Source organism: Chiloscyllium punctatum, chromosome 19 (assembly GCF_047496795.1).
Source record: "Chiloscyllium punctatum isolate Juve2018m chromosome 19, sChiPun1.3, whole genome shotgun sequence".
Lineage (NCBI taxonomy): Eukaryota > Metazoa > Chordata > Chondrichthyes > Orectolobiformes > Hemiscylliidae > Chiloscyllium > Chiloscyllium punctatum.
Window position 1 is genome coordinate 44,604,595 of NC_092757.1, and position 72,089 is coordinate 44,676,683.

General features: G+C 45.6%; 7 non-coding genes across 7 annotated transcripts; all 7 read right to left on the reverse strand.

The window, feature by feature from the left end:
* Positions 1–106: 106 nt before the first annotated feature.
* On the reverse strand, positions 107–225 carry LOC140491742 (5S ribosomal RNA). The gene has a single exon (XR_011963413.1). It is a non-coding gene; the product is annotated as a 5S ribosomal RNA (ribosomal RNA).
* Positions 226–10,528: 10,303 nt separating this feature from the next.
* LOC140491711 (5S ribosomal RNA) lies at positions 10,529–10,647 on the reverse strand. Its single transcript, XR_011963383.1, has one exon. It is a non-coding gene; the product is annotated as a 5S ribosomal RNA (ribosomal RNA).
* A 13,704-nt stretch (positions 10,648–24,351) lies between these two features.
* Positions 24,352–24,470, reverse strand: LOC140491738 (5S ribosomal RNA). Its single transcript, XR_011963409.1, has one exon. It is a non-coding gene; the product is annotated as a 5S ribosomal RNA (ribosomal RNA).
* A 5,435-nt stretch (positions 24,471–29,905) lies between these two features.
* Positions 29,906–30,024, reverse strand: LOC140491747 (5S ribosomal RNA). The gene has a single exon (XR_011963418.1). It is a non-coding gene; the product is annotated as a 5S ribosomal RNA (ribosomal RNA).
* A 20,994-nt stretch (positions 30,025–51,018) lies between these two features.
* On the reverse strand, positions 51,019–51,137 carry LOC140491734 (5S ribosomal RNA). The gene has a single exon (XR_011963405.1). It is a non-coding gene; the product is annotated as a 5S ribosomal RNA (ribosomal RNA).
* A 10,650-nt stretch (positions 51,138–61,787) lies between these two features.
* On the reverse strand, positions 61,788–61,906 carry LOC140491735 (5S ribosomal RNA). The gene has a single exon (XR_011963406.1). It is a non-coding gene; the product is annotated as a 5S ribosomal RNA (ribosomal RNA).
* A 9,838-nt stretch (positions 61,907–71,744) lies between these two features.
* On the reverse strand, positions 71,745–71,863 carry LOC140491674 (5S ribosomal RNA). The gene has a single exon (XR_011963355.1). It is a non-coding gene; the product is annotated as a 5S ribosomal RNA (ribosomal RNA).
* Positions 71,864–72,089: the final 226 nt, after the last annotated feature.

The window sequence follows — 72,089 nt, forward strand, 5'->3', positions numbered from 1 at the left end:
AAATTGGGCAAGAAAAAGTGAGACGAAGCGAGTAGTTAAAAGGACGTTGCTTGATGAATGGGAGTGTGAGAGTGCGAAGCTGTGAGCAACCTCTGGTGGCTGCAAAAGCCTACTGCACCTGGTATTCCCAGGCAGTCTCCCATCCAAGTACTAACCAGGCCTGAGTCTGCTTAGCTTCCGAGATCAGACGAGATCGGGCGTTTTCAGACTAGTATGGCCGTAGGCACAGACTGCTTCCATTTCTGCTTCCTTAAAGGCGCACACTGCTGCATTTACAACAACATTTTGCCATTCAATCATACTGCACCAAAACATTTCTTTTTCCTTTGCCTTTCTATTCTCCCATCTCCATCTTCAGTTCCTCTACTTCACCCTAGACACACACACACACGTTTATTACACAACAGGATCAACTCTTTCACACTCACTCCACTCCATTTCATTACATGCCCATCCAAACTGCTTCACAAATAAACTCCTTTCCAAATTATAACCACAGCAACATACACACACCACAACGCTGTTTAGCCCCTACAACCTCTGCCTCCATTCAAACATCATGGCTCAGCTCTTGCCCAACTTCATATACAAGCCTCTGGCCCTTGGTACCTTTGAGAAACAAAGCTCACACACCTCAATAATTGCAGTCCGAGACAAAATCTGAATCAGCAGTGTCCTTTATTTTACACTTGCAAGTGGGTGAGATGTCCAGTGCATATAAGGTAGAGGACATACACACCAAGTTCAATTCATATAAATATTATGTATGATTTGATGTCTTTTGTTTTACATTGCTCCTCCCCTGTTTACATCTTCCACTTCCCTAAGACCGACCCCCTTTACCCCTGTTTATCTCTTGCCTTATCCGGCCTTGTCTGTGACAAAATGCTTATTCCTGGCCTCACAAGCCTGTTTGACCTCATCCTGCTGTAGGTCATCGTTAGGCAGATTCTTTCTTCATCATTATCTACCCCCTTCATCTGTGCCTTTCCCGAGGCCGTTCTGATCCCTATGACCCTTTTAATTGGGGTTTGTTCCTGTGTTTTTGTAAAAGTGGGAAGCAGATGTTTATACCTACTGTTTGTACAGGCGTATCTAGCTTAACTTCATCCCCTCACAACATCTTATCTATTTGCCCGTAACGTTTTAATGGCACATCTCATTCTAACATACAATTTTAGCTAATACAAAAACAATTATATATTTCCTCCACATCGTTTCCATTCTTGTTTACTCAGCTCGTGGCAAAAACAATTACACGCTGGTGTGAGTTCACTTTACTTTGTAAAATGGAATTGCAGATGTAACATTAATTTACCTATATCCCACAATTTCCCCCTTTTCTTTTAATTACTATTTGTTATCTTCTGCATTTTTCTTTTAGGGGCACCTGTTTCATCAAGGCTGTTTCAATCAGTCTTTGGGTGAGCCCTCGTATACAGGGTATGATACAACAGCCAATGGCCACCAATACCCCGACTACTACTATCAGGGAAGTAAGGATAGAAACCACCATCCCCTTCTGCCTTCCAATCCAGGACTCAAGCCATCCTGTGAGAGATGTGTCTACTCCTGCATTCTCAGCCAATTCCTCTGCTAAGGTAGTCAATCCTCTTAAGACCAGAGTAATTGAACCATCAGGTGCAGTGTTATTAGGAATAATGGTACAACAACTTCCTCCTAACATCACACACACCCCCTTTTTCTGCTAAAATCCTATCAAGGGCCATTCTATTTTCCCATGCCATCCTACTTGTCGCATCAAGCTGGTCTGATAGTCCTTTAACCACATCTCTTGTATAAGTTATAAATCGCTGTTGATTATAGAAAATGTAATTTATCCAATCTACATTTTTATTAATTGTTACCCAGCAGAAGAGAGCTGACTCAAAGCCTGCTGCAATCTGGTTACGACCCTTGGATTGATCAGGTACCCCCCTAGGGACTCCGACCGAATCGAGATAAATCCTGTCATCGAAAGAAGTGTCTAACAGTAATCTCTTACCCCTTCGCTTCTTCCCACCTATCTTTTCCTTCTCAAATGCCAGGGTAAATGGAATTGCCAATTGTACAATTGCACATATCCCTCTCCAATCTGGAGGTAGCGTGGGTCTCAATATTTTGCCTCCACAGTCCCACCACAGATCCGCTCGGGGAACCTTCAATGCTGAGTAGTTCCCTCCCTTCTCCGTTTCGGTAACACTCTTAATTTCTGTACATAATTTCAGCTCCCCCAAATCATTCGACCGACTTGTACCTTGTCTACGCACACACGAGGTGTGATTTCCAACTGCGGCAGAAAACAGGGGGGGAGCTTTTGCATCTTTCTTCTCCAAGGGAGGGAACATCAGAGATAGGGGAGGTACAATTCCTATCATTCCATGCAGTCTCATCCTGATACAGGGCTATCATACATTTCATGCCCTTCCTGTCCCCCTTCCACCCGAGCGGGAAGGGAACCCCCTGGGCCACTGGCCGACTGGAGGCGCATGCATAGCAATTGCTTTTGTTCAGACTTTTCACAGTATACTTTACCCATTCAACCCAGGCATTTGCATCCCCGTACCCAGTTTCTATTTCAATGGTCTGTTTCAAGTCCTTTACCTCTATAAATTTTACTACTTCAGGATCATCGGGAGGGGTGAAAGATTGTATCTTCTTACCCAGTAGTTCTACCCGTTTTCCCCGTCCTTCGCTAATTTGAAAACAATAGCCCAAGAAATCCTTCCCATTTGCTTTTATTTCTATCCCAAACGTTTCATTTCATTGTATCTCATAGGTGCCCCCCCCCCAGGATTGATTCATGCCATGTGGTTTTCCTTATCGTTAGGTATATTGGGTTACACTTTTTATCAGGACAATCACGAGCTGGTCGGAAGGGGGCCCGGTGTACTGTGACGAGACCATTATACTAAGTACCATCCCCAAGGCCATCCCCATAGGACTTAAGATGTATCTCAGAGCTGCGGTACTGTCTCTGATTATCTACATCCCCACAATTTACTAACTGCATACATCAGTGTCTATTACTTGTGGATGATCAAATTCAGGAACCGTTAATAATACATATGAAAATGATATTTGACGAAATCCCAACACTAAAAGGGCTAGCATCATAATTCTAGCAGCATTCCCATTATTCTAAACATCATGCTGAAGCACCAAAAAGACTTAATATACAATCTTACAGAAATAATCCCACGCTCGCGTCGCCACTGTATAATGAGTTATTCAAAGTCTCTTTAGTCTGAGTTTCAGCGGGTCTTGCGTTGATTCGGCTGTCCAGACTTCCTCAACTGGAGATTCCACTGGCCCTTTGATCCGAGTGTAGCGAGTCCAGCCTTTCCCCACCGTCCTTATTGCCGTTTCGGTAGTCAAAAGAGCCTGGTACGGCCCTTCCCAGTCCGGCTGTAATTTAGTCTCTGTCCATGATTTTACTAAGATTCAATCGCCCGGCTGGTTGGGATGAACGGTGAATTCAAGGGGTGGAGTCTGTGCCAATAAACCCTGTTTCCTGAGGAAAGACAAAGAGGAGGACAAGCCCAGTATATACTTCTTTAAGAACAACTCTTTAGTTTCGGGAATTGCCAATTCTCCATTCGTTCCCAAGTAAGGTAATCCAAATAAGATTTCATAGGGGGATAGTCCCAAATCTTTCCTTGGGGCTGTTCGTACTCACAAGAGAGCTATAGGTCAACATTTGGTCCAAGGGAGTGTGGTTTCTATGATCAATTTAGAGAGCTGTCGTTTGAGTGTTTGGTTCATTCTCTCAACCCTTCCCGATGATGGCAGGTGCCAAGGAGTATGGAACTCCCAGGAAATTCCCAACCCTTTCATTACCTCTAAAGTGTTACCGGGGGTAAAGTGAGTTCCTTGGTCGGAATCAATATGGTTCACGAGCCCATATCGGGGAATTATGTGCTCCAATATTGTTTTAGACACTCCACTCACAGTGATGGTAGCTCGGGGGTATGCCTCAACCCAACCAGATGGATGATCTACTATGACTAGCATATATTTTAGTCTCCCTACCCTGGGGAGTTCAGTATAATCTACTTGTATACTCTGGAAAGGTCTCAATCCTAGGTCTTATTTACCTTTCTTATTAACTTTCTTATTTACCTTTCTGCATATGATACATCCCTCACATATTTGTTTAGCAATTGTATATATTCCTTTACATCCATATTCCCTAAGAACTAAATCACACATTGCTTGTACTCCCCAATGGCTGCCTTGGTGTAGGACAGCCATAATCTCTCGCATCATCATTTTGTTTAACATTCTCCTCCCATCAGGTAACCTCCAATGCCCGTCTGCTGTTTTTACAGCTCCTAAATCTCTCAATTCATTTTCTTCGCTTTCAGTAAATATAGGAGCTTCCCGAGGACCTGGAACAGTTGGTATTAGGGAATGGATCACCACTTCTTGTGGGTTCAGGGCTGCTTCCTTAGCCACTTCATCGGCTAATCTATTTCCCCTAACTTCTAGTTCATTTCCTTTCTGATGACCATTTACATGCACTACTGCTATTTGTCGGGGAAGTAATAGGGACTCCAAGACTCGTTTAATCAATTCTTCATGTACTAATTCTTTCCCTCGGCTATTGATCAGCCGTCGTTCCTGCCATATCTTACCGAAAGTGTGCACAACACCAAATGCATATTCAGAGTCAATGTATACTGTTCCCTCTTTATTCTCCAATGTCCTAAGGGCTCTTTCCAATGCATAGAGTTCACATGTCTGAGCTGACCACCCATTTGGCAACCGTCCTGCCTCCACCACACTACTGTTTGTCCCAACTACGACTGCATACCCATTATGTCTTTTCCCTTCAGTCACCCGGGATGATCCGTCTATAAAAGGTCTAGCCTCTGCATGAAGTGGAACATCTCTCAGGTCCATGCGGACCTTGGTTTGGTATTCTATAATGTCAAGGCAATCGTGCCCTGGATTCTGAGGAGAGTCTCCTTCCCCTTTCCAAAGAAAGGCAGCTGGATTTAAACAATTGTCCGTGACCAACACTAGATCATCCTTTTCTATTAATATTGCCTCATGTTTCAGAATCCGCGAGTCTGTCAACCATCGCCCAGCTTTTTGGTTTAGGATTGTTCTCACTTGGTGTGGAGTGCTTACTATTAGGGCTCCCCCAAATGTAAGCTTTCTGCTTTCCTCCACCAACAGTGCAGTGGCAGCCACGGCCTGCACACACTCAGGCCACCCCCGGGATACTGGATCCAGTAGCTTCGAAAGATATGCTACTGGTTGTCTCATTCCTCCCCACCTCTGGGTCAATACTCCCAAAGCTGCTCCCTTATCCACGGTAGCAAAGAGATTGAAAGGTTTATCTAGAGAAGGGAAGGCTAACACGGGGGCATGGGTCAGATCTCTTGAGTTTCTCAACTAGTTCTTTTTCATCATCATCCCAACTTAGACATTTTGGTTCCCCCTCTAATAGTTTGAGATATAATTTCTTCGTCTTCTGTGCATAGGGATCAATCCACAATCTGCAATAACCCGTTAGACCCAAACATTTGCGTAACTCCCGTTTAGTGCTGGGCAGTGACATCCCCACTAATCCCTCTATCCGTTCCGGGCTTATCTTTCGCTTTCCCTCACTAACTAAATGTCCCAAGTATTTCACTTCTTGCTCCACATATTGTAGTTTGTTTTTAGATACTCTCAGTCCCTGCTGACCCAGGAAATTCAATAATTTGTTAGTGGCTTCTACTACTCTTTCTCTTCTTTTTCCTGTTACTAAGAGGTCGTCTACATACTGCAACAGGGTGGTCCCCTTGGGGCTGCTAAATTTCTCCAACGTTTGTTCTAACATCTGTCCAAATAAATTCGGGGATTCCGTAAAACCCTGGGGGAGCACAGTACACCGGTATTGCTGTTTCTGTCCTGTCTTAGGGTCTTCCCACTCAAAGGCAAACAAATTCCTACCTTCCTCTGCCAAGGGACAAGCCCAAAAGGCATCCTTTAAATCTATCACACTAAACCATTTGTGGTCATGAGGGATCTCACTTAATAAGGTATAGGGGTTTGGCACCACTGGGTGCCTGATCTGTACTATTCGATTTAATGTTCTCAAATCCTGCCCCAATCGATAAGTTCCATCGGATTTCCGCACTGGTAGTATTGGGGTATTATAAGGAGACATACATGGCTCCAACAGTCCATCTCTAATCAATCCTTCAATTACTGGCTGCAGTCCTCGTTTACCTTCTATGGAAATGGGATATTGTCGTTCACAGACAACGTCCCCTTTTTCCTTTTTTTTAAAATTTACTTCAAGGGGAGGGATCTGTAGTTTTCCACAATTCCCTTCCCTAGCCCATACAATAGGGTCTATCTCTCTCTCCACATCCTTTGTCAACATTGCCTTTTGTACAACTAATTCTTTTTCCTGAATTCCAATCCCCAGTTCTAAGAGGATAATTAAGTCTCTCCCTAATAAGTTACTTCCTATATCAGGGATATACAACAGTTCCCCTGCGACCCTATCCTTAGGACCTTCTATCATCATAGGTTCAACTACTGGAACAGTAAATCCTTCCCCTTTTACCCCCGAAACAGTAATTGACTGTGTTGACATTCCTACTTTCTTTGGTTTAACATTCAGCGATGACCGTGCTGCCCCAGTATCTACTAGGAAGACGACCTCTTCCCTACAGGGTCCCACCTTCAGGTTTATCAAGGGTTCCTGGTGGGCCCCCGAGGGCAGGAACCCCTGACACTCCTATTCTTCAAAATTCATAAGCGGAATTGCCCTCTCTTCCCTTTTCAGAGCAGGACATTCCCGCTTAAAGTGCCCTATCTTTCCGCAATAATAGCATCCTGCCTGTGGAGACCTCCAGCTCTGCCCCTGTCGCTCGAACCCTCTATCAAACGCTCCCCCTTGTCCTCTCTGTCCGACATGCTGCCACGCACCGCTCCGGTTGGTCACTATCGGTTCCATTCTTTTCTTAACTACCTCATCAACCGCAGCTACCATCATTTTCACCTTCTGTTTCTGTCTCTCATCCTCTCTCTTTACAAACACTTTCTGTGCCTCTCTTAACAATTCATCTAATGGCTTTTCACTCCACCCTTCTATCTTCTGTATCTTTCTCTGTATGTCTGGCCATGCCTTTGTCACAAAATGTACTTTCAAAAGACCCTGTGCCACTGGGTCCTCAGGGTTCATTCCAGAATATTTCCGCATTGAGTCTCTTAATCTTTGCAAGAAAGCTGAGGGAGTCTCACCTTTCTCCTGTCTAACTTCAAAGGCTTTCGTCAAATTCTGTGACTTTGGAACTGCCTCTCTTATTCCTTTTAGAATCAGGTCTTTCAATTCCCTCATTTCTTCTCTATGCTCTGGGTTTTGGTTTTCCCACTGGGGGTCTCTGAGGGGAAACTTCACCTCTCCCTGTCCAGCATCCCCATCTCGAATGGGGTGTTCCCTGTCCCATATTTTAATGGCTGCTCCCCATATAAGTCCCCTTTCTTCCCCAGTAAATAGTATATTCAAAATAGACATTAACCCAGCCCAGGTATACAGACTGGGCCCCAAAAATTGATCAATTTGTTCAGACAGCCCTACCGGATCCTCAACCAGGACCTTCATTTCTTTAAATGTTCTGACCTCCCCACTGCTGAGGGGGACACTTACAAACCCAATCTCTTTGTCCCCTATTGGTACCTCCCGAAGGGGATAAGTCATTACGTTCTTCCCCTTTTTCTTTTTTAAAGAAATATTGCAGTATTTCTAGCTCCCCATAACTTCAAACACCAATTCATCAATTCATGCTTGACTAACCTTAAAGCCTGTTCCAAACTTTGTAAATATATTTATATATTTACGTTCATTTATTCAGTATTTAATATTCAAAATGTAAAATGCATACACTTCTCAATTTTGAAATCCACTGTACTCACCCAGTTTTAGTCCCTTAATTTAAATCCAAAATTAGTTTTCTTAAGTAGTGCTGACCAATCATTGCTCAATTACAATACTATAGGTCGTGAAATAATCCGAGCTGCCTTAAAAGAATTTGTCTATTCAAGTTTAACAAAAACTTCTAATGCATGAACAATGGCCGAATCCAAGGTCACAGATATTAACCATAGAATTTTGTTTTTACTACAATCTAATGTTGAACTGAAACTTCAACTGTCCTCCATAAATCGCTTTTATGTAAAGATAAAAGAGATTAGTTAGAAACTGATAGTAAGGCAGTTATGACCTGTAAAAAGAACAGGAGTTATCATTCTTTTTTTTTCATAATCTCTATAGAATCCTTCACCTTTAAAGAAATCATGTTAAGTTTCCATAATAAAAATCAGATTCAAAACAGTCCCGGAACTCAAGCTCCAGGGAATAAAACGCAAACATTCAATCACCAACAAACAAATGTGCATTCAAACCAAATCACAAAGGGTTAAACTTTCTACCAGCTGTACAGCTCTTTTCATTCTCTCTCTCTCTCTCTCTCTCTCTCTCTCTCTCTCATTGACAAATAAATTCAGATATTTACAAACCCAGTCTTTGTCCGACCTGTATTTTGGCCAGAAGAGGCGGGACGAAGAATGGATTCCTTAGTCCATACGAAGCAACAATATTTAATCATCTTTTTCCCCTGTACAAGTATTATTTTCCCAATTCCACAACATCCTCCCCAAAGGACTTTCTGGAGGTATGTTGTAAGGGACCCCGCCTCCAATTCCATTGCTTTTTCCTTCTTTTCTTTTCCCAGAGGCTTTTTCCTTACCCACGGCACAACCCATATTGAGTTCCTTCGTTAGTCCCTTATTAACTACTAAAACTTAATCCCGGCCACCAAGGCAATACTTAAAAGTCAGGTTTCTTACCTTGGTCTGTGCACAGAGTTGCCTGGCCCCTTTGTGCCGTATTGTCGATCGAGCTCCTATCACTGTCTGATTCAGATGTCTCTCTTGTGGGATTCGTACCAGTCGCCCAAGGGAGCAGACCAAACCAGGACACGAGACCGCTCCTCAATGGGGAACGGGACACGTCTTCCCAGTGTCCAAGGCCAGCCACTCCCCCCGGCGATGGAAGAACATCCCGGACAGCCCCCAGTTGTGAGAAACAAAGCTCACACACCTCAATAATTGCAGTCCGAGACAAAATCTGAATCAGTAGTGCCATTTATTTTACACTTGCAAGTGGGTGTGATGTCCAGTGCCTAAAAGGTAGAGGACATACACACACCAAATTCAATTCATACACAACATTTATGATTTGATGTCTTTTGTTTTACATTGCTCCTCCCCAGTTTACATCTTCCACTTCCCTAAGACCGGCCCCCATTACCCCTGTTTATCTCTTGCCTTATCCGGCCTTGTCTGTGACAAAATGCTTATTTCTGGCCTCACCAGGCTGTTTGACCTCATCCTGCTGTAGGTCATTGTTAGGCATATTATTTCTTCATCATTATCTGTGCCTTTCCCGAGGCCGTTCTGATCCCTATGACCCTTTTAATTGGGGTTTGTTCCTGTGTTTTTGTAAAAGTGGGAAGCAGATGTTTATACTTACTGTTTGTACAGGCGTATCTAGCTTAACTTCATCCCCTCACAACATCTTATCTACTTGCCCATAATGTCTACCTTCTGACATACAGTTTTAGCTAATACAAAAACAATTATATATTTCCTCCACATCGTTTCCATTCTTGTTGACTCAGCTCTTGGCTAAAACAATTACACACTGGTGTGAGTTCATTTTACTTTGTAAGATGGAATTGCAGAAGTAACATTAATTTACCTATATCCCACAGGGGCTACTCCTCTTTCCAAATTCCACCTTACTATTGTTAATAGTCTGCACTCTGGAAATGTTATTTCTCTACCTTGGTCAACTTGTAACTAAGGCACAGTGATGTCAATTAGATCGAACCATTCATCACCATTTGTGCCATTATTAGGCCGATCTGTTTGTGAAGGCTTCGGCTGTTAGAGAATAAGCCTTGATTTTTGTACCTGGCATTTTAAATACTCACTCTTTACACTTATCTTATTATTTGCTGCTGATGTGTAATAATCATCATTACAATGATTGAACTTGCTGTGTTTGCTGACCCATTCTTCCTGCCTTAACCATATCGATCCACCGTTGTATGAACTCGACCGGTGAGTGCAGATATTGTAAAACACCCTTCACCTGACAAGCCCTCACCACAACGTTGTTGCTTTCAGACCCTATCCACACCACTAGTTAGACGATTGTTAGAAAACAGGGGAACGCTGACAGCGATCAGGGAAGTGTGATCATCGAAAGTGAGGCATCACTTAATAAAAACCACCGTTTGTGCTCTTCAATAAAATACTTGCTGCTTTGGTGTTCCTGGTGCGTTTGCTCCAATCTCAAGCAGTAATGATGTGTTTGTGTATTGGGGGAAGAAGCTGAACAATGAAATTGGGCAAGAAAAAGTGAGACCGAGAGACTGAGTGAGTAATTAAAAGGACGTTGCTTGATGAATGGAAGTGTGAGAGTGCGAAGCTGTGAGCAACCTCTGGTGGCTGCAAAAGCCTACTGCACCTGGTATTCCCAGGCGGTCTCCCATCCAAGTACTAACCAGGCCTGAGTCTGCTTAGCTTCCGAGATCAGACGAGATCGGGCGTTTTCAGACTAGTATGGCCGTAGGCACAGACTGCTTCCATTTCTGCTTCCTTAAAGGCGCACACTGCTGCATTTACAACAACATTTTGCCATTCAATCATCCTGCACCAAAACATTTCTTTTTCCTTTGCCTTTCTATTCTCCCATCTCCATCTTCAGTTCCTCTACTTCACCCTAGACACACACACACACACACACACACACACACACACGTTTATTACACAACAGGATCAACTCTTTCACACTCACTCCACTCCATTTCATTACATGCCCATCCAAACTGCTTCACAAATAAACTCCTTTCCAAATTATAACCACAGCAACATACACACACCACAATGCTGTTTAGCCCCTACAACCTCTGCCTCCATTCAAACATCATGGCTCAGCTCTTGCCCAACTTCATATACAAGCCTCTGGCCCTTGGTACTGTGTGAAACAAAGCTCACACACCTCAATAATTGCAGTCAGAGACAAAATCTGAATCAGCAGTGTCCTTGATTTTACACTTGCAAGTGGGTGAGATGTCCAGTGCCTATAAGGTAGAGGACATACACACCAAGTTCAATTCATACATAATATTTATATGATTTGATGTCTTTTGTTTTACACTGCTCCTCCCCTGTTTACATCTTCCACTTCCCTAAGACCGGCCCCCATTACCCCTGTTTATCTCTTGCCTTATCCGGCCTTGTCTGTGACAAATTGCTTATTCCTGACCTCACAAGGCTGTTTGACCTCATCCTGCTGTAGGTCATTGTTAGGCATATTCTTTCTTCATCATTATCTACCCCCTTCATCTGTGCCTTTCCCGAGGCTGTTCTGATCCCTTTGACCCTTTTAATTGGGGTTTGTTCCTGTGTTTTTGTAAAAGTGGGAAGCAGATGTTTATACCTACTGTTTGTACAGGCGTACCTAGCTTAACTTCATCCCCTCACAACATCTTATCTATTTGCCCGTAATGTCTACCATTGTTTTACTGGCACGTCTCATTCTAACATACAATTTTAGATAATACAAAAACAATTATATATTTCCTCCACATCGTTTCCATTCTTGTTGACTCAGCTCGTAGCTAAAACAATTACACGTTGGTGTGAGTTCATTTTACTTTGTAAAATGGAATTGCAGAATTGCAGACGTAACATTAATTTACCTATATCCCACAATTTCCCCCTTTTCTTTAATTACCATTTGTTATCTTCTGCATTTTTCTTTTAGGGGCACCTGTTTCATCAAGGCTGTTTCAATGAGTCTTTGGGTGAGCCCTCGTATACAGGGTATGATACAACAGCCAATGGCCACCAATACCCCAACTACTACTATCAGGGAAGGAAGGATAGAAACCACCATCCCCTTCTACCTTCCAATCCAGGACTCAAGCCATCCTGTGAGAGATGTGTCTACTCCTGGATTCTCAGCCAATTCCTCTGCTCAGGTAGTCAATCCTCTTAAGACCCGAGTAATTGAACCATCAGGTGCAGTGTTATTAGGAATAAAGGTACAACAACTTCCTCCTAACATCACACACACACACCCTTTTTCTGCTAAAATCCTATCAAGGGCCATTCTGTTCTCCCATGCCATCCTACTTGTCGCATCAAGCTGGTCTGATAGTCCTTTAACCGCATCTCTTGTATAATTTATAAATCGCTGTTGATTATAGAAAATGTAATTTATCCAATCTACATTTTTATTAATTGTTACCCACCAGAAGAGAGCTGACTCAAAGCCTGCTGCAATCTGGTTACGACCCTTGGATTCATCAGGTACCCCCCTAGGGACTCCTACCGAATCGAGATAAATCCTGTCATCGAATGAATTGTCTAACAGTAATCTCTTACCCCTTCCCTTTTTCCCCCCTATCTTTTCCTTCTCAAATGCCAGGGTAAATGGAATTGCCAATTGTACAATTGCACATGTCCCTCTCCAATCTGGAGATAGGATGGGTCTCAATATTTTGCCTCCACAGTCCCACCACAGATCCGCTCGGGGAACCTTTAGTGCTGAGTAGTTCCCTCCCTTCTCCGTTTCGGTAACATTCTTAATCTCTGTACATAATTTCAGCTCCCCCAAATCATTCGACCGACTTGTACCTCGTCTACACACACACGAGGTGTGATTTCCAACTGCGGCAGAAAACAGGGGGGGATCTTTTGCATCTTTCTTCTCCAAGGGAGGGAACATCCGAGATAGGGAGGTACAATTCCTATCATTCCATTCAGTCTCATCCTGATACAGGGCTATCATACATTTCATGCCCTTCCTGTCTCCCTTCCACCCGAGCGGAAAGGGAACCCCCTGGGCCACTGGCCGACCGGAGGCACATACAGAGCAATTGCTCTTGTTCAGACTTTTTACAGTATACTTTACCCATTCAACCCAGGCATTTGCATCCCTGTACCCAGTTTCTATTTCAATGGTCTGTTTCAAGTCCTTTACCTCTATAAATTTTACTACTTCAGGATCATCGGGAGGGGTGAAGGATCGTATCTTCTTACCCAGTAATTCTACCTGTTTTCCCTGTCCTTCGCTAATTCGAAAACAATAGCCCAAGAAATCCTTCCCATTTGCTTTCATTTGTATCCCAAACGTTCCATTTCATTGTATCTCATAGGTGCCCCCCGCCAGGATTGTTTCATGCCATGTGGTTTTCCTTATCGTTAGGTATATTGGGTTACACTTTTTATCAGGACAATCACGAGCTGGTCGGAAGGGGGCCCGGTGTACTGTGATGAAACCATTATACTAAGTACCGTCCCCAAGGCCATCCCCATAGGACTTTAGATGTATCTCAGAGCTGCGGTACTGTCTCTGATTATCCACATCCCCACAATTTACTAAGCTGCATACATCAGCGTCTATTACTTGTGGATTATCAGATTCAGGAACCGTTAATAATCCATATGAAAATGATATTTGATGAAATCCCAATACTAAAAGGGCGAGCATCATAATTCTAACAGCATCCCCAGTATCTAAACATCATGCTGAAGCACCAAAAAGACTTAATATAAAATCTTACAGAAATAATCCCGCGCTCGCATCGCCACTGTATAATCAGTTACTCAAAGTCTCTTTAGTCTGAGTTTCAGCGGGTCTTGCGTTGATTCGGGTGTCCAGACTTCTTCCTCAACTGGAGATTCCACTGGCCCTTTGATCCGAGTGTAGTGAGTCCAGCCTTTCCCCACCGTCCTTATTGCCGTTTCGGTCGTCAAAAGAGCCTGGTACGGCCCTTCCCAGTCCGGCTGCAATTTAGTCTCTGTCCATGATTTTACTAAGATTCAATCGCCCGGCCGGATGGGATGAACGGTGAATTCAAGGGGTGGAGTCTGTGCCAATAAACCCTGGTTCCTGAGGAAAGACAAAGAGGAGTACAAGCCCAGTATATACTTCTTTAAGAACAACTCTTTAGTTTCGGGAATTGCCAATTCTCCATTCGTTCCCCAGTAAGGTAATCCAAATAAGATTTCATAGGGGGATAGTCCCAAATCTTTCCTTGGGGCTGTTCGTACTCACAAGAGAGCTATAGGTCAACATTTGGTCCAAGGGAGTCTGGTTTCTATTATCAATTTAGAGAGCTGTTGTTTGAGTGTTTGGTTCATTCTCTCAACCCTTCCCGATGATGGCAGGTGCCACGGAGTATGGAACTCCCAGGAAATTCCCAAACCTTTCATTACCTCTAAAGTGTTACAGGGGGTAAAGTGAGTTCCTTGGTCGGAATCAATATGGTTCACGAGCCCGTATCGGGGAATTATGTGCTCCAATATTGTTTTCGACACTCCACTCACAGTGGTGGTAGCTCAGGGGTATGCCTCAACCCAACCAGATGGATGATCTAGTATGAGTAGCAAATATTTTAGTCTCCCTACCCTGGGGAGTTCAGTATAATCTACTTGTATACTCTGGAAAGGTCTCAATCCTGGGTCTCTTCCTCCCGGGGTCTGTTTTCTCAAGACTTTCTTATTTACCTTTCTGCATATTATACATCCCTCACATATTTGTTTAGCAATTGTATATATTCCTTTACATCCATATTCCCTAAGAACTAAATCACACATTGCTTGTACTCCCCAATGGCTGCCTTGGTGTAGGACAGCCATAATCTCTCACATCATCATTTTGTTTAACATTCTCCTTCCATCAGGTAACCTCCAATGCCTGTCTGCTGTTTTTACAGCCCCTAAATCTCTCAATTCATTTTCTTCGCTTTCAGTAAATATAGGAGCTTCCCTCGGACTTGGGACAGTAGGTATTAGGGAATGAATCACCACTTCTTGTGGGTTCAGGGCTGCTTCCTCAGCCACTTCATCGGCTAATCTATTTCCCCTAACTTCTAGTTCATTTCCTTTCTGATGACCATTTACATGCACTCCTGCTATTTCTCAGGGAAGTAATAGGGACTCCAAGACTCGTTTAATCAATTCTTCATGTACTAATTCTTTCCCTCGGCTATTGATCAGCTGTCGTTCCTGCCATATCTTACCGAAAGTGTGCACAACACCAAATGCATACTTAGAGTCAATATATACTTTTCCCTCTTTATTCTCCAATGCCCTAAGGGCTCTTTCCAATGCATAGAGTTCACAAGTCTGAGCTGACCACCCATTTGGCAACCGTCCTGCCTGCACCACACTACTGTTTGTCCCAACTACGACTGCATACCCATTATGTCTTTTCCCTTCAGTCACCTGGGATGATCCGTCTATAAAAAGGTCTAGCCCCTGCATGAAGTGGAACATCTCTCAGGTCCATGAGGACCTTAGTTTGGTATTCTATAATGTCAAGGCTGTCGTGCCCTGGATTCTGAGGAGAGTCTCCTTCCCCTTTCCAATGAAAGGCAGCTGGATTTAAACAATTGTCAGTGACCAACACTAGATCATCCTTTTCTATTCATATTGCCTCATATTTCAGAATCCGCGAGTCTGTCAACCATCGCCCCGCTTTTTGGTTTAGGATTGTTCTCACTTGGTGTGGAGTGCTTACTATTAGGGCTCCCCCAAATGTAAGCTTTCTGCTTTCCTCCACCAACAGTGCAGTGGCAGCCACAGCCTGCACACACTCAGGCCACCCCCGGGATACTGGATCCAGTAGCTTCGAAAGATATGCTACTGGTTGTCTCATTCCTCCCCACCTCTGGGTCAATACTCCCAAAGCCGCTCCCTTATCCACGGTAGCAAAGAGGTGGAAAGGTTTATCTAGAGAAGGTAAGGCTAACACGGGGGCATGGATCAGATCTCTTTTGAGTTTCTCAACTAGTTCTTTTTCCTCATCACCCAACGTAGACATTTTGGTTCCCCCTCTAATAGTTTGAGATATAATTTCTTAGTCTTCTGTGCATAGGAATCAATCCACAATCTGCAATAACCCGTTAGACCCAAACATTTGCGTAACTCCCGTTTAGTGCTGGGCAGTTGCATTCCCACTATTCCCTCTATCTGTTCCGGGCTTATCTTTTTCTCACTCACTAAATGTCCCAAGTATTTCACTTCTTGCTCCACATATAGTAGTTTGTTTTTAGATACTCTCAGTCCCTGCTGACCCAGGAAATTCAATAATTTGTTAGTGGCTTCCACTACTCTTTCTCTTCTTTTTCCTGTTACTAAGGTGTCGTCTACATACTGCAACAGGGTAGTCCCCTTGGGGCTGCTACATTTCTCCAATATTTGTTCTAACACCTGTCCAAATAAATTCGGGGATTCCATAAACCCCTGGGGGAGCACAGTACACCGGTATTGCTGTTTCTGTCCTGTCTTAGGTTCTTCCCATTCAAAGGCGAACAAATTCCTACTTTCCTCTGCCAAGGGACAAGCCCAACCATTTGTGGTCATGAGGGATCTCACTTAATAAGGTATAGGGGTTTGGTACCACTGGTTGCCTGATCTGTACTATTCGATTTAATGTTCTCAAATCCTGCACCAATCGATAAGTTCCATCGGATTTCCGCACTGGTAGGATTGGGGTATTATAGGGAGACATACATGGCTCCAACAGTCCATCTCTAATCAATCCTTCAATTACTGGCTGCAGTCCTCGTTTACCTTCTATGGAAATGGGGTATTGTCGCTCACAGACAACGTCCCCTTTTCCTTTTTTTTAAATTTACGTCAAGGGGAGGGATCTGTAGTTTTCCACAATTCCCTTCTCTAGCCCATACAATAGGGTCTATCTCTCTCTCCACATTCTCTGTCAACATTGCCTTTCTACAACTAATTCTTTTTCCTGAATTCCAATCCCCAGTTCTAAGAGGATAATTGAATCTCTCCCTAATAAGTTACTTCCTATATCAGGGATATACAGCAGTTCCCCTGTGACCCTAGCCTTAGGACCTTCTATCATAAATTCAGATATTTACAAACCCAGTCTTTGTCCGACCTGTATTTTGTCCAGAAGAGGCGGGACGAAGAATGGATTCCTTAGTCCATACGAAGCAACAATATTTAATCATCTTTTTCCCCTGTACAAGTAGTATTTTGCCAATTCCACAACATCCTGCCCAAAGGACTTTCTGGAGGTATGTTCTAAGGGACCCCGCCTCCATTTCCATTGCTTTTTCCTTCTTTTGTTTTCCCGGAGGCTTTTTCCTTACCCACGGCACAGCCCATGTGGAGTTCCTTCATTAGTCCCTTATTAACTACTAAAACTCAACCCGGCCACCAAGGCAATACTTAAAAGTCAGGTTTCTTACCTTGGTCTGTGCAGAGAGTTGCCTGGCCCCTTGTCGCCGTATTTTCTATCGAACGCCTATCCCTGTCTGATTCAGATGTCTCTCTTGTGGGATTCGTAACAGTCTGCCAAGGGAGCAGACCAAACCAGGACACGAGACCGCTCCTCAATGGGGAACGGGATGCGTCTTCCCAGTGTCCAAGGCCAGCCACTCCCCCCGGTGATGGAAGAAAATCCCGGACAGCCCCCAGTTGTGAGAAACACACACCTCCATAATTGCAGTCCGAGACAAAATCTGAATCAGCAGTGTCCTTTATTTTACACTTGCAAGTGGGTGAGATATCCAGTGCCTATAAGGTAGAGGACATACACACCAAGTTCAATTCATACATAATATTTATATGATTTGATGTCTTTTGTTTTACATTGCTCCTCCCCTGCTTACATCGTCCACTTCCCTAAGACCGACCCCCTTTACCCCTGTTTATCTCTTGCCTTATCCGGCCTTGTCTGTGACAAAATGCTTTTTCCTGGCCTCACAAGGCTGTTTGACCTCATCCTGCTGTAGGTCATTGTTAGGCATATTCTTTCTTCATCATTATCTACCCCCTTCATCTGTGCCTTTCCCGAGGCCGTTCTGATCCCTATGACCCTTTTAATTAGGGTTTGTTCCTGTGTTTTTGTAAAAGTGGGAAGCAGATGTTTATACCTACTGTTTGTACAGGCGTATCTAGCTTAACTTCATCCCCTCACAACATCTTATCTATTTGCCTGTAATGTCTACCATTGTTTTATTGGCACATCTCATTCTAACATTCAATTTTAGCTAATACAAAAACAATTATATATTTCCTCCACATCGTTTCCATTCTTGTTAACTCAGCTTGTGGCTAAAACAATTACACACCGGTGTGAGTTCATTTTACTTTGTAAAATGGAATTGCAGAAGTAACATTAATTTACCTATATCCCACAGTACCTTTGCTTCACAAACATTTATCTCCCTCACATTTCAATAGAACAACTCATCCAGCATCCACTGCACTTTGACAGAAAATGATAGCTAAAATTCACCCTCCGATGTGTGCACGACTGCTTCCTCACATCTCTATGCAACCCTGTGGCCCTAAGTCTCACGTTATGTTCCTTCATTCTACAATCCCCAACCAGTAGAAATCGTTTATCGTTATCCACCTTCTCTTTTCCTATTCATGTCTCCAAGACTTTCATCACACCACCCATTAACATTCTCAATTCTACAGACCACAGGCCTAAATGATATGATCTCTCCTTCCATCTTAACCATGCAAGTCCAGGTATCATTCTTGTCAATCAATATTCTACTCCTTTCAGAAGGTGTGCGGCCCAGATCCGCTCACAGTACTCCAAGTGGGGTCTATCTAACCAGGGTTTTGTAGAACTGCAGCATAACTTCGGCATCCTTCTACTCCAGTCCTCTACTTAAAAAGGACAGCAATCTGTTCGCTTTCTGGATTATTTTCTGTACGTGTCCGTGACACTTTAAAGTTGTGTGCACCTGAAACCCCAAGTCTCCTTGGACATGCACTTCATACCATCCAGAAAAATACCTTGATCTGTCCCTTCTGGATCCAAAAATGGATAGCTTCACTATTGCTTTCATTCAAATGTTTTTGCCACAGTTGTGTTTATTGACTTAATCTATCAGTATCCCCTTGCAATTTTATGCTGTCATCTACACTGTCTACAATGCAGCCTAACTATGTGTCATCCACAAATTATGATAAGACTTCCTGTGCCATTATCCATTCCCTTAACAAATAACATCAATAATTGAGGCCCTAACACAAGTCCGTGTGAGACATAACTGGTTCCATCCTGCCAATTGACTACCTACCCATTATCTCTACTTTCTGTCACCTGCCACTCAAACAATCTCCGAGCCGTGTCAGGAATTTGCCCTCAATTCTCTTGGCTCCTACCTACTTAAGTGGACTTTGTCAAATGCTTTCTGGAAGTCCATGTAAACAACATCTATGGACATTAGTCCCTGACAGCTACCTTCGTCCCCTCTTCAAACCCTCTGCAATGAATTTATCAGGCACGACCTACCTGTCATGTGGCTCTCCCTGGTTAACTCAACAATTTGAGGTGCTCACTTATCCCAGCCTTGATTATAGACTCCAACAAATTCCCTGCCATAGGTTCTAAGCTCCATGCTCTGCAATTCCCGAGTTTTCCGGGTTCTCCTCTCTTAAAAAGCGCGACTGACACGTGCAACAATCCAATCCGGAGGGACGACTCCTGGATCTCGGGAATTCTGAACGATTACAGTTCGGGCTTCTATGAGGCGCTTGTCGATTTGTTTTAACACCCACCGATGGAACCCGCCTAATCCCAGGCATTTGTCACCCTTTGATTCCAGTCATTTCCTCATTATCGATGTTTTACTCACCTTCATTTTATTCGGTTGCTTTTCCCGATCCACTTTTCATTTCACCGGGACTTCTGGCAAGCTATCCTCCTTTTCTCCTGAAAATACCGAGGTAAGGGGAATGATGGAACATCTCGACCATTTACAATGTCCCCACCTTCTCCTGACCACCCGCTTTCCCTTTAGGCCAGCGGAACATTTCTTCTCGATTTTGATGTCCCTGGAAAGATTCCGATCAAAATTCCTTTTGGGAGCTCTTTTACACTGCTTTGTGTCTTTCCTGCTCTCTGGATCTTTCCCAATCAGCAGGATCTATGCTGATATTTTTGTCCATGACTGTTTTCTTCTGTGAAGCAGAGCTTTCCCTCTCAGGGGTATCAACTGGTTTCCTATCGTCTTCAATGTTTCTTTAAACATCCTCCCGTCATCTTCAGTTCTTTTAGCCATCAGCAGATTTTCCCACCTTATTGTGGACGGTCTCTGTCTCATCTCAGTCAAGGTGGCTTTACCGAACTCTCCAACTCCAGCAGCATAGAACATAGAACAACACAGCACAGAACAGGCTCTTCAGCCCACAATGTTGTGCCGAACATTTGTCCTAGCTTAAGCACCTATCCAATTGCCGCTTAAAGGTCACCAATGATTCTGACTCTGCCACTCCCACAGGCAGCGCATTCCATGCCCCCACCACTCTCTGGGTAAAGAACCCTCCCCTGACATCTCCCCTATACCTTCCACCCTTCACCTTAAATTTATGTCCCCTTGTAACACTCTGTTGTACTAGGGGAAAAAGTTTCTGACTGTCTACTCTATCTATTCTTCTGATCATCTTATAAACCACTATCAATCACCCCTCATCCTTCGCCGTTCCAATGAGAAAAGGCCTAGCACTCTCAACCTATCCTCGTACGACCTATTCTCCATTCCAGGCAACATCCTGGTAAGTCTTCTCTACACTCTCTCCAAAGCTTCCACATCTTTCCTAAAGTGAGGGGACCAGAACTGCACACAGTACTCCAAATGTGGCCTAACCAAGGTCAGCTGCAACATCACTTCACGACTCTTGAACTCAATCCCTCTGCTAATGAACGCTAATACACCATAGGCCTTCTTACAAGCTCTGTCCACCTGAGTGGCAACTTTCAAAGATCTATGAACATAGACCCCAAGATCCCTCTGCTCCTCCACCTTACTAAGAACCCTACCGTTAACCCTGTATTCCGCATTCATATTTGTCCTTCCAAAATGGACAACCTCACACTTGGCAGGGTTGAACTCCATCTGCCACTCCTCAGCCCAGCTCTGCATCATATCTAAGTCCCTTTGCAGCCGACAACAGCCCTCCTCACTGTCCACAACTCCACCAATCTTTGTATCATTTGCAAACTTATTGACCTACCGTTCGACTCCCTCTTCCAAGTCATTAATAAAAATTACAAACAGCAGAGGACCCAGAACTGATCCCTGCGGAACTCCACTTGTAACTGGGCTCCAGGCTGACTATTTACCATCTACCACCACTCTGACTTCGACTTGTTAGCCAGTTCTCTATCCAACTGGCCAAATTTCCCTCTATCATACCTCCTGACTTTCCGCATAAGCCTACCATGGGGAACATTATCAAATGCCTTACTAAAATCCACGTACACTACATCCACTGCTCTACCCTCATCCACATGCTTGGTGACCTCCTCAAGACCTACCCTTCACAAATCCGTGCTGGCTCTCCCTAATCAAGCAGTGTCTTTCCAGATACTCATAAATCCTATCCCTCAGTACCCTTTCCATTACTTTGCCTACCACTGAAGTAAGACTAACTGGCCTGTAATTCCCGGGGTTATCCCTATTCCCTTTTTTGAACAAGGGCACAACATTCGCCACTCTCCAGTTCCCTGGTACCACTCCCGTTGACAGCGAAGACGAAAAGATCATTGCCAATGGCTCTGCAATTTCCTCTCTTGCTTCCCACATAATCCTAGGTTATATCCCGTCAGGCCCGGGGGACTTGTCTATCCTGAAGTTGTTCAAAATTTCCAACACATCTTCCTTCCTAACAAGTATCTCTTCTAGCTTACCAGTCTGTTTCACACACTCCTCTTCAACAATAAGGTCCCTCTCGTTTGTAAATACTGAAGAAAAGTACTCATTCAAGACCTCTCCTACCTCTTCCAACTCAGTACACAGTCTCCTACTACTGTCCTTGATTGGACCTACCCTCGTTCTCGTCATTCTCATGTTTCTCACATATGCATAAAAGGCCTTGGGGTTATCCTTGATCCTACCCGCCAAAGATTTTTCATGCCCTCTCTTAGCTCTCCTAATCCCTTTCTTCAGCTCCCGCCTGGCTATCCTGTATCCCTCCAACGCCTTCTGAACCTCGTTTCCTCAACCTTATGTAAGCCTCCTCCTTCCTCCTTACAAGACATTCAACCTCCCTCGTCAACCAAGGATCCCTCACACGACCATCTCTTTCATGTCTGACAGGTACATACATATCAAGGACATGTCGTATCTGTTCCTTGAAAAAGTTCCACATTTGCACGACATCCTTCCCAAACAGCCTATGCTCCCAACTTATGCTCCTCAGATCCTGTCTTACAACATCGTATTTACCCTTCCCCCAATTGTAAAACCTACCCTGTTGCATGCACCTATCTCTCTCCATAACCAAGGTGAAAGTCACAGAATTGTGGTCACCATCACCAAAATGTTCACCCACTAACAAGCCCATCACTTGTCCCGGTTCGTTACCGAATACAGCAGATACATGCTTTGTGCTTTCAAACACTGCCTTGAACTTGATAGTGCTATCATCGCTATATGATAAGTGGCCACGCACAACTAGCTCACTCATTAATTCCAACTCATTACTCATTACTAAACCCAATACTGCTTGTCCACATGAAGCATACAGGACATAATGCAGTGAGAAACAGTACCGGCAATACACCAGACATGCACTACCTTTCTGACAAATGCTTGACTCCCTCTAAATCTGTGTTCACGTTAAAATCCCTCATGAGTAGTACTCTGGCTTTGTTACATATTGGATGCTGCCTGAACTGCTGTGCTCTTCCAGCACCACTAATCCAGTATTTGGGTTTCAGCATCTGCAGTCATTGTTTTTACTTTGTTACATATTGCCTAGTTTTGTGCATTTTTACCATCCAGGACTTCAGAGCTGCTACCAGGCGGTCTGTACATAACACCTATTACAATTTTAGGATTTCGACTATTCCTCAGTTCCACCCACACGGTCTCCACTGAATGCGTTTCCTTCATTATGTCCTCCCTCATCACTGACAGAATTTTGTTTCTCATCATGGAGGCTACTCCACCACCTCTGCCATTTTCCATATCCGTCCTATACCACAATCCGATAACCTCGGTCTTCACAATTATCCTTCTGGAGACCACCTTTTGCTTTGCTCAATCTGCAGCACACTCTCCGCGGTCAATATCTCACACCAGAGAGCTCCACCATTCAAACTGATGACCATCGATCCACCTCAACTGCACCTCCCTTTCAGAATTCCCTGAGATATCAAAACTCCATCCACTGACACTGAAGTATCCTCAACAGTAGAACCCACACCACACTCTGGAGAATATCATTCTAAAGATTAACAACACAATAACTGTCAAAAGTTCACCTCATCTCAGTCTGAAATTATAGGAAATACAGTCTGAAAATCCAAGTCATTGGCACCTATTGCTTCTGCCTTTATCCACCCGACTGTTAATGAACACAACATTCTCTTGCATTTAGTCCAACAGGAGTTCCCATTCCTCAAAGCATCTTGACAGTGTCTTCAAATGGTATGATTATCTTAGTGCACGGTTAAGATTTCCAAAGTAATATCCTTACTCACTAACGTCCTTCTGTCATCCTTAAATGTCAGGGGCTACTCCTCTTTCCAAATCCCACCTTACTATTGCTAATAGTCTGCACTCTGGAAATGTTATTTCTCTACCTTGGTCAACTTGTAACTAAGGCACAGTGATGTCAATTAGATCGAAATATTCATCACCATTTGTGCCATTATTAGGCCGATCTGTTTGTGAAGGCTTCGGCTGTTAGAGAATAAGCCTTGATTTTTGTACCTGGCATTTTAAATACTCACTCTTTACACTTATCTTATTATTTGCTGCTGATGTGTAATAATCATCATTACAAGGATTGAACTTGCTGTGTTTGCTGACCCATTCTTCCTTCCTTAACCATATCGATCCACCGTTGTATGAACCCGACCGGTGAGTGCAGATATTGTAAAACACCCTTCACCTGACAAGCCCTCACCACAACGTTGTTGCTTTCAGACCCTATCCACACCACTAGTTAGACGATTGTTAGAAAACAGGGGAACGCTGACATCGATCAGGGAAGTGTGATCATCGAAAGTGAGGCATCACTTAATAAAAACCACGGTTTGTGCTCTTCAATAAAATACTTGCTGCTTTGGTGTTCCTGGTGCGTTTGCTCCAATCTCAAGCAGTAATGATGTGTTTGTGTATTGGGGGAAGAAGCTGAACAATGAAATTGGGCAAGAAAAAGTGAGACCGAGAGACTGAGCGAGTAGTTAAAAGGACGTTGCTTGATGAATGGGAGTGTGAGAGTGCGAAGCTGTGAGCAACCTCTGGTGGCTGCAAAAGCCTACTGCACCTGGTATTCCCAGGCGGTCTCCCATCCAAGTACTAACCAGGCCTGAGTCTGCTTAGCTTCCGAGATCAGACGAGATCGGGCGTTTTCAGACTAGTATGGCCATAGGCACAGACTGCTTCCATTTCTGCTTCCTTAAAGGCACACACTGCTGCATTTACAACAACATTTTGCCATTCAATCGTACTGCACAAAAACATTTCTTTTTCCTTTGCCTTTCTATTCTCCCATCTCCATCTTCAGTTCCTCTACTTCACCCTAGACACACACACACACACACGTTTATTACACAACAGGATCAACTCTTTCACACTCACTCCACTCCATTTCATTCCATGCCCATCCAAACTGCTTCACAAATAAACTCCTTTCCAAATTATAACCACAGCAACAGATCTCTTTTGAGTTTCTCAACTAGTTCTTTTTCCTCATCATCCCAATTTAGACATTTTGGTTCCCCCTCTAATAGTTTGAGATATAATTTCTTAGTCTTCTGTGCATAGGAATCAATCCACAATCTGCAATAACCTGTTAGACCCAAACATTTGCGTAACTCCCGTTTAGTCCTGGGCAGTGACATCCCCACTATTCCCTCTATCCGTTCTGGGCTTATCTTTCCCTTTCCATCACTAACTAAATGTCCCAAGTATTTCACTTCTCGCTCCACATATTGTAGTTTGTTTTTTGATAATCGCAGTCCCTGCTGACCCAGGAAATTCAATAATTTGTTTGTGGCTTCTACTACTCTCTCTCTTCTTTTTCCTGTTACTAAGAGGTCGTCTACATACTGCAACAGGGTGGTCCCCTTGGGGCTGCTAAATTTCTCCAATATTTGTTCTAACATCTGTCCAAATAAATTCGGGGATTCTGTAAACCCCTGGGGGAGCACAGTACACCGGTATTGCTGTTGCTGTCCTGTCTTAGGGTCTTCCCACTCAAAGGCAAACATATTCCTACCTTCCTCTGCCAAGGGACAAGCCCAACCATTTGTGATCATGAGGGATCTCACTTAATAACGTATAGGGGTTTGGTACCACTGGGTGCCTGATCTGTACTATGCGATTTAATGTTCTCAAATCCTGCCCCAATCGATAAGTTCCATCGGATTTCCGCACTGGTAGGATTGGGGTATTATAGGGAGACATACATGGCTCCAACAGTCCATCTCTAATCAATCCTTCAATTACTGGCTGCAGTCCTCGTTTACCTTCTGTGGAAATGGGATATTGTCGCTCACAGACAACGTCCCCTTTTCCTTTTTTAAAAATTTACTTCAAGGGGAGGGATCTGTAGTTTTCCACAATTCCCTTCTCTAGCTCATACAATAGGGTCTATCTCTCTCTCCACATCCTTTGTCAACATTGCCTTTTGTACAACTAATTCTTTTTCCCGAATTCCAATCCCCAGTTCTAAGAGGATAATTAAGTCTCTCCCTAATAAGTTACTTCCTATATCAGGGATATACAACAATTCCCCTTTGACCCTATCCTTAGGACCTTCTATCATCATAGGTTCAACTACTGGAACAGTAAACCCCTCCCCTTTAACCCCCGAAACAGTAATTGACCGTGTTGACATTCCTACTTTCTTTGGTTTAAAATTCAGCGATGACCGTGCTGCCCCCGTATCTACTAGGAAGACTACCTCTTCCCTACAGGGTCCCACCTTCAGGTTTATCAAGGGTTCCTGGTAGGCCCCCCCGAGGGCAGGAACCCCTGACACCCCTATTCTTCATCAAAATTCATAAGCGGAATTGCCCTCTCTTCCCTTTTCAGAGCAGGACATTCCTGCTTAAAGTGCCCTATCCTTCCGCAATAATAGCATCCTGCCTGTGGAGACCTCCAGCTCTGCCCCTGTCACTCGAACCCTCTATCAAACGCTCCCCCTTGTCCTCTCTGTCCGACATGCTGCCACCCACCGCTCCGGTTGGTCACTATCGGTTCCATTGTTTTCGTAACTACCTCATCAACCGCAGCTACCATCATTTTCACCTTCTGTTTCTGTCTCTCATCCTCTCTCTTTACAAACACTTTCTGTGCCTCTCTTAACAATTCATCTAATGGCTTTTCACTCCACCCTTCTATCTTCTGTATCTTTCTCTGTATGTCTGGCCATGCCTTTGTCACAAAATGTACTTTCAAAAGACCCTGTGCCACAGGGTCCTCAGGGTTCATTCCAGAATATTTCCGCATTGAGTCTCTTAATCTTTGCAAGAAAGCTGAGGGAGTCTCACCTTTCTCCTGTCTAACTTCAAAGGCTTTAGTCAAATTCTGTGACTTCGGAACTACCTCTCTTATTCCATTTAGAACCAGGTCTTTCAATTCCCTCATTTTTCCTCTATGCTCTGTATTTTGATTTTCCCACTGGGGGTCTCTGAGGGGAAACTTCACTTCTCCCTCTCCAGCATCCCCATCTCCAATGGGGTGTTCCCTGTCCCATATTTTAATGGCTGCTCCCATATAAGTCCCCTTTCTTCCCCAGTAAATAGTATATTCAAAATAGACATTAACCCAGCCCAGGTATACAGACTGGGCCCCAAAAATTGATCAATTTGTTCAGACAACCCTATCGGATCCTCAACCAGGACCTTCATTTCTTTTTTAAATGTTCTGACCTCCCCACTGCTGAGGGGGACACTTACAAACCCAATCTCTTTGTCCCCTATTGGTACCTCCCGAAGGGGATAAGTCATTACGTTCTTCCCCTTTTTCTTTTTTAAAGAAATATTGCAGTATTTCTAGCTCCCCATAACTTCAAACACCAATTCATCAATTCATGCTTGACTAACTTTAAAGCCTGTTCCAAACTTGTAAATATATTTATATATTTACGTTCATTTATTCAGTATTTAATATTCAAAATGTAAAATGCATACAGTTCTCAATTTTGAAATCCACTGTACTCACCCAGTTTTAGTCCCTTAATTTAAATCCAAAATTAGTTTTCTTAAGTAGTGCTGACCAATCATTGCTCAATTACAATACTATAGGTCGTGAAATAATCCGAGCTGCCTTAAAAGAATTTGTCTATTCAAGTTTAACAAAAACTTCTAATGCATGAACAATGGCCGAATCCAAGGTCACAGATATTAACCATAGAATTTTGTTTTTACTACAATCTAATGTTGAACTGAAACTTCAACTGTCCTCCATAAATCGCTTTCATGTAAAGATAAAAGAGATAAGTTAGAAACTGATAGTAAGGCAGTCATGACCTGTGAGAAGAACAGGAGTTATCATTCTTTTTTTCCATAATCTCTATAGAATCCTTCACCTTTAAAGAAATCATGTTAAGTTTCCATAATAAAAATCAGATTCAAAACAGTCCCGGAACTCAAGCTCCAGGGAATAAAACGCAAACATTCAATCACCAACAAACAAATGTGCATTCAAACCAAATCACAAAGGGTTAAACTTTCTACCAGCTGTACAGCTCTTTTCATTCTCTCTCTCTCTCTCTCTCTCTCTCTCTCTCACTCATTGACAAATAAATTCAGATATTTACAAACCCAGTCTTCGTCCGACCTGTACTTTGGCCATAAAAGGCGGGACGAAGAATGGATTCCTTAGTCCATACGAAGCAACAATATTTAATCATCTTTTTCCCCTGTACAAGTATTATTTTGCCAATTCCACAACATCCTCCCCAAAGGACTTTCTGGAGGTATGTTGGAAGGGACCCCGCCTCCATTTCCATTGCTATTTCCTTCTTTTGTTTTCCCGGAGGCTTTTCCCTACCCACGGCACAACCCATATTGAGTTCCTTCGTTAGTCCCTTATTAACTACTAAAACTCAATCCCGCCCACCAAGGCAATACTTAAAAGTCAGGTTTCTTACCTTGGTCTGTGCACAGAGTTGCCTGGCCCCTTGTCGCCGTATTCTCTATCGAACGCCTATCCCTGTCTGATTCAGATGTCTCTCTTGTGGGATTCGTACCAGTCTGCCAAGGGAGCAGACCAAACCAGGACACGAGACCGCTCCTCAATGGGGAACGGGATGCGTCTTCCCGGTGTCCAAGGCCAGCCACTCCCCCCGGTGATGGAAGAAAATCCCGGACAGCCCCCAATTGTGAGAAACAAAGCTCACACACCTCAATAATTGCAGTCCGAGACAAAATCTGAATCAGCAGTGTCCTTTATTTTACACTTGCAAATGGGTGAGATGTCCAGTGCCTATAAGATAGAGGACACACACCCAGTTCAATTCATACATAATATTTATATGATTTGATGTCTTTTGTTTTACATTGCTCCTCCCCTGCTTACATCTTCCACTTCCCTAAGACCGGCCCCCATTACCCCTGTTTATCTCTTGCCTTATCTGGCCTTGTCTGTGACAAAATGCTTATTCCTGGCCTCACAAGGCTGTTTGACCTCATCCTGCTGTAGGTCATTGTTAGGCATATTCTTTCTTCATCATTATCTACCCCCTTCATCTGTGCCTTTCCCGAGGCCGTTCTGATCCCTATGACCCTTTTAATTGGGGTTTGTTCCTGTGCTTTTGTAAAAGTGGGAAGCAGATGTTTATACCTACTGTTTGTACATGCGTATCTAGCTTAACTTCATCCCCTCACAACATCTTCTCTATTTGCCTGTAATGTCTACCATTGTTTTACTGGCACATCTCATTCTGACATACAATTTTAGCTAATACAAAAACAATTATATATTTACTCCACATCGTTTCCATTCTTGTTGACTCAGCTTGTGGCAAAAACAATTACACGCTGGTGTGAGTTCATTTTACTTTGTAAGATGGAATTGCAGAAGTAACATTAATTTACCTATATCCCACAGGGGCTACTCCTCTTTCCAAATCCCACCTTACTATTGTTAATAGTCTGCACTCTGGAAACGTTATTTCTCTACCTTGGTCAACTTGTAACTAAGGCACAGCGATGTCAATTAGATCGAACCATTCATCACCATTTGTGCCATTATTAGGCCGATCTGTTTGTGAAGGCTTCGGCTGTTAGAGAATAAGCCTTGATTTTTGTACCTGGCATTTTAAATACTCACTCTTTACACTTATCTTATTATTTGCTGCTGATGTGTAATAATCATCATTACAAGGATTGAACTTGCTGTGTTTGCTGACCCATTCTTCCTGCCTTAACCATATCGATCCACCGTTGTATGAACCCGACCGGTGAGTGCAGATATTGTAAAACACCCTTCACCTGACAAGCCCTCACCACAACGTTGTTGCTTTCAGACCCTATCCACACCACTAGTTAGACGATTGTTAGAAAACAGGGGAACGCTGACATCGATCAGGGAAGTGTGATCATCGAAAGTGAGGCATCACTTAATAAAAACCACGGTTTGTGCTCTTCAATAAAATACTTGCTGCTTTGGTGTTCCTGGTGCGTTTGCTCCAATCTCAAGCAGTAATGATGTGTTTGTGTATTGGGGGAAGAAGCTGAACAATGAAATTGGGCAAGAAAAAGTGAGACAGAGAGACGAAGCGAGTAGTTAAAAGGACGTTGCTTGATGAATGGGAGTGTGAGAGTGCGAAGCTGTGAGCAACCTCTGGTGGCTGCAAAAGCCTACTGCACCTGGTATTCCCAGGCGGTCTCCCATCCAAGTACTAACCAGGCCTGAGTCTGCTTAGTTTCCGAGATCAGACGAGATCGGGCGTTTTCAGACTAGTATGGCCGTAGGCACAGACTGCTTCCATTTCTGCTTCCTTAAAGGCGCACACTGCTGCATTTACAACAACATTTTGCCATTCAATCATACTGCACAAAAACATTTCTTTTTCCTTTGCCTTTCTATTCTCCCATCTCCATCTTCAGTTCCTCTACTTCACCCTAGACACACACACACACACACACACACACACACGTTTATTACACAACAGGATCAACTCTTTCACACTCACTCCACTCCATTTCATTACATGCCCATCCAAACTGCTTCACAAATAAACTCCTTTCCAAATTATAACCACAGCAACATACACACACCACAACGCTGTTTAGCCCCTACAACCTCTGCCTCCATTCAAACATCATGGCTCAGCTCTTGCCCAACTTCATATACAAGCCTCTGGCCCTTCGTACTGTGAGAAACAAAGCTCACACACCTCAATAATTGCAGTCCGAGACAAAATCTGAATCAGCAGTGTCCTTTATTTTGCACTTGCAAGTGGGTGAGATGTCCACTGCCTATAAGGTAGAGGACATACACACCAAGTTCAATTCATATAAATATTATGTATGATTTGATGTCTTTTGTTTTACATTGCTCCTCCCCTGCTTACATCTTCCACTTCCCTAAGACCGGCCCCCATTACCCCTGTGTATCTCTTGCCTTATCCGGCCTTGTCTGTGACAAAATGCTTATTCCTGGCCTCACAAGCCTGTTTGACTTCATCCTGCTGTAAGTCATTGTTAGGCATATTCTTTCTTCATCATTATCTACCCCCTTCATCTGTGCCTTTCCCGAGGCCATTCTGATCCCTATGACCCTTTTAATTGAGGTTTGTTCCTGTGTTTTTGTAAAAGTGGGAAGCAGATGTTTATACCTACTGTTTGTACAAGCGTATCTAGCTTAACTTCATCCCCTCACAACATCTTATCTATTTGCCCGTAATGTTTTAATGGCACATCTCATTCTAACATACAATTTTAGCTAATACAAAAACAATTATATATTTCCTCCACATCGTTTCCATTCTTGTTGACTCAGCTCGTGGCAAAAACAATTACATGCTGGTGTGAGTTCACTTTACTTTGGAAAATGGAATTGCAGAAGTAACGTTAATTTACCTATATCCCACAATTTCCCCCTTTTCTTTTAATTACTATTTGTTATCTTCTGCATTTTTCTTTTAGGGGCACCTGTTTCATCAAGGCTGTTTCAATCAGTCTTTGGGTGAGCCCTCGTATACAGGGTATGATACAACAGCCAATGGCCACCAATACCCCGACTACTACTATCAGGGAAGGAAGGATAGAAACCACCATCCCCTTCTACCTTCCAATCCAGGACTCGAGCCATCCTGTGAGAGATGTGTCTACTCCTGGATTCTCAGCCAATTCCTCTGCTAAGGTAGTCAATCCTCTTAAAACCCGAGTAATTGAACCATCAGGTGCAGTGTTATTAGGAATAAAAGGTACAACAGCTTCCTCCTAACATCACAAACACACACACACCCTTTTTCTGCTAAAACCCTATCAAGGGCCATTCTATTTTCCTATGCCATCCTACTTGTCGCATCAAGCTGGTCTGATATTCCTTTAACCGCATCTCTTGTATAATTTATAAATCGCTGTTGATTATAGAAAATGTAATTTATCCAATCTACATTTTTATTAATTGTTACCCACCAGAAGTGAGCTGATTCAAAGCCTGCTGCAATCTGGTTACGACCCTTGGATTCATCAGGTACCCCCCCTAGAGACTCCTACCGAATCGAGATAAATCCTATCATCGAAAGAAGTGTCTAACAGTAATCTCTTACCCCTTCCCTTTTTCCCTCCTATCTTCTCCTTCTCAAATGCCAGGGTAAATGGAATTGCCAATTGTACAATTGCACATATCCCTCTCCAATCTGGAGGGAGGGTGGGTCTCAATATTTTCCCTCCACAGTCCCACCACAGATCCGCTCGGGGAACCTTTAGTGCTGAGTAGTTCCCTCCCTTCTCCGTTTCGGTAACATTCTTAATCTCTGTACATAATTTCAGCTCCCCCAAATCATTCGACCGACTTGTACCTCGTCTACACACACAGGCTGTGTGATTTCCAACTGCGGCAGAAAACAGGGGGGGAGCTTTTGCATCTTTCTTCTCCAAGGGAGGGAACATCAGAGATAGGGGAGGTACAATTCCTATCATTCCATGCAGTCTCATCCTGATACAGGGCTATCATACATTTCATGCCCTTCCTGTCCCCCTTCCACCCGAGCGGGAAGGGAACCCCCTGGGCCACTGGCCGACCGGAGGCACATGCAGAGCAATTGCTTTTGTTCAGACTTTTCACAGTATACTTTACCCATTCAACCCAGGCATTTGCATCCCTGTACCCAGTTTCTATTTCAATGGTCTGTTGGAAGTCCTTTACCTCTATAAATTTTACTACTTTAGGATCATCAGGAGGGGTGAAAGATTGTATCTTCTTACCCAGTAGTTCTACCCGTTTTCCCTGTCCTGCACTAATTCAAAAACAATAGCCCAAGAAATCCTTCCCATTTGCTTTTATTTCTATCCCAAACGTTTCATTTCATTGTATCTCATAGGTGCCCCCCCCAGGATTGTTTTGTGCCATTTGGTTTTCCTTATCGTTAGGTATATTGGGTTACACTTTTTATCAGGACAATCACGAGCTGGTCGGAAGGGGGCCCGGTGTACTGTGACGAGACCATTATACTAAGTACCATCCCCAAGGCCATCCCCATAGGACGTAAGATGTATCTCAGAGCTGCGGTACTGTCTCTGATTATCTACATCCCCACAATTTACTAAGCTGCATACATCAGCGTCTATTACTTGTGGATTATCAGATTCAGGAACCGTTAATAATACATATGAAAATGATATTTGACGAAATCCCAATACTAAAAGGGCTAGCATCATAATTCTAGCAGCATCCCCAGTATTCTAAACATCATGCTGAAGCACAAAAAAAGACTTAATATACAATCCTACAGAAATAATCCCGCGCTCGCGTCGCCACTGTATAATTAGTTACTCAAAGTCTCTTTAGTCTGAGTTTCAGCGGATCTTGCATTGATTCGGCTGTCCAGACTTCTTCCTCAACTGGAGATTCCACTGGCCCTTTGATCCGAGTGTAGCGAGTCCAGCCTTTCCCCACCGTCCTTATTGCCGTTTCGGTCGTCAAAAGAGCCTGGTACGGCCCTTCCCAGTCCGGCTGTAATTTAGTCTCTGTCCATGATTTTACTAAGATTCAATCGCCCGGCTGGATGGGATGAACTGTGAATTCAAGGGGTGGAGTCTGTGCCAATAAACCCTGGTTCCTGAGGAAAGACAAAGAGGAGGACAAGCCCAGTATATACTTCTTTAAGAACAACTCTTTAGTTTCGGGAATTGCCAATTCTCCATTCGTTCCCAAGTAAGGTAATCCAAATAAGATTTCATAGGGGGATAGTCCCAAGTCTTTCCTTGGGGCTGTTCGTACTCACAAGAGAGCTATAGGTCAACATTTGGTCCAAGGGAGTCTGGTTTCTATTATCAATTTAGAGAGCTGTCGTTTGAGTGTTTGGTTCATTCTCTCAACCCTTCCCGATGATGGCAGGTGCCACGGAGTATGGAACTCCCAGGAAATTCCCAACCCTTTCATTACCTCTAAAGTGTTACAGGGGGTAAAGTGAGTTCCTTGGTCGGAATCAATATGGTTCACGAGCCCATATCAGGGAATTATGTGCTCCAATATTGTTTTCGACACTCCACTCACAGTGGCGGTAGCTCAGGGGTATGCCTCAACCCAACCAGATGGATGATCTACTATGACTAGCATATATTTTAGTCTCCCTACCCTGGGGAGTTCAGTATAATCTACTTGTATACTCTGGAAAGGTCTCAATCCTGGGTCTCTTCCTCCCGGGGTCTGTTTTCTCAAGACTTTCTTATTTACCTTTCTGCATATGATACATCCCTCACATATTTGTTTAGCAATTGTATATATTCCTTTACATCCATATTCCCTAAGAACTAAATCACACATTGCTTGTACTCCCAAATGGCTGCCTTGGTGTAGGACAGCCATAATCTCTCGCATCATCTTTTTGTTTAACATTTCCCTTCCATCAGGTAACCTCCAATGCCCGTCTGCTGTTTTTACAGCCCCTAAATCTCTCAATTCATTTTCTTCGCTTTCAGTAAATATAGGAGCTTCCCTAGGACTTGGGACAGTAGGTACTAGGGAATGGATCACCACTTCTTGTGGGTTCAGGGCTGCTTCCTTAGCCACTTCATCGGCTAATCTATTTCCCCCAACTTCTAGTTCATTTCCTTTCTGATGACCATTTACATGCACTCCTGCTATTTCTCAGGGAAGTAATAGGGACTCCAAGACTCGTTTAATCAATTCTTCATGTACTAATTCTTTCCCTCGGCTATTGATCAGCCGTCATTCCTGCCATATCTTACCGAAAGTGTGCACAACACCAAATGCATATTTAGAGTCAATGTATACTGTTCCCTCTTTATTCTCCAATGCCCCAAGGGCTCTTTCCAATGCATAGAGTTCACAGGTCTGAGCTGACCACCCATTTGGCAACCGTCCTGCCTGCACCACACCACTGTTTGTCCCAACTACGACTGCATAACCATTATGTCTTTTCCCTTCAGTCACCCGGGATGATCCGTCTATAAAAAGGTCTAGCCCCTGCATGAAGTGGAACATCTCTCAGGTCCATGCGGACCTTAGTTTGGTATTGTATAATGTCAAGGCAGTCGTGCCCTGGATTCTGAGGAGAGTCTCCTTCCCCTTTCCAATGAAAGGCAGCTGAATTTAAACAATTGTCAGTGACCAACACTAGATCATCCTTTTCTATTAATATTGCCTCGTATTTCAGAATCCGCGAGTCTGTCAACCATCGCCCAGCTTTTTGGTTTAGGATTGTTCTCACTTGGTGTGGGGTGCTTACTATTAGGGCTCCCCCAAATGTAATCTTTCTGCTTTCCTCCACCAACAGTGCAGTGGCAGCCACAGCCTGCACACACTCAGGCCACCCCCGGGATACTGGATCCAGTAGCTTCGAAAGATATGCTACTGGTTGTCTCATTCCTCCCCACCTCTGGGTCAATACTCCCAAAGCCGCTCCCTTATCCACGGTAGCAAAGAGGTGGAAAGGTTTATCTAGAGAAGGTAAGGCTAACACGGGGGCATGGGTCAGATCTCTTTTGAGTTTCTCAACTAGTTCTTTTTCCTCATCATCCCAACGTAGACATTTTGGTTCCCCCTCTAATAGTTTGAGATATAATTTCTTAGTCTTCTGTGCATAGGAATCAATCCACAATCTGCAATAACCTGTTAGACCCAAACATTTGCGTAACTCCCGTTTAGTCCTGGGCAGTGACATCCCCACTATTCCCTCTATCCGTTCTGGGCTTATCTTTCCCTTTCCATCACTAACTAAATGTCCCAAGTATTTCACTTCTTGCTCCACATATAGTAGTTTGTTTTTAGATACTCGCAGTCCCTGCTGACCCAGGAAATTCAATAATTTGTTAGTGGCTTCTACTACTCTTTCTCTTCTTTTTCCTGTTACTAAAAGGTCGTCTACATACTGCAACAGGGTAGTTCCCTTGGGGCTGCTAAATTTCTCCAATATTTGTTCTCACATCTGTCCAAATAAATTCGGGGATTCTGTAAACCCCTGGGGAAGCCCAGTACACCGGTATTGCTGTTGCTGTCCTGTCTTAGGGTCTTCCCATTCAATGGCAAACAAATTCCTACCTTCCTCTGCCAAGGGACAAGCCCAAAAGGCATCCTTTAAATCTATCACACTAAACCATTTGTGGTCATGAGGGATCTCACTTAATAAGGTATAGGGGTTTGGTACCACTGGGTGCCTGATCTGTACTATTCGATTTAATGTTCTCAAATCCTGCCCCAATCGATAAGTTCCATCGGATTTCCGCACTGGTAGGATTGGGGTATTATAAGGAGACATACATGGCTCCAACAGTCCATCTCTAATCAATCCTTCAATTACTGGCTGCAGTCCTCGTTTACCTTCTGTGGAAATGGGATATTGTCGCTCACAGACAACGTCCCCTTTTCCTTTTTTTAAAAATTTACTTCAAGGGGAGGGATCTGTAGTTTTCCACGATTCCCTTCTCTAGCCCATACAATAGGGTCTATCTCTCTCTCCACATCCTTTGTCAACATTGCCTTTCTACAACTAATTCTTTTTCCTGAATTCCAATCCCCAGTCCTAAGAGGATAATTAAATCTCTCCCTAATAAGTTACTTCCTATATCAGGGATATACAGCAGTTCCCCTGTGACCCTAGCCTTAGGACCTTCTATCATCATAGGTTCAAATACTGCAACAGTAAACCCCTCCCCTTTAACCCCTGACACAGTAATTGACTGTGTTGACATTCCTACTTTCTTTGGTTTAAAATTCAGCGATGATCGTGCTGCCCCCGTATCTACTAGGAAGACTTCCTCTTCCCCACAGGGTCCCACCTTCAGGTTTATCAAGGGTTCCTGGTGGGCCCCCGGGGGCAGGAACCCCTGACACCCCTATTCTTCATCAAAATTCATAAGCGGAATTGCCCTCTCTTCCCTTTTCAGAGCAGGACACGCCCGCTTAAAGTGCCCTATCTTTCCGCAATAATAGCATCCTGCCTGTGGAGACCTCCAGCTCTGCCCCTGTCGCTCGAACCCTCTATCAAACGCTCCCCCTTGTCCTCTCTGTCCGACATGCTGCCACGCACCGCTCCGGTTGGTCACTATCGGTTCCATTCTTTTCTTCACTACCTCATCAACCGCAGCTACCATCATTTTCACCTTCTGTTTCTGTCTCTCATCCTCTCTCTTTACAAACACCTTCTGTGCCTCTCTTAACAATTCATCTAATGGCTTTTCACTCCACCCTTCTATCTTCTGTATCTTTCTCTGTATGTCTGGCCATTCCTCTGTCACAAAATGTACTTTCAAAAGACCCTGTGCCACTGGGTCCTCAGGGTTCATTCCAGAATATTTCCGCATTGAGCCTCTTAATCTTTGCAAGAAAGCTGAGGGAGTCTCACCTTTCTTCTGTCTAACTTCAAAGGCTTTAGTCAAATTCTGTGACTTCGGAACTGCCTCTCTTATTCCTTTTAGAACCAGGTCTTTCAATTCCCTCATTTCTTCTCTATGCTCTGGGTTTTGGTTTTCCCACTGGGGGTCTCTGAGGGGAAACTTCACCTCTCCCTGTCCAGCATCCCCATCTCCAATGGGGTGTTCCCTGTCCCATATTTTAATGGCTGCTCCCCATACAAGTCCCCTTTCTTCCCCAGTAAATAATATATTCAAAATAGACATCAACTCAGCCCAGGTATACAGACTGGGCCCCAAAAATTGATCAATTTGTTCAGACAACCCTATCGGATCCTCAACCAGGACCTTCATTTCTTTTTTAAATGTTCTGACCTCCCCACTGCTGAGGGGGACACTTACAAACCCAATCTTTGTCCCCTATTGGTACCTCCCGAAGGGGATAAGTCAGTACGTTCTTCCCCTTTTTCTTTTTTAAAGAAATATTGCAGTATTTCTAGCTCCCCATAACTTCAAACACCAATTCATCAATTCATGCTTGACTAACTTTAAAGCTTGTTCCAAACTTGTAAATATATTTAAATACTGAATAAATGAACGTAAATATAAATATTCAAAATGTAAAATGCATACAGTTGTCAATTTTGAAATCCACTGTACTCACCCAGTTTTAGTCCCTTAATTTAAATCCAAAATTATTTTCTTAAGTCGTGCTGACCAATCATTGCTCAATTACAATACTATAGGTCGTGAAATAATCAGAGCTGCCTTAAAAGAATTTGTCTATTCAAGTTTAAAAAAAAACCTCTAATGCATGAACAATGGCCGAATCCAAGGTCACAGATATTAACCATAGAATTTTGTTTTTACTACAATCTAATGTTGAACTGAAACTTCAACTATCCTCCATAAATCGCTTTTAAGTAAAGATAAATTAGTTAGAAACTGAGAGTAAGGCAGTCATGACCTGTGAGAAGAACAGGAGTTATCATTCTTTTTTTTTCATAATCTCTATAGAATCCTTCACCTTTAAAGAAATCATGTTAAGTTTCCATAATAAAAATCAGATTCAAAACAGTCCCGGAACTCAAGCTCCAGGGAATAAAACACAAACATTCAATCACCAACAAACAAATGTGCATTCAAACCAAATCACAAAGGGTTAAACTTTCTACCAGCTGTACAGCTCTTTTCATTCTCTCTCTCTCTCTCTCTCTCTCTCACTCATTGACCAATAAATTCAGATATTTACAAACCCAGACTTTGTCCGACCTGTATTTTGTCCAGAAGAGGCGGGACGAAGAATGGATTCCTTAGTCCATACGAAGCAACAATATTTAATCATCTTTTTCCCCTGTACAAGTAGTATTTTGCCAATTCCACAACATCCTGCCCAAAGGACTTTCTGGAGGTATGTTGTAAGGGACCCCGCCTCCATTTCCATTGATTTTTCCTTCTTTTGTTTTCCCGGATGCTTTTTCCTTACCCACGGCACAACCCATATTGAGTTCCTTCGTTATTCCCTTATTAACTACTAAAACTCAATCCCGGCCACCAAGGCAATACTTAAAAGTCAGGTTTCTTACCTTGGTCTGTGCACAGAATTGACTGGCCCCTTGTCGCCGTATTTTCTATCGAACACCTATCCCTGTCTGATTCAGATGTCTCTCTTGTGGGATTCGTACCAGTCGCCCAAGGGAGCAGACCAAACCAGGACACGAGACCGCTCCTCAATGGGGAACGGGACAGGTCTTCCCAGTGTCCAAGGCCAGCCACTCCCCCCGGTGATGGAAGAAAATCCCGGACAGCCCCCAATTGAGAGAAACAAAGCTCACACACCTCAATAATTGCAGTCCGAGACAAAATCTGAATCAGCAGTGTCCTTTATTTTACACTTGCAAGTGGGTGAGATGTCCAGTGCCTATAAGGTAGAGGACATACACACCAAGTTCAATTCATACATAATATTTATATGATTTGATGTCTTTTGTTTTATATCGCTCTTCCCCTGCTTACATCGTCCACTTCCCTAAGACCGGCCCCCATTACCCCTGTTTATCTCTTGCCTTATCCGACCTTGTCTGTGACAAAATGCTTGTTCCTGGCCTCAAGGCTGTTTGACCACATCCTGCTGTAGGTCATTGTTAGGCATATTCTTTCTTCATCATTATCTACCCCCCTTCATCTGTGCCTTTCCCGAGGCTGTTCTGATCCCTATGACCCTTTTAATTGGGGTTTGTTCCTGTGTTTTTGTAAAAGTGGGAAGCAGATGTTTATACCTACTGTTTGTACAGGCGTATCTTGCTTAACTTCATCCCCTCACAACATCTTATCTGTTTGCCCGTAATGTCTACCATTGTTTTGCTGGCACATCTCATTCTAACTTACAATTTTAGTGAATACAAAAAGTATTATATATTTCCTCCACATCGTTTCCATTCTTGTTGACTCAGCTCGTGGCGAAAACAATTACACACTGGTGTGAGTTCATTTTACTTTGTAAAATGGAATTGCAGAATTGCAGAAGTAACATTAATTTACCTATATCCCACAAGGATCAACTCTTTCACACTCACTCCACTCCATTTCATTACATGCCCATCCAAACTGCTTCACAAATAAACTCCTTTCCAAATTATAACCACAGCAACATACACACACCACAACACTGTTTAGCCCCTACAACCTCTGCCTCCATTCAAACATCATGGCTCAGCTCTTGCCCAACTTCATATACAAGCCTCTGGCCCTTGGTACCTTTGCTTCACAAACATTTATCTCCCTCTCATTTCAATAGAACAACTCATCCAGCATCCACTGCACTTTGTCAGAAAATGATGGCTAAAATCCACCATCCGATGTATGCACAATGGCTTCCTCACATCTCTACGCAACCCTGTGGCCCTAAGTCTCACGCTATGTCCCTTCGTTCTACAATCCCCAACCAGTAGAAATCGTTTATCGTTAGCTACCTTCTGTTTTCCTATTCATGTCATCAAGACTTTCATCACACCACCCATTAACATTCTCAATTCTACAGACCACAGGCCTAAATGATATGATCTCTCCTTCCATCTTAACCATGCAAGTCCAGGTATCATTCTTGTAAATCAATATTCTACTCCTTTCAGAAGAAGGTGTGCGGCCCAGATCCGCTCACAGTACTCCAAGTGGGGTCTATCTAACCAGGGTTTTGTAGAACTGCAGCATTACTTCGGCATCCTTCTACTCCAGTCCTCTACTTAGAAAGGACAGCAATCTGTTCGCTTTCTGGATTATTTTCTGTACGTGTCCGTGACACTTTAAAGTTGTGTGCACCTGAAACCCCAAGTCTCCTTGGACATGCACTTCATACCATCCAGAAAAATACCTTGATCTGTCCCTTCTTGATCCAAAAATGGATAGCCTCACTATTGCTTTCATTCTAATGCTTTTGCCACAGTTTTGCTTATTGACCTAAATCTATCAATATCCCCTTGCAATTTTATGCTGTCATCTACACAGTCTACAATGCAGCCTAATTTATGTAGCCACAAATTATGATATGACTTCCTGTGCCATTATCCATTTCTGTAACAAATAACATCAATAATTGAGGCCCTAACACAAGTCCTTGTGAGACACAACTGGTTACATCCTGCCAATTGACTACCTACCCAATATCTCTACTTTCTGTCACCTGCCACTCAAACAATTTCCTGGCCGAACTGGTCCTCACCCTTAACAATTTCTCCTTTGAATCCTCCCACTGCCTCCAGACCAAAGGCGTAGCCATGGGCACACGTATGGGCCCCAGCTATGCCTGTCTCTTTGTTGGCTATGTAGAACAGTTGATCTTCCGTAATTACACCGGCACCACTCCCCACCTCTTCCTCCGCTACATTGATGACTGCATTGGCGCCACATCGTGCTCCTGCGAGGAGGTTGAGCAATTCATCAACTTCACCAACACATTCCACCCTGACCTTAAATTTACCTGGACCATCTCTGACACCTCGCTCACCTTCCTGGACCTCTCCATCTCCATTAGTGACGACCGACTTGACACTGACATTTTTTACAAACCCACCGACTCCCATAGCTACCTGGATTACACCTCTTCCCACCCTATTTCTTGCAAAAATGCCATCCCGTATTCCCAATTTCTCCGCCTCCGCCGTATCTGCTCCCAGGAGGACCAGTTCCACCATAGAACACACCAGATGGCCTCCTTCTTTAGAGACCGCAATTTCCCTTCCCACGTGGTTAAAGATGCCCTCCAAAGCATCTCGTCCACATCCCGCTCCTCTGCCCTCAGACCCCACCCCTCCAACCGTAACAAGGACAGAACGCCCCTGGTGCTCACCTTCCACCCTACAAACCTTCGCATCAACCAAATCATCCGCCGACATTTACGCCACCTCCAAAAAGACCCCACCACCAGTGATATTTCCCTCCCCACCCCTTTCCGCCTTCCGCAAAGACCGTTCCCTCTGTGACTACCTGGTCAGGTCCACACCCCCTTACGACCCACCCTCCCATTCTGGCACTTTCCCCTGCCACCGCAGGAACTGTAAAACCTGTGCCCACACCTCCTCCCTCACCTCTATCCAAGGCCCTAAAGGAGCCTTCCACATGCAAAGTTTCACCTGCACATCCACCAATATCATTTATTGTATCCGTTGTTCCCGATGTGGCCTCCTCTACATTGGGGAGACTGGGCGCCTCCTAGCAGAGCGCTTTAGGGAACCTCTCCGAGACACCCGCACCAATCAACCAAACCGCCCCGTGGCCCAACATTTCAACTCCCCCTCCCACTCTGCCGAGGACATGGAGGTCCTGGGCCTCCTTCACCGCCGCTCCCTCACCACCAGACGCCTGGAGGAAGAACGCCTCATCTTCCGCCTCGGAACACTTCAACCCCAGGGCATCAATGTGGACTTCAACAGCTTCCTCATTTCCCCTTCCCCCACCTCATCCTAGTTTCAAACTTTCAGCTCAGTAACTGTCTCCTTGACTTGTCCGGACTTGTCCGACCTGCCTTTCTTCTTTTCCACCTATCCACTCCACCCTCTCCTCCCTGACCTATCACCTTCATCCCCTCCCCCACTCACCCATTGTACTCTATGCTACTTTCTCCCAACCCCCACCCTCCTCTAGCTTATCTCTCCACGCTTCAGGCTCACTGCCTTTATTCCTGATGAAGGGCTTTTGCCCGAAACGTCGATTTCGCTGCTCTGTTGGATGCTGCCTGAACTGCTGTGCTCTTCCAGCACCACTAATCCAGTATTTGGTTTTCAGCATCTGCAGTCATTGTTTTTACCTAATTTCCTAGCCCTGTCAGGAATTTGCCCTCAATTCTCTTGGCTCCTACCTACTTAAGTGGACTTTGTCAATTACTTTCTGGAAGTCCATGTAAACAACATCTATGGACAATATTCCCTGACAGCTACCTTAGTCCCCTCTTCAAACCCTCTGCAATGAATTTATCAGGCACGACCAACCTGTCATGTGGCTCTCCCTGGTTAACTCAACAATTTGAGGTGCTCACTTATCCCAGCCTTGATTATAGACTCCAACAAATTCCCTGCCATAGGTGCTAAGCTCCATGCTCTGCAATTCCCGAGTTTTCCGGGTTCTCCTCTCTTAAAAAGCGCGACTGACACGTGCAACAATCCAATCCGGAGGGACGACTCCTGGATCTCGGGAATTCTGAACGATTACAGTTCGGGCTTCTATGAGGCGCTTGTCGATTTGTTTTAACACCCACCGATGGAACCCGCCTAATCCCAGGCATTTGTCACCCTTTGATTCCAGTCATTTCCTCTTTATCGATGTTTTACTCACCTTCATTTTATTCGGTTGCTTTTCCCGATCCACTTTTCATTTCACCGGGACTTCTGGCAAGCTATCCTCCTTTTCTCCTGAAAATACCGAGGTAAGGGGAATGATGGAACATCTCGACCATTTACAATGTCCCCACCTTCTCCTGACCACCCGCTTTCCCTTTAGGGCAGCGGAACATTTCTTCTCGATTTTGATGTCCCTGGAAAGATTCCGATCAAAATTCCTTTTGGGAGCTCTTTTACACTGCTTTGTGTCTTTCCTGCTCTCTGGATCTTTCCCAATCAGCAGGATCTATGCTGATATTTTTGTCCATGACTGTTTTCTTCTGTGAAGCAGAGCTTTCCCTCTCAGGGGTATCAACTGGTTTCCTATTGTCTTCAATGTTTCTTTAAACATCCTCCCGTCATCTTCAGTTCTTTTAGCCATCAGCAGATTTTCCCACCTTATTGTGGACGGTCTCTGTCTCATCTCAGTCAAGGCGGCTTTACCGAACTCTCCAACTCCAGCAGCATAGAACATAGAACAACACAGCACAGAACAGGCCCTTCGGCCCACAATGTTGTGCCGAACATTTGTCCTAGCTAAAGCACCTATCCAATTGCCGCTTAAAGGTCACGAATGATTCTGACTCTGCCACTCCCACAGGCAGCGCATTCCATGCCCCCACCACTCTCCGGGTAAAGAACCTACCCCTGACATCTCCCCTATACCTTCCACCCTTCACCTTAAATTTATGTCCCCTTGTAACACTCTGTTGTACCAGGGGAAAAAGTTTCTGACTGTCTACTCTATCGATTCCTCTGATCATCTTATAAACCACTATCAAGTCACCCCTCATCCTTCGCCGTTCCAATGAGAAAAGGCCGAGCACTCTCAACCTATCCTCGTACGACCTATTCTCCATTCCAGGCAACATCCTGGTAAGTCTTCTCTGCACTCTCTCCAAAGCTTCCACATCTTTCTGAAAGTGAGGCGACCAGTACTGCACACAGTACTCCAAATGTGGCCTAACCAAGGTCCTGTACAGCTGCAACATCACTTCACGACTCTTGAACTCAATCCCTCTGCTAATGAACGCTAATACACCATAGGCCTTCTTACAAGCTCTATCCACCTGAGTGGCAACTTTCAAAGATCTATGAACATAGACCCCAAGATCCCTCTGCTCCTCCACCTTACTAAGAACCCTACCATTAACCCTGTATTCCGCATTCTTATTTGTCCTTCCAAAATGGACAACCTCACACTTGACAGGGTTGAACTCCATCTGCCACTCCTCAGCCCAGCTCTGCATTATATCTAAGTCCCTTTGCAGCCGACAACAGCCCTCCTCACTGTCCACAACTCCATCAATCTTTGAATCATCTGCAAATTTATTGACGCACCCTTCGACTCCCTCTTCCAAGTCATTAATAAAAATTACAAACAGCAGAGGACCCAGAACTGATCCCTGCGGAACTCCACTTGTAACTGGGGTCCAGGCTGAATATTTACCACCTACCACCACTCTCTGACGTCGACTTGTTAGCCAGTTCTCTATCCAACTGGCCAAATTTCCCTCTATCATACCTCCTGACTTTCCGCATAAGCCTACCATGGGGAACATTATCAAATGCCTTACTAAAATCCATTTACACTACATCCACTGCTCTACCCTCATCCACATACTTGGTCACCTCCTCAAGACCTACCCTTCACAAAACCGTGCTGGCTGTCCCTAATCAAGCACTGTCTTTCCAGATACTCATAAATCCTATCCCTCAGTACCCTTTCCATTACTTTGCCTACCACTGAAGTAAGACTTACTGGCCTGTAATTCCCGGGGTTATCCCTATTCCCTTTTTTGAACAAGGGCACAACATTCGCCACTCTCCAGTTCCCTGGTACCACCCCCGTTGACAGTGAAGACGAAAAGATCATTGCCAATGGCTCTGCAATTTCCTCTCTTGCTTCCCACATAATCCTAGGATATATCCCGTCAGGCCCGGGGGACTTGTCTATCCTCAAGTTGTTCAAAATGTCCAACACATCTTCCTTCCTAACAAGTATCTCTTCTAGCTTACCAGTCAATTTCACACTCTCTTCTTCAACAATAAGGTCCCTCTTGTTTGTAAATACTGAAGAAAAGTACTCATTCAAGACCTCTCCTACCTCTTCCAACTCAATACACAGTCTCCCACTACTGTCCTTGATCGGACCTACCTTCGTTCTCGTCATTCTCATGTTTCTCACATACGCGTAAAAGGCCTTGGGGTTATCCTTGATCCTACCTGCCAAAGATTTTTCATGCCCTCTTTTCGCTCTCCTAATCCCTTTCTTCAGCTCCAGCCTGGCTATCCTGTATCCCTCCAACGCTCTCTGAACCTCGTTTCCTCAACCTTATGTAAGCCTCCTCCTTCCTCCTTCCAAGACATTCAACCTCCCTCGTCAAGCAAGGATCCCTCACCCTACCATCTCTTTCCTGCCTGACAGGTACATACATATCAAGGACATGTCGTATCTGTTCCTTGAAAAAGTTCCACATTTCCACAACATCCTTCTCTGACAGCCTATGCTCCCAACTTATGCTCCTCAGATCCTGTCTTACAACATTGTATTTACCCTTCCCACCAATTGTAAAACCTACCCTGTTGCACGCACCTATCTCTCTCCATAACCAAGGTGAAAGTCACAGAATTGTGGTCACCATCACCAAAATGTTCACCCACTAACAAGCCCATCACTTGTCCCGGTTCGTTACCAAATACAGCAGATACATGCTTTGTGCTTTCAAACACTGCCTTGAACTTGATAGTGCTATCATCACTATGTGATAAGTGGCCACGCACAAGTAGCTCACTCATTAATTCCAAATCATTACTCATTACTAAACCCAATACTGCTTGTCCACATGAAGCATATAGGACATAATGCAGTGAGAAACAGTACCGGCAATACACCAGACATGCACTACCTTTCTGACAAATGCTTGACTACCTCTAAATCTGTGTTCACGTTAAAATCCCTCATGAGCAGTACTCTGGCTTTGTTACATATTGGATGCTGCCTGAACTGCTGTGCTCTTCCAGCACCACTAATCCAGTATTTGGTTTTCAGCATCTGCAGTCATTGTTTTTACCTTGTTGATTTTAACCCTACTGCGAATCCTCTTGCAAGGATGCCTGCCTTGAAGAAGTTTTCCTCCTCTCTCTACAAGAATCTCAGGGAGTCCCTCTCCCACTGCAACTCCCAGGTCATTGCGTCTGCTCTGAAGCTCTTCAACCATGTTGTGAAACAAACTCGGTACCACAGCCACATTCGCTTCCTCAGTGCATGCCTCCGTAACCAACTCATCCCACACGGACTCCAGACCACCTTTAAACCAGCAGAGTTCGGAGCCAAACAGGACAAACAGTACAGACTACAGATTCAAAAACACCAGCAACAGTTCTCCTTCAGGATCCTCCGCTCCACGCTTGCAGCAATGCGCCGTCACCTAACCTCTCTCCAGTCAGCCCTGCCTCAGCTGAGGGCCACACTCTCTCAGAATTGCAAAGGACCCACTCTGTACTACATCCTCAGGAGAATTCATACTCTCAACAAACAGTATTTCAATTCCATCTCAAACATCAAAAACTGTAAGTACAACAAACTTTTATCCACCCACCTCCATAACCAGCGCTCCTCAAACATTCCAGAAGATTCCCCTGGCCTCGGAAACACCATTAGCCATGCGGCTGACGCAGCTACCACCCCCACGCTGAGTGATGATGTCACGTCCGCCCCCATCATGGCCACTCCCACAGTCACTTCCGGCCCTCACATCATTCCTGATGCCACACACTCAGTGACTCCCGCCACCCCTACTGCCATGATCATCACCAATTCCACCTCCACCAGCGCCACTCACCTGCATTCTGCTGACACGGCCCCCACAGACCCCACTGTCACTATCCCCACACCCCAGAACCCCGAGGGCAACATTACCCCAGCTCATGCCTCCACCCCCATTCCCCCCACCATCACACCCACTCCAGGTACTGGCTCCGACCCCACTCCCAGCTCCACACCCACACCAGATCCCAGCTCCCGGCCCTGCCGAGTTTTCACCATCCCTCCAAGACCTCCCACTCACTGAGGAAGAACGATCAGTCCTCAGCAAAGGACTCACCTTCATCCCCCTCCGTCCACACATCACTGAATTTAATACACGCCGTGACGTCAAACAATTCTTCCGTCGCCTCCGCCTCCGAGCTTACTTTCACAATCAGGACTCCCGCCCACCTTCCGAGGACCCCTTCGCCCACCTCCAACACGCTGCATCCACCTGGACACCCTGTGCTGGCCTATTACCTGCCCTCGACCTCTTCATTTCCAACTGCCGCCGGGACATTAACCGCCTCAACCTGTCGACCCCCCTCCCCCACTCCAACCTCTCACCCTCACAACGCGCAGCCCTCCAATCCCTCTGCTCTAATCCCAACCTCACCATTAAGCCAGCGGATAAAGGGGGCACAGTGGTAGTCTGGCGCACTGACCTCTACACCGCTGAAGCCAAACACCAACTCGAGGACACCTCTTCCTACTGCCCCCATCACCAAACCATCATCTCCCAGACCATACAGAACCTCATCACCTCAGGAGACCTCCCACCCACAGCTTCCAACCTCATAGTCCAGGAACCCCGCACTGCCCGGTTCTACCTCCTTCCCAAGATCCACAAGCCTGACCACCCTGGCCGACCCATTGACTCAGCATGCTCCTGCCCCACCGAACTCATCTCTACCTACCTCGACACTATTCTATCCCCCCAGTCCAGAAACTCCCCACATACATTTGAGACACCACCCACGTCCTCCACCTCCTCCAAGACTTCCGTTTCCACCTCCTCCAAGAAATCCTCATCTTCACCATGGATATCCAATCCCTCTACATCTCCATTCGTCATTACCAGGGCCTCCAAGCCCTCCGTTTTTGCCTCTCCAGACGTCCCCAACAGTACCCTTCCACTGACACCCTCATTCATTTGGCCAAACTGGTCCTCACCCTTAACAATTTCTCCTTTGAATCCTCCCACTTCCTCCAGACCAAAGGCGTAGCCATGGGCACACGTATGGGCCCCAGCTATACCTGTCTCTTTGTTGGCTATGTAGAACAGTTGATCTTCCGTAATTACACCGGCACCACTCCCCACCTCTTCCTCCGCTACATTGATGACTGCATTGGCGCCACCTCGTGCTCCCGCGAGGAGGTTGAGCAATTCATCAACTTCACCAACATATTCCACCCTGATCTTAAATTTACCTGGACCATCTCTGACACCTCGCTCCCCTTCCTGGACCTCTCCATCTCCATTAGTGACGACCAACTTGACACTGACATTTTTTACAAACCCACCGACTCCCACAGCTACCTGGATTACACCTCTTCCCACCCTATCTCTTGAAAAAATGCCATCCCGTATTCCCAATTCCTCCGCCTCCGCCGTATCTGCTCCCAGGAGGACCAGTTCCACCATAGAACACACCAGATGGCCTCCTTCTTTAGAGACCGCAATTTCCCTTCCCACGTGGTTAAAGATGCCCTCCAAAGCATTTCGTCCACATCCCGCACCTCCGCCCTCAGATCTCACCCCTCCAACCGTAACAAGGACAGAACGCCCCTGGTGCTCACCTTCCACCCTACAAACCTTCGCATAAACCAAATCATCCAACGACATTTACGCCACCCCTCCCCACCCCTTTCCGCCTTCCGCAAAGACCGTTCCCTCCGCGACTACCTGGTCAGGTCCACACCCCCCTATGACCCACCCTTCCATTCTGGCACTTTCCCCTGCCACAGCAGGAACTGTAAAACCTGTGCCCACACCTCCTCCCTCACCTCTATCCAAGGCCCTAAAGGAGCCTTCCACATCCAAAGTTTCACCTGCACATCCACCAATATCATTTATTATATCCGTTGCTCCCGATGTGGTCTCATCTACACTGGGGAGACTGGGCGCCTCCTAGCAGAGCGCTTTAGGGAACCTCTCCGAGACACCCGCACCAATCAACCAAACCGCCCCGTGGCCCAACATTTCAACTCCCCCTCCCACTCTGCCGAGGACATGGAGGTCCTGGGCCTCCTTCACCGCCGCTCCCTCACCTCCAGACGCCTGGAGGAAGAACGCCTCATCTTCCGCCTCGGAACACTTCAACCCCAGGGCATCAATGTGGACTTCAACAGATTCCTCATTTCCCCTTCCCCCACCTCATCCTAGTTTCAAACTTCCAGCTCTGCACTGTCTCCTTGACTTGTCCGGACTTGTCCGACCTGCCTATCTTCTTTTCCACCTATCCACTCCACCCTCTCCTCCTTGACCTATCACCTTCATCTCCTCCCCCACTCACCCATTGTACTCTATGCTACTCTCTCCACACCCCCACCCTCCTCTAGCTTATCTCTCCACGCTTCAGGCTCACCGCCTTTATTCCTGATGAAGGGCTTTTGCCCGAAACGTCGATTTCGCTGCTCATTGGATGCTGCCTGAACTGCTGTGCTCTTCCAGCACCACTAATCCAGTATTTGGTTTTCAGCATCTGCAGTCATTGTTTTTACTTTGTTACATATTGCCTAGTTTTGTGCATTTTTACTATCCAGGACTTCAGAGCTGCTACCAGGCGGTCTGTACATAACACCTATTACAATTTTAGGATTTCGACTATTCCTCAGTTCCACCCACACGGTCTCCACTGAATGCGTTTCCTTCATTATGTCCTCCCTCATCATTGACAGAATTTTGTTTCTCATCACGGAGGCTACTCCACCACCTCTGCCATTTTCCATATCCGTCCTATACCACTATCCTATAACCTCGGTCTTCACAATTATCCTTCTGGAGACCACCTTTTGCTTTGCTCAATCTGCAGCACACTCTCCGCGGTCAATATCTCACACCAGAGAGCTCCACCATTCAAACTGATGACCATCGATCCACCTCAACTGCACCTCCCTTTCAGAATTCCCTAAGATATCAAAACTCCATCCACTGACACTGAAGTATCCTCAACAGTAGAACCCACACCACTCTCTGGAGAATATCATTCTAAAGATTAACAACACAATAACTGTCGAAAGTTCACTTATCTGCCTGAAATTATAGGAAATACAGTCTGAAAATCCAAGTCATTGGCACCTATTGCTTCTGCCTTTATCCACCCGACTGTTAATGAACACAACATTCTCTTGCATTTAGTCCAACAGGAGTTCCCTTTCTTCAAAACATCTTGATAGTGTCTTCAAATGGTATGATTATCTTAGTGCACGGTTAAGATTTCCAAAGTAATATCCTTACTCACTAACGTCCTTCTGTCATCCTTAAAATGTCAGGGGCGACTCCTCTTTCCAAATCCCACCTTACTATTGTTAATAGTCTGCACTCTGGAAATGTTATTTCTCTACCTTGGTCAACTTGTAACTAAGGCACAGTGATGTCAATTGGATCGAACCATTCATCACCATTTGTGCCATTATTAGGCCGATCTGTTTGTGAAGGCTTCGGCTGTTAGAGAATAAGCCTTGATTTTTGTACCTGGCATTTTAAATACTCACTCTTTACACTTATCTTATTATTTGCTGCTGATGTGTAATAATAATCATCATTACAATGATTGAACTTGCTGTGTTTGCTGACCCATTCTTCCTGCCTTAACCATATCGATCCACCGTTGTATGAACTCGACCGGTGAGTGCAGATATTGTAAAACACCCTTCACCTGACAAGCCCTCACCACAACGTTGTTGCTTTCAGACCCTATCCACACCACTAGTTAGACGATTGTTAGAAAACAGGGGAACGCTGACAGCGATCAGGGAAGTGTGATCATCGAAAGTGAGGCATCACTTAACAAAAACCACGGTTTGTGCTCTTCAATAAAATACTTGCTGCTTTGGTGTTCCTGGTGCGTTTGCTCCAATCTCAAGCAGTAATGATGTGTTTGTGTATTGGGGGAAGAAGTTGAACAATGAAATTGGGCAAGAAAAAGTGAGACAGAGACACGAAGCGAGTAGTTAAAAGGACGTTGCTTGATGAATGGGAGTGTGAGAGTGCGAAGCTGTGAGCAACCTCTGGTGGCTGCAAAAGCCTACTGCACCTGGTATTCCCAGGCGGTCTCCCATCCAAGTACTAACCAGGCCTGAGTCTGCTTAGCTTCCGAGATCAGACGAGATCGGGCGTTTTCAGACTAGTATGGCTGTAGGCACAGACTGCTTCCATTTCTGCTTCCTTAAAGGCACACACTGCTGCATTTACAACAACATTTTGCCATTCAATCAGACTGCACCAAAACATTTCTTTTTCCTTTGCCTTTCTATTCTCCCATCTCCATCTTCAGTTCCTCTACTTCACCCTAGACACACACACACACACACACACGTTTATTACACAACAGGATCAACTCTTTCACACTCACTCCACTCCATTTCATTACATGCCCATCCAAACTGCTTCACAAATAAACTCCTTTCCAAATTATAACCACAGCAACATACACACACCACAACGCTGTTTAGCCCCTACAACCTCTGCCTCCATTCAAACATCATGGCTCAGCTCTTGCCCAACTTCATATACAAGCCTCTGGCCCTTGGTACCTTTGCTTCACAAACATTTATCTCCCTCTCATTTCAATAGAACAACTCATCCAGCATCCACTGCACTTTGTCAGAAAATGATGGCTAAAATCCACCATCCGATGTATGCACGATGGCTTCCTCACATCTCTACGCAACCCTGTGGCCCTAAGTCTCACGCTATGTCCCTTCGTTCTACAATCCCCAACCAGTAGAAATCGTTTATCATTAGCTACCTTCTCTTTTCCTATTCATGTCTTCGAGACTTTCATCACACCACCCATTAACATTCTCAATTCTACAGACCACAGGCCTAAATGATATGATCTCTCCTTCCATCTTAACCATGCAAGTCCAGGTATCATTCTTGTAAATCAATATTCTACTCCTTTCAGAAGGTGTGCGGCCCAGATCCGCTCACAGTACTCCAAGTGGGGTCTATCTACCCAGGGTTTTGTAGAACTGCAGCATAACTTCGGCATCCTTCTACTCCAGTCCTCTACTTAGAAATTTGTCTTGCAAACGTTTCGTCCCCTGTCTAGGTGACATCCTCAGTGCTTGGGAGCCTCCTGTGAAGCGCTTCTGTGCTGTTTGCTCCGGCATTTATTGTGGCCTGTCTCTGCCGCTTCCAGTTGTCAGTTCGAGCTGTCCACTTTAGTGGCCGGTATATTGGGTCCAGGTCGATGTGTTTGTTGATAGAGTCTGTGGATGAGTGCCATGCCTCTAGGAATTCCCTGGCTGTTCTCTGTTTGGCTTGCCCTATAATGGTAGTGTTGTCCCAGTCGAATTCATGTTGCTTGTCGTCTGTGTGTGTGGCTACTAAGGATAGCTGGTCGTGTCGTTTCGTGGCTAGTTGGTGTTTGTGCATACGGATCGTTAACTGTCTTCCTGTTTGTCCGATGTCGTGTTTTGTGCAGTCCTTGCATGGGATTTTGTACACTACATTGGTTTTGCTCATGTTGGGTATCGGGTCCTTTGTTCTGGTGAGTTGTTGTCTGAGCGTGGCTGTAGGTTTGTGTGCTGTTATGAGTCCTAGTGGTCGCAGTAGTCTGGCTGTCAGTTCGGAAATACTCCTGATGTATGGTAGTGTGGCTAGTCCTTTGGGTCCACCTAGACAGGGGACGAAACGTTTGCAAGACAAATTCCCAGCTTGACGAACAGAACCACAACGAGCACCCGAGCTACAAATCTTCTCCCAAACTTTGACCTACTCAGAAAGGACAGCAATCTGTTCGCTTTCTGGATTATTTTCTGGACGTGTCCGTGACACTTTAAGGTTGTGTGCACCTGAAACCCCAAGTCTCCTTGGACATGCACTTCATACCATCCAGAAAAATACCTTGATCTGTCCCTTCTTGATCCAAAAATGGATAGCCTCACTATTGCTTTCATTCAAATGCTTTTGCCACAGTTTTGTTTATTGACCTAAATCTATCAATATCCCCTTGCAAATTTATGCTGTCATCTACACAGTCTACAATGCAGCCTAACTTATGCAGCCACAAATTATGATATGACTTCCTGTGCCATTATCCATTCCCTTAACAAATAACATCAATAATTGAGGCCCTAACACAAGTCCTTGTGAGACATAACTGGTTCCATCCTGCCAATTGACTACCTACCCATTATCTCTACTTTCTGTCACCTGCCACTCAAACAATCTCCGAGCCCTGTCAGGAATTTGCCCTCAATTCTCTTGGCTTCTACCTTCTGAAGTGGATTTTGTCAAATGCCTTCTAGAAGTCCATGTAAACAACATCTATGGACATTATTCCCTGACAGCTACCTTCGTCCCCTCTTCAAACCCTCTGCAATGAATTTGTCAGGCACGACCTACCTGTCATGTGGCTCTCCCTGGTTAACTCAACAATTTGAGGTGCTCACTTATCCCAGCCTTGATTATAGACTCCAACAAATTCCCTGCCATAGGTGCTAGGCTCCATGCTCTGCAATTCCCGAGTTTTCCGGGTTCTCCTCTCTTAAAAAGCGCGACTGACACGTGCAACAATCCAATCCGGAGGGACGACTCCTGGATCTCGGGAATTCTGAACGATTACAGTTCGGGCTTCTATGAGGCGCTTGTCGATTTGTTTTAACACCCACCGATGGAACCCGCCTAATCCCAGGCATTTGTCACCCTTTGATTCCAGTCATTTCCTCATTATCGATGTTTTACTCACCTTCATTTTATTCGGTTGCTTTTCCCGATCCACTTTTCATTTCACCGGGACTTCTGGCAAGCTATCCTCCTTTTCTCCTGAAAATACCGAGGTAAGGGGAATGATGGAACATCTCGACCATTTACAATGTCCCCACCTTCTCTTGACCACCCGCTTTCCCTTTAGGGCAGCGGAACATTTCTTCTCGATTTTGATGTCCCTGGAAAGATTCCGATCAAAATTCCTTTTGGGAGCTCTTTTACACTGCTTTGTGTCTTTCCTGCTCTCTGGATCTTTCCCAATCAGCAGGATCTATGCTGATATTTTTGTCCATGACTGTTTTCTTCTGTGAAGCAGAGCTTTCCCTCTCAGGGGTATCAACTGGTTTCCTATTGTCTTCAATGTTTCTTTAAACATCCTCCCGTCATCTTCAGTTCTTTTAGCCATCAGCAGATTTTCCCACCTTATCGTGGAAGGTCTCTGTCTCATCTCAGTCAAGGCGGCTTTACCGAACTCTCCAACTCCAGCAGCATAGAACATAGAACAACACAGCACAGAACAGGCCCTTCGGCCCACAATGTTGTGCCGAACATTTGTCCTAGCTTAAGCACCTATCCAATTGCTGCTTAAAGGTCACCAATGATTCTGACTCTGCCACTCCCACAGGCAGTGCATTCCATGCCCCCACCACTCTCCGGGTAAAGAACCTACCCCTGACATCTCCCCTATACCTTCCACCCTTCACCTTAAATTTATGTCCCCTTGTAACACTCTGTTGTACCAGGGGAAAAAGTTTCTGACTGTCTACTCTATCGATTCCTCTGATCATCTTATAAACCACTATCAAGTCACCCCTCATCCTTCGCCGTTCCAATGAGAAAAGGCCGAGCACTCTCAACCTATCCTCGTACGACCTATTCTCCATTCCAGGCAACATCCTGGTAAGTCTTCTCTGCACTCTCTCCAAAGCTTCCACATCTTTCTGAAAGTGAGGCGACCAGTACTGCACACAGTACTCCAAATGTGGCCTAACCAAGGTCCTGTACAGCTGCAACATCACTTCACGACTCTTGAACTCAATCCCTCTGCTAATGAACGCTAATACACCATAGGCCTTCTTACAAGCTCTATCCACCTGAGTGGCAACTTTCAAAGATCTATGAACATAGACCCCAAGATCCCTCTGCTCCTCCACCTTACTAAGAACCCTACCATTAACCCTGTATTCCGCATTCTTATTTGTCCTTCCAAAATGGACAACCTCACACTTGACAGGGTTGAACTCCATCTGCCACTCCTCAGCCCAGCTCTGCATTATATCTAAGTCCCTTTGCAGCCGACAACAGCCCTCCTCACTGTCCACAACTCCATCAATCTTTGAATCATCTGCAAATTTATTGACGCACCCTTCGACTCCCTCTTCCAAGTCATTAATAAAAATTACAAACAGCAGAGGACCCAGAACTGATCCCTGCGGAACTCCACTTGTAACTGGGGTCCAGGCTGAATATTTACCACCTACCACCACTCTCTGACGTCGACTTGTTAGCCAGTTCTCTATCCAACTGGCCAAATTTCCCTCTATCATACCTCCTGACTTTCCGCATAAGCCTACCATGGGGAACATTATCAAATGCCTTACTAAAATCCATTTACACTACATCCACTGCTCTACCCTCATCCACATACTTGGTCACCTCCTCAAGACCTACCCTTCACAAAACCGTGCTGGCTGTCCCTAATCAAGCACTGTCTTTCCAGATACTCATAAATCCTATCCCTCAGTACCCTTTCCATTACTTTGCCTACCACTGAAGTAAGACTTACTGGCCTGTAATTCCCGGGGTTATCCCTATTCCCTTTTTTGAACAAGGGCACAACATTCGCCACTCTCCAGTTCCCTGGTACCACCCCCGTTGACAGTGAAGACGAAAAGATCATTGCCAATGGCTCTGCAATTTCCTCTCTTGCTTCCCACATAATCCTAGGATATATCCCGTCAGGCCCGGGGGACTTGTCTATCCTCAAGTTGTTCAAAATGTCCAACACATCTTCCTTCCTAACAAGTATCTCTTCTAGCTTACCAGTCAATTTCACACTCTCTTCTTCAACAATAAGGTCCCTCTTGTTTGTAAATACTGAAGAAAAGTACTCATTCAAGACCTCTCCTACCTCTTCCAACTCAATACACAGTCTCCCACTACTGTCCTTGATCGGACCTACCTTCGTTCTCGTCATTCTCATGTTTCTCACATACGCGTAAAAGGCCTTGGGGTTATCCTTGATCCTACCTGCCAAAGATTTTTCATGCCCTCTTTTCGCTCTCCTAATCCCTTTCTTCAGCTCCAGCCTGGCTATCCTGTATCCCTCCAACGCTCTCTGAACCTCGTTTCCTCAACCTTATGTAAGCCTCCTCCTTCCTCCTTCCAAGACATTCAACCTCCCTCGTCAAGCAAGGATCCCTCACCCTACCATCTCTTTCCTGCCTGACAGGTACATACATATCAAGGACATGTCGTATCTGTTCCTTGAAAAAGTTCCACATTTCCACAACATCCTTCTCTGACAGCCTATGCTCCCAACTTATGCTCCTCAGATCCTGTCTTACAACATTGTATTTACCCTTCCCACCAATTGTAAAACCTACCCTGTTGCACGCACCTATCTCTCTCCATAACCAAGGTGAAAGTCACAGAATTGTGGTCACCATCACCAAAATGTTCACCCACTAACAAGCCCATCACTTGTCCCGGTTCGTTACCAAATACAGCAGATACATGCTTTGTGCTTTCAAACACTGCCTTGAACTTGATAGTGCTATCATCACTATGTGATAAGTGGCCACGCACAAGTAGCTCACTCATTAATTCCAAATCATTACTCATTACTAAACCCAATACTGCTTGTCCACATGAAGCATATAGGACATAATGCAGTGAGAAACAGTACCGGCAATACACCAGACATGCACTACCTTTCTGACAAATGCTTGACTACCTCTAAATCTGTGTTCACGTTAAAATCCCTCATGAGCAGTACTCTGGCTTTGTTACATATTGGATGCTGCCTGAACTGCTGTGCTCTTCCAGCACCACTAATCCAGTATTTGGTTTTCAGCATCTGCAGTCATTGTTTTTACCTTGTTGATTTTAACCCTACTGCGAATCCTCTTGCAAGGATGCCTGCCTTGAAGAAGTTTTCCTCCTCTCTCTACAAGAATCTCAGGGAGTCCCTCTCCCACTGCAACTCCCAGGTCATTGCGTCTGCTCTGAAGCTCTTCAACCATGTTGTGAAACAAACTCGGTACCACAGCCACATTCGCTTCCTCAGTGCATGCCTCCGTAACCAACTCATCCCACACGGACTCCAGACCACCTTTAAACCAGCAGAGTTCGGAGCCAAACAGGACAAACAGTACAGACTACAGATTCAAAAACACCAGCAACAGTTCTCCTTCAGGATCCTCCGCTCCACGCTTGCAGCAATGCGCCGTCACCTAACCTCTCTCCAGTCAGCCCTGCCTCAGCTGAGGGCCACACTCTCTCAGAATTGCAAAGGACCCACTCTGTACTACATCCTCAGGAGAATTCATACTCTCAACAAACAGTATTTCAATTCCATCTCAAACATCAAAAACTGTAAGTACAACAAACTTTTATCCACCCACCTCCATAACCAGCGCTCCTCAAACATTCCAGAAGATTCCCCTGGCCTCGGAAACACCATTAGCCATGCGGCTGACGCAGCTACCACCCCCACGCTGAGTGATGATGTCACGTCCGCCCCCATCATGGCCACTCCCACAGTCACTTCCGCCCCTCACATCATTCCTGATGCCACACACTCAGTGACTCCCGCCACCCCTACTGCCATGATCATCACCAATTCCACCTCCACCAGCGCCACTCACCTGCATTCTGCTGACACGGCCCCCACAGACCCCACTGTCACTATCCCCACACCCCAGAACCCCGAGGGCAACATTACCCCAGCTCATGCCTCCACCCCCATTCCCCCCACCATCACACCCACTCCAGGTACTGGCTCCGACCCCACTCCCAGCTCCACACCCACACCAGATCCCAGCTCCCGGCCCTGCCGAGTTTTCACCATCCCTCCAAGACCTCCCACTCACTGAGGAAGAACGATCAGTCCTCAGCAAAGGACTCACCTTCATCCCCCTCCGTCCACACATCACTGAATTTAATACACGCCGTGACGTCAAACAATTCTTCCGTCGCCTCCGCCTCCGAGCTTACTTTCACAATCAGGACTCCCGCCCACCTTCCGAGGACCCCTTCGCCCACCTCCAACACGCTGCATCCACCTGGACACCCTGTGCTGGCCTATTACCTGCCCTCGACCTCTTCATTTCCAACTGCCGCCGGGACATTAACCGCCTCAACCTGTCGACCCCCCTCCCCCACTCCAACCTCTCACCCTCACAACGCGCAGCCCTCCAATCCCTCTGCTCTAATCCCAACCTCACCATTAAGCCAGCGGATAAAGGGGGCACAGTGGTAGTCTGGCGCACTGACCTCTACACCGCTGAAGCCAAACACCAACTCGAGGACACCTCTTCCTACTGCCCCCATCACCAAACCATCATCTCCCAGACCATACAGAACCTCATCACCTCAGGAGACCTCCCACCCACAGCTTCCAACCTCATAGTCCAGGAACCCCGCACTGCCCGGTTCTACCTCCTTCCCAAGATCCACAAGCCTGACCACCCTGGCCGACCCATTGACTCAGCATGCTCCTGCCCCACCGAACTCATCTCTACCTACCTCGACACTATTCTATCCCCCCAGTCCAGAAACTCCCCACATACATTTGAGACACCACCCACGTCCTCCACCTCCTCCAAGACTTCCGTTTCCCCGGCCCCCAAATCCTCATCTTCACCATGGATATCCAATCCCTCTACATCTCCATTCGTCATTACCAGGGCCTCCAAGCCCTCCGTTTTTGCCTCTCCAGACGTCCCCAACAGTACCCTTCCACTGACACCCTCATTCATTTGGCCAAACTGGTCCTCACCCTTAACAATTTCTCCTTTGAATCCTCCCACTTCCTCCAGACCAAAGGCGTAGCCATGGGCACACGTATGGGCCCCAGCTATACCTGTCTCTTTGTTGGCTATGTAGAACAGTTGATCTTCCGTAATTACACCGGCACCACTCCCCACCTCTTCCTCCGCTACATTGATGACTGCATTGGCGCCACCTCGTGCTCCCGCGAGGAGGTTGAGCAATTCATCAACTTCACCAACATATTCCACCCTGATCTTAAATTTACCTGGACCATCTCTGACACCTCGCTCCCCTTCCTGGACCTCTCCATCTCCATTAGTGACGACCAACTTGACACTGACATTTTTTACAAACCCACCGACTCCCACAGCTACCTGGATTACACCTCTTCCCACCCTATCTCTTGAAAAAATGCCATCCCGTATTCCCAATTCCTCCGCCTCCGCCGTATCTGCTCCCAGGAGGACCAGTTCCACCATAGAACACACCAGATGGCCTCCTTCTTTAGAGACCGCAATTTCCCTTCCCACGTGGTTAAAGATGCCCTCCAAAGCATTTCGTCCACATCCCGCACCTCCGCCCTCAGATCTCACCCCTCCAACCGTAACAAGGACAGAACGCCCCTGGTGCTCACCTTCCACCCTACAAACCTTCGCATAAACCAAATCATCCAACGACATTTACGCCACCCCTCCCCACCCCTTTCCGCCTTCCGCAAAGACCGTTCCCTCCGCGACTACCTGGTCAGGTCCACACCCCCCTATGACCCACCCTTCCATTCTGGCACTTTCCCCTGCCACAGCAGGAACTGTAAAACCTGTGCCCACACCTCCTCCCTCACCTCTATCCAAGGCCCTAAAGGAGCCTTCCACATCCAAAGTTTCACCTGCACATCCACCAATATCATTTATTATATCCGTTGCTCCCGATGTGGTCTCATCTACACTGGGGAGACTGGGCGCCTCCTAGCAGAGCGCTTTAGGGAACCTCTCCGAGACACCCGCACCAATCAACCAAACCGCCCCGTGGCCCAACATTTCAACTCCCCCTCCCACTCTGCCGAGGACATGGAGGTCCTGGGCCTCCTTCACCGCCGCTCCCTCACCTCCAGACGCCTGGAGGAAGAACGCCTCATCTTCCGCCTCGGAACACTTCAACCCCAGGGCATCAATGTGGACTTCAACAGATTCCTCATTTCCCCTTCCCCCACCTCATCCTAGTTTCAAACTTCCAGCTCTGCACTGTCTCCTTGACTTGTCCGGACTTGTCCGACCTGCCTATCTTCTTTTCCACCTATCCACTCCACCCTCTCCTCCTTGACCTATCACCTTCATCTCCTCCCCCACTCACCCATTGTACTCTATGCTACTCTCTCCACACCCCCACCCTCCTCTAGCTTATCTCTCCACGCTTCAGGCTCACCGCCTTTATTCCTGATGAAGGGCTTTTGCCCGAAACGTCGATTTCGCTGCTCATTGGATGCTGCCTGAACTGCTGTGCTCTTCCAGCACCACTAATCCAGTATTTGGTTTTCAGCATCTGCAGTCATTGTTTTTACTTTGTTACATATTGCCTAGTTTTGTGCATTTTTACTATCCAGGACTTCAGAGCTGCTACCAGGCGGTCTGTACATAACACCTATTACAATTTTAGGATTTCGACTATTCCTCAGTTCCACCCACACGGTCTCCACTGAATGCGTTTCCTTCATTATGTCCTCCCTCATCATTGACAGAATTTTGTTTCTCATCACGGAGGCTACTCCACCACCTCTGCCATTTTCCATATCCGTCCTATACCACTATCCTATAACCTCGGTCTTCACAATTATCCTTCTGGAGACCACCTTTTGCTTTGCTCAATCTGCAGCACACTCTCCGCGGTCAATATCTCACACCAGAGAGCTCCACCATTCAAACTGATGACCATCGATCCACCTCAACTGCACCTCCCTCTCAGAATTCCCTAAGATATCAAAACTCCATCCACTGACACTGAAGTATCCTCAACAGTAGAACCCACACCACTCTCTGGAGAATATCATTCTAAAGATTAACAACACAATAACTGTCGAAAGTTCACTTATCTGCCTGAAATTATAGGAAATACAGTCTGAAAATCCAAGTCATTGGCACCTATTGCTTCTGCCTTTATCCACCCGACTGTTAATGAACACAACATTCTCTTGCATTTAGTCCAACAGGAGTTCCCTTTCTTCAAAACATCTTGATAGTGTCTTCAAATGGTATGATTATCTTAGTGCACGGTTAAGATTTCCAAAGTAATATCCTTACTCACTAACGTCCTTCTGTCATCCTTAAAATGTCAGGGGCGACTCCTCTTTCCAAATCCCACCTTACTATTGTTAATAGTCTGCACTCTGGAAATGTTATTTCTCTACCTTGGTCAACTTGTAACTAAGGCACAGTGATGTCAATTGGATCGAACCATTCATCACCATTTGTGCCATTATTAGGCCGATCTGTTTGTGAAGGCTTCGGCTGTTAGAGAATAAGCCTTGATTTTTGTACCTGGCATTTTAAATACTCACTCTTTACACTTATCTTATTATTTGCTGCTGATGTGTAATAATAATCATCATTACAATGATTGAACTTGCTGTGTTTGCTGACCCATTCTTCCTGCCTTAACCATATCGATCCACCGTTGTATGAACTCGACCGGTGAGTGCAGATATTGTAAAACACCCTTCACCTGACAAGCCCTCACCACAACGTTGTTGCTTTCAGACCCTATCCACACCACTAGTTAGACGATTGTTAGAAAACAGGGGAACGCTGACAGCGATCAGGGAAGTGTGATCATCGAAAGTGAGGCATCACTTAACAAAAACCACGGTTTGTGCTCTTCAATAAAATACTTGCTGCTTTGGTGTTCCTGGTGCGTTTGCTCCAATCTCAAGCAGTAATGATGTGTTTGTGTATTGGGGGAAGAAGTTGAACAATGAAATTGGGCAAGAAAAAGTGAGACAGAGACACGAAGCGAGTAGTTAAAAGGACGTTGCTTGATGAATGGGAGTGTGAGAGTGCGAAGCTGTGAGCAACCTCTGGTGGCTGCAAAAGCCTACTGCACCTGGTATTCCCAGGCGGTCTCCCATCCAAGTACTAACCAGGCCTGAGTCTGCTTAGCTTCCGAGATCAGACGAGATCGGGCGTTTTCAGACTAGTATGGCTGTAGGCACAGACTGCTTCCATTTCTGCTTCCTTAAAGGCACACACTGCTGCATTTACAACAACATTTTGCCATTCAATCAGACTGCACCAAAACATTTCTTTTTCCTTTGCCTTTCTATTCTCCCATCTCCATCTTCAGTTCCTCTACTTCACCCTAGACACACACACACACACACACACACACACACACGTTTATTACACAACAGGATCAACTCTTTCACACTCACTCCACTCCATTTCATTACATGCCCATCCAAACTGCTTCACAAATAAACTCCTTTCCAAATTATAACCACAGCAACATACACACACCACAACGCTGTTTAGCCCCTACAACCTCTGCCTCCATTCAAACATCATGGCTCAGCTCTTGCCCAACTTCATATACAAGCCTCTGGCCCTTGGTACCTTTGCTTCACAAACATTTATCTCCCTCTCATTTCAATAGAACAACTCATCCAGCATCCACTGCACTTTGTCAGAAAATGATGGCTAAAATCCACCATCCGATGTATGCACGATGGCTTCCTCACATCTCTACGCAACCCTGTGGCCCTAAGTCTCACGCTATGTCCCTTCGTTCTACAATCCCCAACCAGTAGAAATCGTTTATCATTAGCTACCTTCTCTTTTCCTATTCATGTCTTCGAGACTTTCATCACACCACCCATTAACATTCTCAATTCTACAGACCACAGGCCTAAATGATATGATCTCTCCTTCCATCTTAACCATGCAAGTCCAGGTATCATTCTTGTAAATCAATATTCTACTCCTTTCAGAAGGTGTGCGGCCCAGATCCGCTCACAGTACTCCAAGTGGGGTCTATCTACCCAGGGTTTTGTAGAACTGCAGCATAACTTCGGCATCCTTCTACTCCAGTCCTCTACTTAGAAATTTGTCTTGCAAACGTTTCGTCCCCTGTCTAGGTGACATCCTCAGTGCTTGGGAGCCTCCTGTGAAGCGCTTCTGTGCTGTTTGCTCCGGCATTTATTGTGGCCTGTCTCTGCCGCTTCCAGTTGTCAGTTCGAGCTGTCCACTTTAGTGGCCGGTATATTGGGTCCAGGTCGATGTGTTTGTTGATAGAGTCTGTGGATGAGTGCCATGCCTCTAGGAATTCCCTGGCTGTTCTCTGTTTGGCTTGCCCTATAATGGTAGTGTTGTCCCAGTCGAATTCATGTTGCTTGTCGTCTGTGTGTGTGGCTACTAAGGATAGCTGGTCGTGTCGTTTCGTGGCTAGTTGGTGTTTGTGCATACGGATCGTTAACTGTCTTCCTGTTTGTCCGATGTCGTGTTTTGTGCAGTCCTTGCATGGGATTTTGTACACTACATTGGTTTTGCTCATGTTGGGTATCGGGTCCTTTGTTCTGGTGAGTTGTTGTCTGAGCGTGGCTGTAGGTTTGTGTGCTGTTATGAGTCCTAGTGGTCGCAGTAGTCTGGCTGTCAGTTCGGAAATACTCCTGATGTATGGTAGTGTGGCTAGTCCTTTGGGTCCACCTAGACAGGGGACGAAACGTTTGCAAGACAAATTCCCAGCTTGACGAACAGAACCACAACGAGCACCCGAGCTACAAATCTTCTCCCAAACTTTGACCTACTCAGAAAGGACAGCAATCTGTTCGCTTTCTGGATTATTTTCTGGACGTGTCCGTGACACTTTAAGGTTGTGTGCACCTGAAACCCCAAGTCTCCTTGGACATGCACTTCATACCATCCAGAAAAATACCTTGATCTGTCCCTTCTTGATCCAAAAATGGATAGCCTCACTATTGCTTTCATTCAAATGCTTTTGCCACAGTTTTGTTTATTGACCTAAATCTATCAATATCCCCTTACAAATTTATGCTGTCATCTACACAGTCTACAATGCAGCCTAACTTATGCAGCCACAAATTATGATATGACTTCCTGTGCCATTATCCATTCCCTTAACAAATAACATCAATAATTGAGGCCCTAACACAAGTCCTTGTGAGACATAACTGGTTCCATCCTGCCAATTGACTACCTACCCATTATCTCTACTTTCTGTCACCTGCCACTCAAACAATCTCCGAGCCCTGTCAGGAATTTGCCCTCAATTCTCTTGGCTTCTACCTTCTGAAGTGGATTTTGTCAAATGCCTTCTAGAAGTCCATGTAAACAACATCTATGGACATTATTCCCTGACAGCTACCTTCGTCCCCTCTTCAAACCCTCTGCAATGAATTTGTCAGGCACGACCTACCTGTCATGTGGCTCTCCCTGGTTAACTCAACAATTTGAGGTGCTCACTTATCCCAGCCTTGATTATAGACTCCAACAAATTCCCTGCCATAGGTGCTAGGCTCCATGCTCTGCAATTCCCGAGTTTTCCGGGTTCTCCTCTCTTAAAAAGCGCGACTGACACGTGCAACAATCCAATCCGGAGGGACGACTCCTGGATCTCGGGAATTCTGAACGATTACAGTTCGGGCTTCTATGAGGCGCTTGTCGATTTGTTTTAACACCCACCGATGGAACCCGCCTAATCCCAGGCATTTGTCACCCTTTGATTCCAGTCATTTCCTCATTATCGATGTTTTACTCACCTTCATTTTATTCGGTTGCTTTTCCCGATCCACTTTTCATTTCACCGGGACTTCTGGCAAGCTATCCTCCTTTTCTCCTGAAAATACCGAGGTAAGGGGAATGATGGAACATCTCGACCATTTACAATGTCCCCACCTTCTCCTGACCACCCGCTTTCCCTTTAGGGCAGCGGAACATTTCTTCTCGATTTTGATGTCCCTGGAAAGATTCCGATCAAAATTCCTTTTGGTAGCTCTTTTACACTGCTTTGTGTCTTTCCTGCTCTCTGGATCTTTCCCAATCAGCAGGATCTATGCTGATATTTTTGTCCATGACTGTTTTCTTCTGTGAAGCAGAGCTTTCCCTCTCAGGGGTATCAACTGGTTTCCTATTGTCTTCAATGTTTCTTTAAACATCCTCCCGTCATCTTCAGTTCTTTTAGCCATCAGCAGATTTTCCCACCTTATTGTGGAAGGTCTCTGCCTCATCTCAGTCAAGGCGGCTTTTCCGAACTCTCCAACTCCAGCAGCATAGAACATAGAACAACACAGCACAGAACAGGCCCTTCGGCCCATGATTCTGGATTAGTGGTGCTGGAAGAGCACAGCAGTTCAGGCAGCATCCAAGTAGCTTCGAAATTGACATTTCGGGCAAAAGCCCTTCATCAGGAATAAAGGCAGTGAGCCTGAAGCGTGGAGAGATAAGCTAGAGGAGGGTGTGGGTGGGGAGAAAGTAGCATAGAGTACAATGGGTGAGTGGGGGAAGAGAGGAAGGTGATAGGTCAAGGAGGAGAGGGTGGAGTGGATAGGTGGAAAAGAAGATAGACAGGTCGGACAGGTCCGGGCAGGTCAAGGGGACAGTTACTGAGCTGGAAGTTTAGAACTATGGTGAGGTGGGGGAAGGTGAAATGAGGAAACTGTTGAAGTCCACATTGATGCCCTGGGGTTGAAGTGTTCCGAGGCGGAAGATGAGGCGTTTTTCCTCCAGGCGTCTGGTGGTGAGGGAGCGGCGGTGAAGGAGGCCCAGGACCTCCATGTCCTCGGCAGAGTGGGAGGGGGAGTTGAAATGTTGGGCCACGGGGTGGTTTGGTTGATTGGTGCGGGTGTCCCGGAGATGTTCCCTGAAGCGCTCTGCTAGGAGGCGCCCAGTCTCCCCAATGTAGAGGAGACCACATCGGGAACAACGGATTCAATAAATGATATTGGTGGATGTGCAAGTAAAACTTTGGATGTGGAAGGCTCCTTTAGGGCCTTGGATAGAGGTGAGGGAGGAGGTGTGGGCACAGCTTTTACAGTTCCTGCGGTGGCAGGGGAAAGTGCCAGGATTGGAGGTTGGGTTGTTTGGGGGCGTGGACCTGACCAGGTAGTCACGGAGGGAACGGTCTTTGCGGAAGGCGGAAAGGGGTGGGGAGGGAAATATATCCCTGGTAGTGGGGTCTGTTTGGAGGTGGCGGAAATGTTGGCGGATGATTTGGTTTATGCGAACGTTTGTAGGGTGGAAGGTGAGCACCAGGGGCGTTCTGTCCTCCTGGGAGCAGATCCGGCGTAGGCGGAGGAATTGGGAATACGGGATGGCATTTTTGCAAGAGGTAGGGTGGGAAGAGGTGTAATCCAGGTAGCTGTGGGAGTTGGTGGGTTTGTAAAAAAATGTCAGTGTCAAGGCGGTCGTCATTAATGGAGATGGAGAGGTCCAGGAAGGGGAGCGAGGTGTCAGAGATGGTCCAGGTAAATTTAAGGTCAGGGTGGAATGTGTTGGTGAAGTTGATGAATTGCTCAACCTCCTCGCGGGAGCACGAGGTGGCGCCAATGCAGTCATCAATGTAGCGGAGGAAGAGGTAGGGAGTGGTGTCGGTGTAATTACGGAAGATCAACTGTTCTACATAGCCAACAAAGAGACAGGCATAGCTGGGGCCCATACGTGTGCCCATGGCTACCCCTTTGGTTTGGAGGAAGTGGGAGGATTCAAAGGAGAAATTGTTAAGGGTGAGGACCAGTTCAGCCAAATGAATGAGTGTGTCGATGGAAGGGTACTGTTGGGGACGTCTGGAGAGGAAAAAACGGAGGGCTTGGAGGCCCTGGTCGTGGCGGATGGAGGTGTAGAGGGATTGGATATCCATGGTGAAGATGAGGCGTTGGGGACCAAGGGAAACGGAAGTCTTGGAGGAGATGGAGGTCGTGGGTGGTGTCTCGAACGTATGTGGGGAGTTCCTGGACTAGGGGGGATAGGACAGTGTCGGGGTAGGTAGAGATGAGTTCAGTGGGGCAGGAACATGCTGAGACAATGGGTCGGCCAGGGTGGTCAGGCTTGTGGATCTTGGGAAGGAGGTAGAACCGGGCAGTGCGGGGTTCCTGGACTATGAGGTTGGAAGCTGTGGATGGGAGATCTCCTGCGGTGATGAGGTTCTGTATGGTCTGGGAGATGATGGTTTGGTGATGGGGGGTGGGGTTCTGGTCAAGGGGACAGTAGGAAGAGGTGTCCTTGAGTTGACGTTTGGCTTCAGCGGTGTAGAGGTCAGTGCGCCAGACTACCACTGCGCCCCCTTTATCTGCTGGCTTGATGGTGAGGTTGGGATTGGAGCAGAGGGATTGGAGGGCTGCGCGTTGTGAGGGTAAGAGGTTGGAGTGGGGGAGTGGGGTCGACAGGTTGAGGCGGTTAATGTCCCGGCGGCAGTTGGAAATGAAGAGGTCGAGGGCAGGTAATAGGCCAGCGCGGGGTGTCCAGGTGGATGCAGTGTGTTGGAGGTGGGGGAAGGGGTCCTCGGAAGGTGGGCGTGAGTCCTGATTGTGAAAGTAAGCTCGGAGGCGGAGGCGACGGAAGAATTGTTCGACATCACGGCGTGTATTAAATTCATTGATGTGTGGACGGAGGGGGATGAAGGTGAGTCCTTTGCTGAGGACTGATCGTTCGTCCTCAGTGAGGGGGAGGTCTGGGGGGATGGTGAAAACTCGGCAGGGCCGGGAGCTGGGATCTGGTGTAGAGCTGGGAGTGGGGGCGGAACCTGTACCTGGAGTGGGTGTGATGGGGGGAATGGGGGTGGAGTCATGAGCAGAGGTGGTGTTCCCCTCGGGGTTCTGGGGGGTGGGGATAGTGACAGTGGAGTGTGTGGGGGGCATGTCAGCAGAATGCAGGTGAGTGGCGCTGGTGGGGGTGGAAGTGGTGGTGCCCACGGCAGTAGGGGTGGCGGAAGTCACTGAGCATGTGGCATCAACGATGATGTGAAGGGCAGAAGTGGTGTCAGGTGTGATGCATGAGGAATTGTAAGGGGTGGAAGTGGTTGTGGGAGTGGCCATGATGGGGGCGGAAGTGACATCATCAATCAGTGTGGGGGGTGTAGCTGCATCAGCCACATGGCTAATGGTGGAATAGGTTCAGAGGCCAGGGGAATCTTCTGGAATGTTTGAGGAACGCTGGTTATGGAGGTGGGTGGATAAAAGTTTGTTGTACTTACAGTTTTTGATGTTTGAGATGGAGTTGAAATACTGTTTGTTGAGAGTATGAATTCTCCTGAGGATGTAGTACAGAGTGGGTCCTTTGCAATTCTGAGAGAGTGTGGCCCTCAGCTGAGGCAGGGCTGACTGTAGAGAGGTTAGATGCCGGCGCATTGCTGCAAGCGTGGAGCGGAGGATGTTGTGCCGAACATTTGTCCGAGCTTAAGCACCTATCCATGTACCTATCCAATTGCCGCTTAAAGGTCACCAATGATTCTGACTCTGCCACTCCCACTCCCACTCCCACAGGCAGTGCATTCCATGCCCCCACCACTCTCTGGGTAAAGAACCTACCCCTGACAGCCCTCCTATACCTTCCACCCTTCACCTTAAAATTATGTCCCCTTGTAACACTCTGTTGTACCAGGGGAAAAAGTTTCTGACTGTCTACTCTATCTATTCCACTGATCATCTTATAAACCACTATCGAGTCACCCCTCATCCTTCGCCGTTCCAATGAGAAAAGGCCTAGCACTCACAACCTATCCTCGTACGACCTATTCTCCATTCCAGGCAACATCCTGGTAAGTCTTCTCTGCACTCTCTCCAAAGCTTCCACATCTTTCCGAAAGTGAGGGGACCAGAACTGCACACAGTCCTCCAAATGTGGCCCAACCAAGGTCCTGTACAGCTGCAACATCACTTCATGACTCTTGAATTCAATCCCTCTGCTAATCCCTCTCTATCCAACTGGCCACATTTCCCGCTATCATACCTCCTGACTTTCCGCATAAGCCTACCATGGGGAACCTTATCAAATGCTTTCTTAAAATCCATGTACACTACATCCACTGCTCTGCCCTCATCCACATGCTTGGTCACCTCCTCAAAGAATTCAATAAGACTTGTAAGGCAAGACCTACCCCTCACAAATCCGTGCTGGCTGTCCCTAATCAAGCAGTGTCTTTCCAGATACTCATAAATCCTATCCCTCAGTACCCTTTCCATTACTTTGCCTACCACTGAAGTAAGATTAACTGGCCTGTAATTCCCGGGTTATCCATATTCCCTTTTTTGAACAGGGGAACAACATTTGTCACTCGCCAGTCACCTGGTACCACCCCCGTTGACAGTGAAGATGAAAAGATCATTGCCAATGGCTCTGCAATTTCCTCTGTTGCTTCCCACATAATCCTAGGATATATCCCGTCAGGCCCGGGGGACTTGTCTATCCTGAAGTTGTTCAAAATGCCCAACACATCTTTCTTCCTAACAAGTATCTCTTCGAGCTTACCAGTCCGTTTCACGTTCTCCTCTTCAACAATAAGGTCCCTCTCATTTGTAAATACTGAAGAAAAGTACTCATTCAAGACCTCTCCTATCTCTTCCGACTCAATACAGTCTCCCACTACTGTCCTGGATCAGACCTAACCTCGTTCTCGTCATTCTCATGTTTCTCACATAGGCGTAAAAGGCCTTGGGGTTATCCTTGATCCTACCCGCCAAAGATTTTTCATGCCCTCTCTTAGCTCTCCTAATCCCTTTCTTCAGCTCCGGCCTGGCTATCCTGTATCGCTCCAACGCTCTCTGAACCTTGTTTCCTCAACCTTATGTAAGCCTCCTTCCTCCTTCCAAGACATTCAACCTCCCTCGTCAACCAAGGTTCCCTCACCCTACCATCTCTTTCCTGCCTGACAGGTACATACATATCAAGGACGTGTCGTATCTGTTCCTTGAAAAAGTTCCACATTTCCACGACATCCTTCCCTAACAGCCTATGCTCCCAACTTATGCTCCTCAGATCCTGTCTTACAACATCGTATTTACCCTTCCCTCAATTGTAAAACCTACCCTGTTGCACGCACCTATCTCTCTCCATAACCAAGGTGAAAGTCACAGAATTGTGGTCACCATCACCAAAATGTTCACCCACTAACAAGCCCATCACTTGTTCCAGTTCGTTACCAAATACAGCAGATACATGCTTTGTGCTTTCAAACACTGCCTTGAACTTGATAGTGCTATCATCGCTCTATGATAAGTGGCCACGCACAACTAGCTCACTCATTAATTCCAACTCATTACTCATTACTAAACCCAATACTGCTTGTCCACATGAAGCATATAGGACATAATGCAGTGAGAAACAGTACCGGCAATACACCAGACATGCACTACCTTTCTGACAAATGCTTGACTACCTCTAAATCTGTGTTCACGTTAAAATCCCTCATGAGTAGCACTCTGGCTTTGTTACATATTGGATGCTGCCTGAACTGCTGTGCTCTTCCAGCACCACGAATCCAGTATTTGGGTTTCAGCATCTGCAGTCATTGTTTTTACCTTGTTACATATTGCCTAGTTTTGTGCATTTTTACCATCCAGGACTTCAGAGCTGCTACCAGGCGGTCTGTACATAACACCTATTACAATTTTAGGATTTCGACTATTCCTCAGTTCCACCCACACGGTCTCCACTGAATGCGTTTCCTTCATTATGTCCTCCCTCATCATTGACAGAATTTTGTTTCTCATCATGGAGGCTACTCCACCACCTCTGCCATTTTCCATATCCGTCCTATACCACTATCCTATAACCTCGGTCTTCACAATTATCCTTCTGGAGACCACCTTTTGCTTTGCTCAATCTGCAGCACACTCTCCGCGGTCAATATCTCACACCAGAGAGCTCCACCATTCAAACTGATGACCATCGATCCACCTCAACTGCACCTCCCTTTCAGAATTCCCCTGAGATATCAAAACTCCATCCACTGACACTGAAGTATCCTCAACAGTAGAACCCACACCACTCTCTGGAGAATATCATTCTAAAGATTAACAACACAATAACTGTCGAAAGTTCACCTCATCTCAGTCTGAAATTATAGGAAATACAGTCTGAAAATCCAAGTCATTGGCACCTATTGCTTCTGCCTTTATCCACCCGACTGTTAACGAACACAACATTCTCTTGCATTTAGTCCAACAGGAATTCCCTTTCTTCAAAGCATCTTGACAGTGTCTTCAAATGGTATGATTATCTTAGTGCACGGTTAAGATTTCCAAAGTAATATCCTTACTCACTAATGTCCTTCTGTCATCCTTAAATGTCAGGGGCGACTCCTCTTTCTAAATCCCACCTTACTATTGTTAATAGTCTGCACTCTGGAAATGTTATTTCTCTACCTTGGTCAACTTGTAACTAAGGCACAGTGATGTCAATTAGATCGAAATATTCATCACCATTTGTGCCATTATTAGGCCGATCTGTTTGTGAAGGCTTCGGCTGTTAGAGAATAAGCCTTGATTTTTGTACCTGGCATTTTAAATACTCCCTCTTTACACTTATCTTATTATTTGCTGCTGATGTGTAAAAATCATCATGACAAGGATTGAACTTGCTGTGTTTGCTGACCCATTCTTCCTGCCGTAACCATATCGATCCACCGTTGTATGAACTCGACCGGTGAGTGCAGATATTGTAAAACACCCTTCACCTGACAAGCCCTCACCACAACGTTGTTGCTTTCAGACCCTATCCACACCACTAGTTAGACGATTGTTAGAAAACAGGGGAACGCTGACATCGATCAGGGAAGTGTGATCATCGAAAGTGAGGCATCACTTAATAAAAATCACGGTTTGTGCTCTTCAATAAAATACTTGCTGCTTTGGTGTTCCTGGTGCATTTGCTCCAATCTCAAGCAGTAATGATGTGTTTGTGTATTGGGGGAAGAAGCTGAACAATGAAATTGGGCAAGAAAAAGTGAGACAGAGAGACGAAGCGAGTAGTTAATAGGACGTTGCTTGATGAATGGGAGTGTGAGAGTGCGAAGCTGTGAGCAACCTCTGGTGGCTGCAAAAGCCTACTGCACCTGGTATTCCCAGGCAGTCTCCCATCCAAGTACTAACCAGGCCTGAGTCTGCTTAGCTTCCGAGATCAAACGAGATCGGGCGTTTTCAGACGAGTATGGCCGTAGGCACAGACTGCTTCCATTTCTGCTTCCTTAAAGGCGCACACTGCTGCATTTAAAACAACATTTTGCCATTCAATCGTACTGCACAAAAACATTTCTTTTTCCTTTGCCTTTCTATTCTCCCATCTCCATCTTCAGTTCCTCTACTTCACCCTAGACACACACACACACACACACACACACACACACACGTTTATTACACAACAGGATCAACTCTTTCACACTCACTCC